Source organism: Oncorhynchus masou, chromosome 5 (genome assembly GCF_036934945.1).
Source record: "Oncorhynchus masou masou isolate Uvic2021 chromosome 5, UVic_Omas_1.1, whole genome shotgun sequence".
Classification (NCBI taxonomy): Eukaryota; Metazoa; Chordata; class Actinopteri; order Salmoniformes; family Salmonidae; genus Oncorhynchus; species Oncorhynchus masou.
The window spans coordinates 75353488-75425576 of NC_088216.1; the positions used below are offsets into that span (position 1 = coordinate 75353488).

The 72089-nt window shown below is 44.1% G+C and overlaps 1 protein-coding gene across 2 annotated transcripts; it reads left to right on the forward strand.

Moving 5' to 3' along the window:
• Nucleotides 1-11227: 11227 nt before the first annotated feature.
• On the forward strand, nt 11228-38769 carry LOC135540251 (membrane metallo-endopeptidase-like 1). Of its 2 annotated transcripts, none has more exons than XM_064966792.1 (24): nt 11228-11502; nt 15319-15606; nt 16139-16183; nt 16527-16586; nt 16750-16911; nt 17083-17163; nt 17320-17415; nt 19907-20025; nt 20149-20214; nt 20315-20449; nt 20733-20822; nt 23039-23175; nt 23553-23646; nt 23954-24082; nt 24231-24329; nt 24932-25015; nt 25151-25254; nt 25365-25423; nt 31395-31514; nt 31653-31786; nt 31937-32002; nt 32144-32239; nt 35686-35762; nt 35844-38769. In XM_064966792.1, exons 2-24 carry the CDS (start codon nt 15450-15452, stop codon nt 35941-35943), a joined length of 2310 nt encoding a protein of 769 aa, XP_064822864.1. In that variant the 5' UTR covers nt 11228-11502; nt 15319-15449; the 3' UTR covers nt 35944-38769. The 2 variants fall into 2 exon arrangements, with proteins under 2 accessions (XP_064822864.1, XP_064822865.1); XM_064966793.1 differs by having other exon boundaries at nt 15431-15606.
• The last annotated feature ends 33320 nt before the right edge of the window (nt 38770-72089 follow it).

Consider the following 72089-nt stretch of genomic DNA (forward strand, 5'->3'; position numbering starts at 1 on the left):
CAGGTACTGGCATTATCTATCATTCTATAGAGCGCTGAGTGTCAGAGAGGGATTATGGTAAGAGCACAATGAGAAAAACAGAACCATGGCAACGGAGCACTCTTTAGCTAGTATTTAGGTGTGCAGGGCACCAATGGTTTTCCTGGAATGGAGTACTTAGCTGTGTATAATCATTGTAGACCCTTGGTATTCCAAGAAAGGATCTCCCCATATGCTATCCAGGCAGATCACCCGTGATACAAGTCAGTATTCGACGTCCATCCATATCTGAGGACGTCAGGTGATGATGTGGGAACCGGCCACTAGAGGCAACAGTGGGCACTGATACCTTCAAGTAGGTTTCGGTTTAGCCAAAGTATTGGTGATGGCGGATGGGTGTAAGCATCTGGCTCTAGTTCCAAAGATTACATGTTCAAATCTAGTGATAGAAAGTTGTTTTTGATATTTTAGTTTTCAGCCTATCCCAAAACTTAAAAAGGGAAATATCAAAATGTTCAACTTCATATTCATCATCTCAGGCACCACCCCAACATCAACATATGTGTATATCGCAATAGCACTCTCATTTTTAATTCATCAGTTGACCGCCTGGATTTAGTGTCGCCCTTTACACTCATACCCATAAACGGGTTGAAAATGTCAGATTTGTGCACTGATATGCAGCTAAATTGGAATGCCGTGGATGTACAGTAACATACTATCAATGACGTCAGACCTCAAGCTCTGCGCTTTACAATGTATGGGTTTTGACTGACAGCCATTCTGAAATTGGGCACCATGCATGACAAGAAGTTGCCCCCCCATCCCTCCGCTAATCGTGCAACTCTTGCATATTTTGAAATTATGTAAATTAAGAGGACTCTATGTATTTTGAAAGATAAGACGATGCTTATAAATACAGCTTTGATGTCATACAAGCAGGCCAAATACCCTTGAGTCCAAATGTGCACTTCACATTTCCATATCATAAAACTCATGTCATATACAGTGTCAACGTTTATGATCACTATGTTTGATGTACAACTGCAAGATGACATGACATCAAACCTTGTGTTGTTCTGAACAGAATGAGCCTGTTTGTCTATTTTGAAGAAAACTTGTCACAGAACACACACCTGAATGCACTCATGACTCTTTTTGATGCGCACCAAAATTGCGATCTGTTTCTCTAAATTGCCTTGTGAAAGCCTCACACTATAAGATCGTATTTTATAGTCATGTTGGCAATAGAAGTTTTCAATTACATATTTTTTATTATTTAACCTTTATTTAACTAGGCAAGTAAGTTAAGAACAAATTCTTATTTACAATGACAGCCTACCAAAAGGCAAAAGGCCTCCTGCAGGGACAGGGGTTGGGAATAAAAATAAAAATATAGTACAAAACACACATCAGAACACTACATAAAGAGAGACCTAAGACAACAACATAGCAAGGCAGCAACACATGACAACACAGCATGGTAGCAACACAACATGACAACAACATGGTAGCAACACAACATGGCTGCAGCACAACATGGTAGCAGCACAGAACATGGTACAAACATTATTGGTAACAGACAACAGCACAAAGAGCAAGAAGGTAGAGACAACAATACATCATACAAAGCAACCACAACTGTCAGTATGAGCGTCCATGACTGAGTCTTTGAATGAAGAGATTGAGATAAAACTGTCCAGTTTGAGTGTTTGTTGCAGCTCGTTCCAGTCGCTAGCTGCAGCGAACTGAAAAGACGAGAGACCGAGGGATGTGTGTGATTTGGGGACATTTAACAGAATGTGACTGGCAGAATGGGTGTTGTATGTGGAGGATGAGGGCTGCAGTAGATATCTCAGATAGAGGGGAGTGAGGCCTAAGAGGGTTTTATAAATAAGCATCAACCAGCGGGTTTTGCGATTGGTCTACAGAGATGACTAGTTTATAGAGGAGTATAGAGTGCAGTGATTTGTCCTATAAGGAGCATTGGTGGCAATTCTGATGGCCGAATGGTAAAGAACATCTAGCCGCTCGAGAGCACCCTTATCTGCCAATCTGTTAATTACATCTCCGTAATCTAGCATGGGTAGGATGGTCATCTAAATCAGGCTTAGTTTGGCAGCTGGGGTGAAAGAGAAGCGATTACGATAGCGGAAACCAAGTCTAGATTTAACTTTAGCCTGCAGCTTTGATATGTGCTGAGAGAAGGACAGTGTACTGTCTAGACAAACTCCCAAGTACTTGTATGATCTGACTACCTCAAGCTCTAAACCCTCAGAGGTAGCAATCACACCGGTGGGGAGAGGGGTATTCTTCTTACCAAACCACATAACTTTTGTTTTGGAGGTGTTCAGAACAAGGTTAAGGGCAGAGAAAGCTTGTTGGACACTAAGAAAGCTTACGTACAAATGATGCCTACCTGACCCAGATTGGGATTTATAATGGCCCGTTTTTGCATATTGCTTAAACAATAACAGTAATTGTGTGATAATATATAATATATGCCATTTAGCAGATGCTTTTATCCAAAGAGACTTACTGTCATGCGTGCATACATTTTACGTATAGTACCTGTCAAAAGTTTGAAAACACCTACTCATTCAAGGGTTTTTCTTTATTTTTACTGCAGGGTTGAAATATGCTAACTCCTTTGTTTCCTGCTGGTGCAGATGGTGCAGGCTATCAGATAATAGCTTCTTATGCTTTCGCCGAAAATACATATTTTTAATCTGACATGTTGGCTGGATTCACAACGAGTGTAGCTTTAATTGAGTATCTTACATGTGTGATTTAATGAAAGTTTGAATTTTATAGTATTTTATTTGAATCTGGCGCTCTGCATTTTCACTGGCAATTGGCCAGTTGAGACATTTGCGTCCCGCCTATCCCTAACTAGTTTTAAGACATGAAGGTCAGTCAATGTGGAACATTTCAAGAACTTTGATAGTTTTTGTGACTGCACTTGGAGAAATCATCAAGCGCTGTGATGAAACTGGCTCTCACGAGGACCGCCACAGGCAAGGTAGACACAGAGTTACCTCTGCTGCAGAGAATAAGTTAATTAGTTACCAACTTCAGAAATTGCAGCCCAAATAAATGCTTCACAGAGTTCAAGTAACAGACACATCTCAACATCAACTGTTCAGAGGGACTGCGTGAATCAGGCCTTCATGGTCGAATTGCTGCAAAGAAACTACTACTAAAAGGACACCAATAATAAGAAGAGATTTGCTTGGGCCAAGAAACACGAGCAATGGACATTAGACCGGTGGAAATCTGTCCTTTGGTCTGATGAGTCCAAATGTGAGATTTTTGGTTCCATCCGCCGTGTCTTTGTGAGAAGCAGAGTAGGTGAATGGATTATCTCTGCGTGTGTGGTTCCCACCGTGAAGCATGGAGGAGGAGGTGTGGGGGTGCTTTGCTGGTGACACTGTCTGTCATTTATTTAGAATTCAAGGCACACTTAACCAGCTTGGCTACCACAGCATTCTGCAGCGACACGCCATCCCATCTGGTTTGTGCTTAGTTGGACTATCATTTGTTTTTCAACAGGACAATGACCCACACATCTCCAGGCAGTGTAAGGGCTATTTGACTAATAAGGAGAGTGATGGAGTACTGCATCAGATGACCTGGCCTCCACAATCACCTGACCTCAACCCAATTGAGATGGTTTGGGATGAGTTGGACCGCAGAGTGAAGGAAAAGTAGCCAACAAGTGCTCAGCATATGTGGGAACTCGTTCACAACTGTTGGAAAAGCATTCCAGGTGAAGCTGGTTGACAGAATACAGAGTGTGCAAAACTGTCATCAAGGCAAAGGGTGGCTACTTTGAAGAATCTCATATATAAAATATATTTAGATTTGTTTAGCACTTTTTTGGTTACTACATGATTCCATATGTGTTATTTCATAGTGTTGATGTCTTCACTATTATTATACAGTGTAGAAAATAGTAAAAAATAAAAACCCTTGAATGAGTAGGTGTGTCCAAACTTTTGAATGGTACTGTATGGTGGGGATGTAGGATTGTGTTCCAAACAAAACAACTACAAGTGTGCTTGCTCTAGTTTTTTAACGGCACAGGAGAGCTCAAAACAGCACCTTACAGTTGAAGACTATTCTTTGAGTCATAAAAGTGCATTGAAATGACTTAGGAACTGTGCACACTTTGAAAAGGTGTCTGGCCATTTGGAGACACCAGTTAGTTCTCTCACTCAAACCCTTGTCATTTGTCTTATGTTGCATCTACCCCACATTTTCCATGAATAGTCTTATCATGTTACTGAATGTATCAAGAGTATTTTGAGATTTCGTTATCAACAAATGCAGTGAAAAGCACAGTAAATGTAAAATGCACATACAATCAACAGTGTAATGTTTGGATTTAGTCTTGTGTCAGATGAACTGTTGTGTCCTCATCTTTGGTCTAATCATTTTCCCATAAACTCCAAACAGTTCCCTTTCAATTGCTACCATGTTTATGCTTTTCATATTTATTCTGTAAGAAACATTTTAATTTAGCCCATATACAGTGCCTTCCAAAGTATTCATCCCCCTTGGCGTTTTTCCTATTTTGTTGCATTAAAACCTGTAATTTAAATATACTTTTATTTGGATTTCATGTAATGGACATACACAAAATAGTCAAAATTGGTGAAGTGAAATGAAAAAAATGACTTGTTTCAAAAAATTCTAAAAAATAAAAAACAGAAATGTGGTGATTGCATATCTATTCACCCCCGTTGCTATGAAGCCCCTAAATAAGATCTGGTGCAAACAATTACCTTCAGAAGTCACATAAATAGTTCAATAAAGTCCACCTGTGTGCAATCTAAGTGTCACATGATCTGTCACATGATCTCAGTATATCTACACCCGTTCTGAAAGGCCCCAGAGTCTGCAACACCACTAAGCAAGGGGCACCACCAAGCAAGCGGCACCATGAAGACGAAGGAGCTCTTCAAACAGGTCAGGGACAAAGTTGTGGAGAGGAACATATCAGGGTTGGGTAATAAAAAAAGATCACAGACTTTGAACATCCCACGTAGCACCATTAAATCCATTATTAAAAAATGGAAAGAATATGGCACCACAACAAGAGAGAGAGGGCCGCCCACCAAAACGGACCAGGTAAGGAGGGCATTAATCAGAGAGGCAACAAAGAGACCAAAGATAACGCTGAAGGAGCTGCAATGCTCCACAGCGGACATTGGAATGTCTGTCCATAGGACTATTTTGGAGAGTGGCCAGAAAAAGACAATGCTTAAAGAAAAAAATAAGCAAACACATTTGGTGTTCGCCAAAAGGCATGTGGGAGACTCCCCAAACATATGGAAGATGAGACTAAAATTGAGCTTTTTGGCCATCAAGGAAAACACTATGTCTGGCGCAAACCCAACACCTCTCATCACTCCGAGAATACCATCCCCACAGTGAAGCATGGTGGTGGCAGCATCATGCTGTGGGGACGGGTCATTGGCAGGGACTGGGAAATGGTCAGAATTGAAGGAATGATGGATGGCGCTAAATATAGGGAAATTCTTGAGGGAAACCTGTTTCAATCTTCCAGAGATTTGAAACTGGGACAGAGGTTCACCTTCCAGCAGGACAATGACCCTAAGCATACTGCTAAAGTAACAGTCGAGTGGTTAAAGGGGAAACATTTAAATGTCATGGAATGGCCTAGAAAAAGCCCAGACCTCAATCCAATTGAGAATCTGTGGTATGACTTAAAGATTGCTGTAAACCAGCGGAACCCATTCGACTTGAAGGAGCTGGAGCAGTTTTGCCTTGAAGAATGGGAAAAAATCCCAGTGGCTAGATGTGCCAAACTTATAGTGACATACCTCAAGAAACTTGCAGCTGAAATTGCTGAAAAAGGTGACGCTACAAAGTATTGACTTTGGTGGGTGAATAGTTATGTACGCTCAAGTTTTCTGTTTTTTTGTCTTACTTCTTATTTCATGTTGTGTAAATCAAAGGATACAAACCCCCCAAAAATATATTTTAATTCCAGGTTGTAAGGCAACAAAATAGGGAAAATGCAAAGGGGATGAATACTTTCGCAAGCCACTGTAGGCCAATTCCCACCAGTGTAAAGGGTTAATGGCACATTTAAATCAATTATTAACCACTAGAATACAACAGACACACATAGAAACAAATACCTGAAGAGCACAGGCAAATACAAAATATATACACATGCACATGTTTGCATGCAGGCTCGCACGCACACACTCACACAAACACATACACACACAAATGTGCGTACAAGAACAGTCGCACTTAGACAAACATTATCCTTGCTACTCAATGACCCTCACGAGGACAACTCTCGGTCTTCACAAATGGCTGGTTATCATCAAAGTAATTATGCTCTAGGGTTTCGCCTCAGTGAGAGAGGCATTAAAGACTGCTCAGTGCTCAGACAGCGTTTTTAAAAGGAAAGACAACCTAACAGGCAACAGGCAATGCATACTAATGTACAACCACCCATACAGACACTCAATAATCATAACCAGGAGAGAAATTTGAGAAAGCCTGGAAAGACCATAATGAGAAGGAAAAATCATATCAGGTAGTTGTGGGCCTGGAAAGATACAGTTGAAGTCGGAAGTTTTACATTCACCTTAGCCAAATACATTTAACCTCACTTTTTCACAATTCCTGACATTTAATCCTAGTAAAAATTCCCTGTCTTAGGTCAGTTAGGATCACCACTTTATTTTAATGTGAAAAACTGTGAAATGTCAGAATAATAGTAGAGAGAATCATTTATTTCAGCTTTTATTTATTTTATCACATTCCCAGTGGGTCAGAAGTTTACATACACTCAATTAAACATTTCATGCGGCCTTCCACAAGCTTCCCACAATAAGTTGGGTGAATTTTGGCCCATTCCTCTTGACAGAGCCGGTGTAACTGAGTCAGGTTTGTTGGCCTCCTTGCTCGCACACGCTTTTTCAGTTCTGCCCACACATTTTCTATAGGATTGATGTCAGGTTCTTTGTGATGGCCGCTCCAATACCTTGACATTGTTGTCCTTAAGCCATTTTGTCACAACTTTGGAAGTTTGCTTGGGTAATTGTCCATTTGGAAGACACATTTGCGACCAAGCTTTAACTTACTGACTGATGTCTTGAGATGTTGCTTCAATATATCCACATAATTTTCCTCCCTCATGATGCCATCTATTTTGTGAAGTGCACCAGTCCCTCCTGCAGCACAGCACCCCCCAACATGATGCTGCCACCCCCGTGCTTCACGGTTGGTGTTCTTCGGCTTGCAAGCCTCCCCCTTTTTCCTCCAAACATAACGATGGTCATTATGGCCAAATAGTTGTATTTTTGTTTCATCAGACCAGAGGACATTCTCCAAAACGTACGATCTTTGTCCCCATGTGCAGTTGCTAACCGTAGTCTGGCTTTTTTATGGCGGTTTTGGAGCAGTGGCTTCTTCCTTGCTGATCGGCCTTTCAGGTTATGTCAATATAGGACTCGTTTTGCTGTGGATATCGATACTTTTGCACCTGTTTCCTCCAGCATCTTCACAAGGTCCTTTGATTTGCACTTTTAGCACCAAAGTAGGTTCATCTCTAGGAGATGAGTGGTATGAGTGGTATGACGGCTGCGTGGTCCCATGGTGTTTATAATTGCGTACTATCGTTTATACAGATGAACGTGGGACCTTCAGGCGTTTGGAAATTGCTCCCAAGGATGAACCAGACTTGTGGAGGTCTACAATGTTTTTTTCTGAGGTCTTGGCTGATTTCTTTTGATTTTCCCATGATGTCAAGCAAAGAGGAACTGAGTTTGAAGATAGGCCTTGAAATACATCCACAAGTACACCTCCAATTGACTCAAATTATGTCAATTAGCCTATCAGAAGCTCCTAAAGCCATAACATAATTTTCTGGAAAGGCACAGTCAACTTAGTGTATGTAAACTTCTGACCCACTGGAATAGTGACACAGTGAATTATAAGTGAAATAATCTGTCTGTAAACAATTGTTTATAAAAATTACTTGTGTCATGCACAAAGTAGATGTCCTAACCGACTTACCAAAACTATAGTTTGTTAACAAGACATTTGTGGAGTGGTTGAAAAACAAGTTTTAATGACTCCAACCGTAGTGTATGTAAACTTCTGACTTCAACTGTATGTTGACCAGTACTTGTTAAGAAGGCTTTATGTGAGTTGACAAACCTGCAGAGCCATGTGTCTCTATCTATTATTAGATAGCAGTAAATCTATAGAGGAAGAAACATCAGCCCGTGAATCTAAAGCCTGACACCACCCTGACAGCCAGTCTGTAGGGACTAACGCTGTTACACCAGACAGACAGACAGACAGACAGACAGACAGACAGACAGACAGACAGGCAGACAGACAGACAGACAGACAGGCAGGCAGGCAGGCAGGCAGGCAGGCAGGCAGGCAGGCAGGCAGGCAGGCAGGCAGGCAGGCAGGCAGGCAGACAGGCAGGCAGGCAGGCAGGCAGGCAGGCAGCAGGCAGGCAGGCAGACAGACAGACAGACAGACAGACAGACAGACAGACAGACAGACAGACAGACAGACAGGCAGGCAGGCAGGCAGCAGGCAGGCAGGCTCAACATCCACTCCTGTCAAACCATAATGAATTGGTTTATTTGACCCAGCTCTTACCCATGGAGGAAATGGTTGTTACGCTACCCCAGAACACACGTTTGTTTGGACCTGTCTACAGAGACAAATCGTGTTTGACAAACATGGGACTGAATGTATTTTTTTTAAACGTGGGATCGTATCAATTTAGTGACAGCATGACTTAATGGGATTCACATCTAAAACAATGCTAATTCTAAAGTTATGCAATGATAAGCTCATATATGGTGTGTTAGCTGGGGACATTCTGAGCAATAATCCTTTAGAATTCTGCAGGAATATAATTAATAAATGGCATAAAATGTGAAATCTGCAACTGATGATTACAACCATTATCATCGGCTTATGTAATATACTGTATGTTCCAGCAAGAAATGAACTAATTCCAGAAAAATAAATGGAACATTAAATGGTGAAACATAAATAAATACATTCCTAGAATAGGAAGATAAATGATGGGGATAAAACAGTCATCACAAATGAGCAATACGGAGGACATTTTATATGGAACTGAAAATGATATCATTTTGATTTGTTCTATTAAAGAGACATAAAGGTCCAGTATGTTCTTGATAAAAACAACAAGTGACATTTATACTACAATCCAGGTGTCCCAATCTCTCAATTTCCCCCAGAGACCTACAGTATCTGCAATTCCCAACACAATTCAGATCAAATGAGAGTACTCGTGCAGCAGGCTTTTAGCAAACTCATACTAGCTGCTCCATCAAAAACATGACTTGACTTCATTCCTAATAGCCTAATTAAAAAGCTTTCAAAGCTTGTTTTCTCAAAGTTCCTAATCATTTAGACAGTGAAGCATTTACTTACAGCCTGAGCAAGCACAAACATACACTGCCTTAAACACTTTGAATTCATCCCTAATGATTGAATTTGAGCTCCTGCACTTGAATAAAATTAGCACACGCTTTTGCCGAGCACTGGGAGCAGTCTCCACTTCATACACAGGTGGAGTACAGAGAGCATCCAGACAATCATCTAATCAGACAATCAGCCATATAAGGATGAACAAGAATGACAAGTCATGTCTGGTAAACAGCTTGCTATCCCTAAGACGACTATCAACATACAATAGAGTACATATCAACAAGCTGCGAGTTGGCTACTGAAAAACTAAGGTCACGACTCCCTGAACACTTCGTTTTAACTATTGAGATGTTGTGTGGACGCAGCCAGACATTGTACCTGTACTGTTCTTCACCAGCTGTTGACGGTCCTCTCTATTAAGTTAGCAGTGACACACATGTCACTGTATTGTTTAACTGAGTTACCATATGTAATTATGAAGTTAGGAAATGGGGGCACTTACCCAGGGCATGAAAACAGGGGAACTTCAATATTTAAAAGCAACTCCTGGCCGCTTCTTTCCCGCTAAACCTGAAATCAAGACTGTTCAGGAAATCTCAGCGAAAAGAGACCATCATATTTCAATAAATTCTTGAATGCATAGAGCACATCATCCTTCCGAGAGTTTCAGTTTAGCTATCAATGGTATTTATTCATGTAGCTATAGATGGTTCTGTCACTTGGGGGTTGAATGATTTCTAAGTTATAGGAACAACATTCCCTCCAACTAAATGATTAGTTTAGCTCCAGAATTAGCTCCAGAATTATGAGCTAATTTGCAAAACTTGATTTCCCATGCTCAGGGCCTAACAATAGAATATTTGACACAAGGACCCATTTCTAATGGAATGGAATACAAATATTGCTGTGAGATCTCATACATTTAGTTCCTATAGCCCTCTGTCTGTTTCACACTCCCCAGCCATATGCACTATGTAGCCGATTTCTTTGAGTGCCACCTTGTGAATGAAGAAGGATGTTAGTGGGAGACACCGTGACCAGCTATCTCTCTAATATCAGTTCATTACTGTGGTTAATCAGCCTGATAATGAGCCTGGGCGCCACGCCATTTCAATCTGATACCAGGGCAGGGTTCATGTCTCAGGCAGAAGCTAACTAACTTCCCCCAAGCAGTAGTTCCCTCCCTGGGGCTGGGGCTGGAGGGTAGAGCCATGAGAGGGGCAACATGGTTTTAACCTGCTCATTCCACCTGGGACACAAAAGAGACAATATTACGTTCCCTACATTACATTCCCTATACTCCCTCTGCAGATTCCTGTAAGCCATGCTTTTCTCCAGTTGCTCTCCCAGGCAGCTTCCCGTCTCTCAGCATCCCTTTGTCCTTTTCACTGATTCACTCAGCAGCTGGGAACCTTCAATAGAAACCTCTGTGAGAAAATGAAACACTGAGGAGGAAACTGATGCCTACTGCGATCTTCCTATCCCCTCTTCTGCTTCTTGCTCTCCTTTACTCTCTCATTCTCAGTCTGTCTGTCTGTCTGTCTGTCTGTCTGTCTGTCTGTCTGTCTGTCTGTCTGTCTGTCTGTCTGTCCGTCTGACCGTCTGTCCGTCTGTCTGTCTGTCTGTCTGTCTGTCTCTCTCTCTCTCTCTCTCTCTCTCTCTCTCTCTCTCTCTCTCTCTCTCTCTCTCTCTCTCTCTCTCTCTGTCCCCCTCCCAACAGTCTTCTTCTCCTCATGATTTCTTATTATCACTCTCACTATCTCACTGGCAGCCTGCTACCATCTCTCCCTATACCCCTTCCCTCCCTCCATCTCTCACTCTTTCACCCCCCCCTCTCTATCTCTATCTCACTCACTCTCTCACTCTGTCTCTCTCTCTCACACACACACTCCCTGAGCTGCGAACTGGACCAGATAGTATCTCTCCAGTATCCAGTTCCACAGCCTCATTTCTCCACACACCAGCTCTGGGTGACAGCTCAGTAGGGGTGTCTGGGAAATACAGCCTGCTGTAAGGGACGTCTCAGGGAGTTCTACTGACCAGATACAGGTAAGGAGCACTGCCTCACAGGCACTCCCTCGCTACACACCTCTGAACACCTTGTACCAGGACAGGTTCATACACAGGTATACCTTCATAGCTGCTATAGCTTCAGCTTTTTATAGGATTTAAACTGGATTCTCATTTGTAAGATTTTTGCTGGTCATTTAATTTAGATTACAAAATATATGTTTCATTTTGCTCCCAGTCAGAACACACTTTTCTGTTCTATTTTGAATGAAAACTGTATCGTGCGTGTCAACTACCATATGGATTATTTCGACCATGACTGCTATGTTTGTGCATCCAACAAATACCTCCAACGCCACCTGAAATGTCATTTTAGCAAACTACTAGACACCAATTCAAAATAGTTGAAATATTCCAATGTTATATTTTCTATGTAATTATACAGTTATAAACAAAGCAATATGTGTAGATGTGAGTATATTAGACTGTTCCTACACTGTTCACACTGTTGACCTGACACACTGGCACAGAGTTGAGAGTTTAGAGAAGTAGCTACGGTACCAATCACCGAACATGTCATCCAAACTAATGAGAAAATATCTTTAGAGAAAGGAACATTTTAATCCATTACATTTTCCACCCGAAGGTTTCCTTTTGACACATACAGATCCACACCATAACACTGCATCATTGCTCTCATTCACTAAGTGAAATGCTGCGCATGGTGCTCAAGTCTCATGGCTCATGGCCTAAATAGAAGGACTCTTTTCTAGATGACTAAATCTAATCTATTCTACAAGACATATGAGGGTAATACCTATATCAACGGAATTGAATGCATACATGAGCACCACCATTAGTGAGAAAACTGATTTAGAAAAAGGTCCTTGATGACAATACAATCAAATCACTATTAGATATCAAATATGCAATATCTAAATATATAAAAAATATCAATTACTTATTATTGTTGTTATTATTACCGAAACCTTGGTAGAGCATGGATGGAGTAGGCATTGTGGTGTTCCTGTGAATTTCCTTTCTTTTTCGGCTTCAGACCAATGCAACAGAGACACGCAGCTCTGAAATAGAGACAGACAGCTTCTGCCAATCTATTAGAGATGGGCAGTGAAGACCTGCAGCTCCTCCAACATACAACAGTATGCCATCCTCCCCTCTATCCTCCCCTCATCTAGCCCTCTATCCTCCCCTCCATCCTCCCCTCCTCTAGCCCTCCACCCCTCCATCCTCCCCTCATTTAGCCCTCCACCCCTCCATCCTCCCCTCATCTAGCCCTCCATCCTCCCCTCCATCCTCCCCTCATCTAGCCCTCCATCCTCCCCTCATCTAGCCCTCCATCCTCCCCTCCATCCTCCCCTCCTCTAGCACTCCACCCCTCCATCCTCCCACTCCATCCTCCTCTCCTCTACCCCTCCATCCTCCATCTCCTACATCCTCCCCCTCCATCCTCCCTCCCCTGGATCCATCCTCCCCTGGATCCATCCTCTCCCTCCATCCTCCCCTCCTCTACCCCTCCATCCTCCTTCCCCTCCATCCTCTTCCTCCATCCTCCCCTCCTCTACCCCTCCATCCTCCCTCCCCTCCATCCTCCCCCACCTCCATCTTGTCCCTCCATCCTCCCGTCCTCTACCCCTCCATCTTCCCTCCCTCCCTTCCATCCTCCCCCATCCATCATCCATCTTCCCTCCCCTCCATCCTCCCCTCCTCTTCATCCTCCCCCTCCATCCTCCCCCTCCTCTCTCCCCCCAGTCATCCATCACAGCAGTGCCAGACATGTGCCCATGAGTATTCATCAAGAGGAGTTACTGGGGCACAGCGACATGAACCTCTTATTTACAGCCCTGCCTCCTGTCACTCCTAATAGAAGTCTAGAGAAAGTGTGCAACAGGGAGAAAGTGTGCAACAGGCTGGTATTGGAGGAGGCTTGTATGGGAGGAGAATGGTATGGGAGGAGGCTTGTAAGGGAGGAGGCTGGTATGGGAGGAGGCTTGTATCAGAGGAGGCTGGTATTCGAGGAGGCGGTATGGGAGGAGAATGGTATTGGAGGAGGCTGGTATGAGAGGAGGCTGGTATTGGAGGAGGCTGGCATTGGAGGATGCTGGTATGGGAGGATTCTGGTATGGGTAGGGGCTGGTATGGGAGGAGGCTGGTATTGGAGGAGGCTGGTATTGGAGGAGTATGGCATTGGAGGAAGCTGGTATTGGAGGAGCTGGTATAGGAGGAGGCTGGTATTGGAGGAGGCTGGTATTGGAGGAGGCTGGTATGGGTGGAGGCTGGTATGGGAGGAGGCTGGTATAGGAGCAGGCTGGTATTGGAGGAGGCTGGTATGGGAGGAGGCTGGTATTGGAGGAGGCTGGTATTGGAGGAGGCTGGTATTGGAGGAGGCTGTTATTGGAGGAGTCTGGTATGGGTGGAGGCTGGTATTGAAGGATACTGGCATAGGAGCAGGCTGGTATAGGAGCAGGCTGGTATTGGAGGAGGCTGGTATGGGAGGAGGCTGGTATGGGAGGAGGCTGGTATTGGAGGAGGCTGGTATTGGAGGAGGCTGGTATAGGAGGAGGCTGATATAGGAGGAGGCTGGAATAGGAGGAGGCTGGTATAGGAGGAGGCTGGTATTGGAGAAGGCTGTTATTGGAGGAGGCTGGTATTGGAGGAGTCTGGTATAGGAGGAGTCTGGTATAGGAGGAGTCTGGTATAGGAGGAGGCTGGTATTGGATGAGTCTGGTATGGGAGGAGTCTGGTATAGGAGGAGGCTGGTATAGGAGGAGATGGTATTGGAGAAGGATGTTATTGGAGGAGTCTGGTATGGGAGGAGTCTGGTATAGGAGGAGTCTGGTAGGAGGAGGCTGGAGGAGGAGGCTGGTATAGGAGGCGGCTGGTATAGGAGGAGGCTGGTATAGGAGGAGGCTGGTATTGGAGGAGGCTGTTATTGGAGGAGGCTGTTATTGGAGGAGTCTGGTATGGGAGGAGTCTGGTATAGAAGGAGGCTGGTATAGGAGGAACAGGTGCCGAAGGATGTTATTGGAGGAGTCTGGTATGGGAGGAGTCTGGTATAGGAGGCGGCTGGTATAGGAGGAGGCTGGTATAGGAGGAGGCTGGTATTGGAGGAGGCTGTTATTGGAGGAGGCTGTTATTGGAGGAGGCTGTTATTGGAGGAGTCTGGTATGGGAGGAGTCTGGTATAGAAGGAGGCTGGTATAGGAGGAACAGGTGCCGATAAGTGAATATATGCAAAGTGATGCCGAAAGGTATTAGTAATTGAGGGTTTGTTCCCCAGAAATGCTCATTTGCAATATTGTGTTCAAATAAAACATTGCGACGATGAGAAAATATTGCTCTGGAAGCATGTCGTAGAGAAGTGTACAGCCAACTGTAGAATTATAAAAGGCCACATTACACCTATTCAGTTAGGTCTATCATTTTTATAAATCTAAATGCACAAATTCATAATTCCATTAAAAATGCTGTAAGAAACCCACTTTATATCTAACATAGGCCTAAAAGGACCACTTGCCAGGCTAAAAATGTCTCAAGTCTAATTTAACAAATCTTACGCTATGTCCCAACCTCGTAATTTTCAGAAAATAGCAAAGTACCCCACCCGAGATCACAATGTGTCATGCAGTGTCAGCTAAGGCTGGTTCAATACCACATCACAGCAGCAGTCAAGGGAACACCATGTATTTGACACGCAAAATAATTTCATTACAATGTTGCGCAGTAATGGAACCGTGGAAGTGTGTGATTGATTAGACTATTAGCATAGAAAGGCAACACTTTCAAATGGAGAAGAGATAAGTCAAAGGTTCAACTATGTTTTTCTCACTCGCTCTAGGTCACTTGAGCGACTGGCGTTGCACTGCATCAGTTTACACAGCCCACTCACACACAGGGACGCACCGCACGCTCTCTGGCTGTTCCTGTCACTCTCCACACTACTTTTCCAGAGAGCCCGGAGAGCTGAGAATGGGCAAATCCGAAAGCCAAATGGACATCATGGAAAAATCTACCAAACCAGGGAAGCGTCGTTGGACTGTTGCAGAGATTGGGCTGTCTGTGCTGTTGTTGCTGGTCAGCTGTGCCCTAGCTGGACTGATAGTCCTCTACACATCGGCTCTGAGAGGTAGGCTCAACCCAGTTACAATAAAAATAGAGTTTGACCTCCACTAATTACACTCACCTCACTGGAAATGACTGAAGAAATACCATGTGTGATGTTTCAGGTGTTTATGTTATGATTTGTATTGTTTGAAAGCACATTCAAGCAGTAGGTTATTAAAATAGGAGAGTGACAGAAAACATTATCAGCATCTTTTGACAACTATTCCACAGTGTTTTGTGAAATCTTTTGAGACATAAATAGGCAAACAATTTTCAGAATACAATTAGGCAACGAGTTCTAGCCTACTGTACTAGCAGTGGAGGCTGCTGAGGGGAGGACGGCTCATAATAATGGCTGGAACTGAGCAAATGGAATGGCAGCAAACACAAGGAAACCATGTGTTTGATGTATTTGATAATATTCCACTTATTCCGCTCCAGCCATTACCAAGAGCCCGTCCTCCCCAATTAAGGTGCCAGCAGCCTCTTTTGTGTACTAAGTACAGTACCTGCTCTGAACAAGTGTTTTTAGTGTCTTTTCATCTCCAATGCAGAGCGGTCCAATAGACCTGGTGTGTCAAGGAGCTCAGTCACTGAGGGTGAGTCTTGACACTTGAGTTGAAATACTGTATGTGTTTATATGTTATAGGTTACGGTACGATGTAAACTGGACAGAGAATGATCCCCTTTTAATTCCCTCTGCTGCCTCATCAGCAGTGTCGGACAAAAGCGAGAGAACAGAGTCATTGCTGACACAGCCATTTCAGAGACCAGACAGACAGACAGACAGACAGACAGACAGACAGACAGACAGACAGACAGACAGACAGTATCAAGCAAGGATTTGCCAGAGAAATCTAAAATCCCTTGATGCTGCTGCTAATAAATTCCTACTCTCTGCCAGGAATGACAATAGTATTTTATTTTTTTTGATGTTTTCAGGGCAGAAGTATCGTTCTGGCCCCAGCAATGTTTGCACAACTCCTGAGTGCGTCACAGCAGGTGAGCAGTTCCGCCTGCGTATGGGGTTGTCCGTCCTCGAAAAATAAAACTCATCACTCAATTTTATATCAACATAACAGATAACTGCATCATAATATTCCCTTTCCTTCTATGTTATTCACATTCTCCCCTATCCGTCCTCCGCTGACTTTACCCTCCACAGCCGCTCGTCTCTTGCAGAACATGGATGCGACGGTGGAGCCGTGTCAGAACTTCTACCAATATGCTTGTGGGGGCTGGCTGGAGCGTCATGTCATTCCAGAGACCAGCTCCCGTCACAGTGTCTTCGACATCCTCAGAGACAGGCTGGAGATTGTGCTCAAAGGTCAGACAGCGACATGTTTCCATAGGAACCTCAGGGTCAGCCATTGTGCGGGAAAAGAGACCTATGCTCAGATACGGTGTTTTCTACAGGATCAAATCTACTTTCTGTGTTAGATCACATCACTAGACAGAATGAGGTACATTTTTGTTTCTGTTGGTCGTCTCCTCACAGGAGTTTTTGAGACTGAGAGTGATCAGGACCGTGATGCCTTCAAGAAGGCCAAAACTCTCTACAGCTCCTGCATGAATGAGAGTGAGTAGGGCTCCTCTCAACCAAACTCCAAACTAACATTATTACACAGACGTTTGGTCTCGGAATCAGCTGTATACTCTGTAACATTCATTAACAGAACTGTATGTAAGATTGACTGACAGTGTGTTGCTAATAGTGTCGTGTTGTCTTCTGTAGCTCTGATTGAGCAGCGCGACTCCCAGCCACTCATGCTTCTCATTGACAGCATAGGAGACTGGCCTGCTGCCTCAGAGGACTGGAACAGCACTACTGGTACTGATACACACACAGTGTTGTATAACTTACCATGTGGGGACACACAATTCAGTCCCATTCAAAATCCTATTTTCTCTGACCCCTAACCCAAAACCTAACCCTAATCGTAACCCTAACCTTCACCTTAACCCTAACCGTAACCCCAAAACCTAACCTTAACCCTAACCCTAAACCTAACCCTAGCTCCTAACCCTGAACCTAAAACTAACCCTAGCTCCTAAACGTAATTCTAACCCTAACACTAATTCTAACCTTAACCCTAAACGCCCTAGAAATAGCATTTGACTTTGTGGCGACTAACAAAAAGTCCCCAGTTGGTCCAATATTTGTTAGTTTACTATTGTTGTGGGGACTTCTGGTCCCACGTCCACCAACTGAAATGATGAGTGATATGATTGTGAGTGACATGTGACATGGTCATCCAGGCGGGCCCCCCTGGCTCGACTGAAGGGCAGTCAGGTGTAGTGATGGGGGGGGGTGTTGAGTGGGCAGCTTCCCAATCAGGACTGTGACTGATTCTTAAAATAGACCGCTTTTCTCTGCCCTAAACCTGACTGCCGCCAGTGTGATTAAATGTAGGTTCTCAAACAGAATTTACAATGTGGAAGTGCATCTGGTGCATCTGCACAGACAGATTTATGACTGCACTGTAAATTGTGTGGCAGTGGCCATCTAAACTTGTCTGTGTGAGAGGTAGTCAGTCTAATCTATGCCAACCAGATGTTGAATGTTAGATTTAATGTACACAACCAGTCAAAAGTTTGGACACACCTACTCATTTAAGTTTTTATTTTTACTTTTCTTGTTTTTTTTACATTGTAGAATAATATTGAAGATATCAAAACTATGAAATAACACATATGGAAACATGTAGTAACCAAAAAAGTGTTAAACAAATCAAAATATATTTTATATTTGAGATTCTTCAAAGTAGCCACCCTTTTGCCTTGATGACAGCTTTGCACACTCTTGGAATTCTCTCATCCAGCTTCATGAGGTAATCACCTGGAATGCATTTCAATTAACAGGTGTGCCTTGTTAAATGTTCATTTGTGGAATGTCTTTCCTTCTTAATGCTTTTCAGCTAATCAGTTGTGTTGCAATAAGGTAGGGGTGGTATACAGAACAGAGCCCTAATATTGACCAAGTCCATATTATGGCAAGAGCAGCTCAAATAAGCAAAGAGAAACAACAGTCCATCATTACTTTAAGACATGAAGGTCAGTCAATGTGGAAAATTTCAAGAACTTTGAAAGTTTATTCAAGTGCAGTCGCAAAATACATCAAGTGCTATGATGAAACTGGCTCTCATGAGGACCGCCGCAGGAATGGAAGACCCAGAGTTACCTTGGCTACAGAGGATACGTTCATTAGAGTTAACTGCACCTCAGATTGCAGCCAAATAAATGCTTCACAGAGTTCAACTAACAGACACATCTCAACATCAACTGTTCAGAGGAGACATAAATCAGGCCTTCATGGTCGAATTACTACTTTAGTAGTGGCAAAGAAACCACTACTGAAGGACACCAATAATAAAAAGAGACTTGCTTGGGCCAAGAAACACGAGCAATAGACATTAGACCGGTGGAAATCTGTCCTTTGGTCTGATGAGTCCAAATGTGAGATTTTTGGTTCCAACTGCCCTGTCTTTGTGAGATGCGGAGTAGGTGAATGGATGATCTCCGCATGTGCGGTTCCCACCGTGAAGCATGGAGGAGGAGGTGTGATGGTGTGGGGATGCTTTTCTGGTGACAGTGTCTGTGTTAGAATTCAAGGTAAACTTACCCAGCATGGCTAGCACAGCAGTCTGCAGCGACACGCCATCCCATCTGGTTTTCAATTAGTCCCACTATAATTTATTTTTCAACAGGACAATGACCCACACATCTCCAGGCAGTGTAAGGGCTATTTGACCAAGAAGGAGAGTGATGGAGTGCTGCATCAGATGACCTGACTGCCACAATCACCTGACCTCAACCCAATTGAGATGGTTTGGGATGAGTTGGACCGCAGAGTGAAGGAAAAGCTGCCAACAAGTGCTCAGCATATGAGGGAACTCCTTCAAGACTGTTGGAAAAGCATTCCAGGTGAAGCTGGTTGAGAGAATACAGAGAGTGTGCAAAGCTGTCATCAAGGCAAAAGGGTGGCTACTTTGAAGGATCTCAAATATAAAATATATTTTGATTTGTTTAACACTTTTTTGGTTACTAAATGCTTCCATATGTGTTATTTCACAGTTCTGATGTCTTCACTATTATTATACAGTGTAGAAAATAGTAAAAAATCAAGTAAAAACCCTTGAATGAGTAGGTGTTTGGATTTGTTTAACACTATTTTGGTTACTACATGATTCCATAGGTGTTATTTCATAGTTTTGATCTATTCACTGTTATTCTATAATGTAGAAATTGAAACTCCCTTGAATGAGTAGCTGTATCCAAACTTTTGACTGGTACTGTATTTATGTTTAATTGTTTTATCCCAGAGGAGGCCTGGAGCCTGGAGGATACTCTAGCCACCCTCATCTCTCGTTACCACAAGAAGGTCCTGCTGGATATGTATGTGTGGACTGATGACCGCGACTCCAGGCGCCACATCATCTACGTAAGGACAGTGTTTGAATACGCAATGTTCCAATAGTTCAGTGCTTGTGTTTTTTTTTTATTAAATCTTCCCCCATTCTGATTGGGTGGTACGAAAACTAACAAGTCTGTTTTTATTTTACAGATTGACCAGCCAGGACTAGGAATGCCATCCAGAGAGTATTACTTCAATGATGGAAACTACAAAAGGGTACTTTCATAAACAGTATTGTGTATTAATGTACTGTTAATGTCAATGCTCTGGAAAAGACAAGGTCATCTTTGTATGTATGTGTCATGTGGCTCTTTAGGTTCGAGAGGCCTACCTGCAGTTCATGGTTTCCATGGTGAGGATTGCCCGGGAAGACAGGAACTTGACCCAGGAAGATGATCGTGTGGTCGAGGAGATGGTGCAAGTGCTGGAGCTGGAAACAGATATTGCAAATGTGAGTGCCAGCCTGTCACAACAAGAACCGGAACTATGACAACAGTTAAAAAGAGACAAGAACACAAATGAGGTGGATTTATCCCCTCTTATTAAATGAATTAGTCTTCAACAAGAAACATCTAATAGAGTCGGATGAAATCAACTATACTGTACTACATGTCATCTGCATGTTAAAAACTTGAATCAATCAACATTATGGCTAATTACAGTGTTTGTCACCTTACATTTCAATGCATCAGACATGACTGTAGGCCTATGCTTTCTGTCTTGTCCTGTCAAAGGCCACATCCCCTGCAGAGGAGCGGCAGGATGTCACTATTCTCTATAAAAAGATGACCCTGACTGAGCTGCAGGAGTCCTTCAATCTCAACGTAAGTGCTTCAACTCTAGTGATTTCAAGTGGATACGACTTGAGACCTAAATCTAATGGTATTGTCTATATAAAGCAGACAATGTTATATACTATATACAGTGCCTTGTGAAAGTATTCGGCCCCCTTGAACTTTGCGACCTTTTGCCACATTTCAGGCTTCAAACATAAAGATATAAAACTGTATTTTTTTGTGAAGAATCAACAACAAGTGTGACACAATCATGAAGTGGAACGACATTTATTGGATATTTCAAACTTTTTTAACAAATCAAAAACGGAAAAATTGGCCGTGCAAAATTATTCAGCCCCCTTAAGTTAATACTTTGTAGCGCCACCTTTTGCTGCGATTACAGCTGTAAGTCGCTTGGGGTATGTCTCTATCAGTTTTGCACATCGAGAGACTGAAATTTTTTCCCATTCCTCCTTGCAAAACAGCTCGAGCTCAGTGAGGTTGGATGGAGAGCATTTGTGAACAGCAGTTTTCAGTTCTTTCCACAGATTCTCGATTGGATTCAGGTCTGGACTTTGACTTGGCCGTTCTAACACCTGGATATGTTTATTTTTGAACCATTACATTGTAGATTTTGCTTTATGTTTTGGATCATTGTCTTGTTGGAAGACAAATCTCCGTCCCGGTCTCAGGTCTTTTGCAGACTCCATCACGTTTTCTTCCAGAATGGTCCTGTATTTGGCTCCACCCATCTTCCCATCAATTTGAACCATCTTCCCTGTCCCTGCTGAAGAAAAGCAGGCCCAAACCATGATGCTGCCACCACCATGTTTGACAGTGGGGATGGTGTGTTCAGGGTGATGAGCTGTGTTGCTTTTACGCCAAACATAACGTTTTGCATTGTTGCCAAAAAGTTCAATTTTGGTTTCATCTGACCAGAGCACCTTCTTCCACATGTTTGGTGTGTCTCCCAGGTGGCTTGTGGCAAACTTTAAACGACACTTTTTATGGATATCTTTAAGAAATGGCTTTCTTCTTGCCACTCTTCCATAAAGGCCAGATTTGTGCAATATACAACTGATTGTTGTCCTATGGACAGAGTCTCCCACCTCAGCTGTAGATCTCTGCAGTTCATCCAGAGTGATCATGGGCCTCTTGGCTGCATCTCTGATCAGTCTTCTCCTTGTATGAGCTGAAAGTTTAGAGGGACGGCCAGGTCTTGGTAGATTTGCAGTGGTCTGATACTCCTTTCATTTCAATATTATCGCTTGCACAGTGCTCCTTGCAATGTTTAAAGCTTGGGAAATCTTTTTGTATCCAAATCCGGCTTTAAACTTCTTCACAACAGTATCTCTGAACAGCCTGGTGTGTTCCTTGTTCTTCATGATGCTCTCTGCGCTTTTAACGGACCTCTGAGACTATCACAGGGCAGGTGCATTTATACGGAGACTTGATTACACACAGGTGGATTGTATTTATCATCATTAGTCATTTAGGTCAACATTGGATCATTCAGAGATCCTCACTGAACTTCTGGAGAGAGTTTGCTGCACTGAAAGTAAAGGGGCTGAATAATTTTGCACACCCAATATTTCAGTTTTTGATTTGTTAAAAAAGTTTGCAATATCCAATAAATGTCGTTCCACTTCATGATTGTGTCCCACTTGTTGTTGATTCTTCACAAAAAAATACAATTTTATATCTTTATGTTTGAAGCCTGAAATGTGGCAAAAGGTCGCAAAGTTCAAGGGGGCCGAATACTTTCGCAAGGCACTGTATATATACTGTAGCGAATTCGGGGGGTAGCCACGACTGGGACTCGAGCCCGGGTCCAGCGACTGTCAAGCCAACGCCTTGACCGTTACGCTAAGAGGTCCAAACCCCTTGATGATCTTGTTGGTTTACGTTTGAGTCATTTAGCAGATGCTCTTATCCAGAGTGCATACATTAAGGTTGTTACATTACCCCCTTCTGTTCCCACGCTTCTCTATACCAAGTCCCTCACATGTACACGCCTTTCCAATGGCCTCACAGGCACCATCCCATTTCTGACACCAATGTAGTAAGTTTCGGGGTTGCCTCGACCGGGACTCAAACCTGGGTCCAGCGACTGTCAACCCAACACCTTAGCCATTACGCAAGAGGTCAGAGCTTCTTGACGAGGTCGCTAGTTGTTAGGTTAAGATTGCTACAAAATGCACTTGTACATTGCAGAGCAAGCCTCAGACTAATATTACTAACAAAAACAATGCTATTTCTTCCAGGGTTTTAACTGGACAAGGTTTGTGCGTGGTGTGTTGTCCAGCGTGGCTGTGAAGGTACAGCTGGAAGAGGAGGTGGTGGTCTATAGCTCCCCTTACCTGGATAAGATGAACAAAGTGCTCTCCAAACACACTGTCAGGTCAGAGCTGATGATGTGTAGTTAAAATTTGCCTCTATCAATATTTTATCTACTGTGATTTATCATGTGAGTCATGCAGACGGTACACTCTTAGAACAAAAAGGTGTTATCTAGAACCTAAAACAAAATGGTTATTCGGCTTCAGGCAGAACTCTGTTGGGTTCCATGTAAAACCCTTTCCCTAGAGGGTTCTAAAAAGAAACCAAAAGGGTTCTACCTGGAACCAAAAATGGTTATCTTATGGGGACAGCCGAAGAACCCTTTTGGAAACCTTTTTAGATTTGTGGTTGCATCATCTAGTGCTGTGTGTCACGTACAGTATATCCATTTGTTGAGTGATTGAGGGACATTATTGGGTGAAATGTCTCCTCCTCCAGAACCATGCAGAACTACCTCACCTGGCAGGTTGTCATGGAGAGAGTCAGCAGCCTTAGTCGCCGCTTCAAAGATGCCAGGGCACACTATAGAAAGGTGAGACAGAGATATGAGCACATCTAGGAGCACCCTTAGGGCTCCATTCAATCCATATCGTGGAAATTCAGCATTACATTGTGATTGAAATTCAAAGGCAATGTTCCCACGATAGCGAAGAATGCATTCACGGTAAATGCTGCATGCATATGTCGGCTCAATTGGAAATTACCTTAAAATGTAAGGTATTGCGCAATCTGTAATACTTCAACGATACAGATTTAATGAGCCCTTAGAAACAGACACATTGAAAAGCTCATTCATGTATAAATGTGTGGCAACTTTGACGGTCTGTCTGTGTGGTCAGGCCCTGTATGGGACGACAGTAGAGGAGGCGCGGTGGAGAGACTGTGTGCGGTACGTCCAGGGCAGCATGGAGAATGCAGTGGGGGCTCTGTATGTGCGAGAGACCTTTGCTGGCGAGAGTAAACGCATGGTGAGTCACTCCTGTAGACAGGATGCAGACAAAACAGGAAAATCTGCTCCGGCTTCTATAATCAATGTCACTACAGCAGTTTAGTCTGCACTTTGTGTGTGTGTTTGCTTTCCCTGTAAATTAATATATTATCTCTTTGTGTGGGCAGGTTAGTGACCTCATCAGTAAGATCCAGGAAGCGTACGTGGAGACGCTAGAGGAGTTGAGCTGGATGGATGACCAGTCTAAGGAAAAAGCAAGAGAGAAGGTACAAACATGCAATGTACAGCTAGCTGCAAAATAATAGAAACAAATTCATAAAGTGTCTTAATAGGCTGTTGGGCCACCACCAGCTTCAAAGCACCTTGGCATCAATTCTACAAGTGTCTGGAACTCTATTGGAGGGATGCGACACCATTCTTCCATGAGACATTCCATAATTTGGTGTTTTGTTGATGGTGGTGGAAAACACTCTCAGGCAAAGCTCCAGAATCTCCAGTGTTCAATTGGGTTGAGATCTGGTGACTGAGACGGCCATGTCATATGGTTTACATTGTTTTCATGCTCATCAAACCATTGTGTCCACTTGTGCCTTGTGGATGGGGACATTATCATCCTATAGGGGCATGGCCATGATAGCCAAAATAATGGCCTGCACAGCATTTTTATACATGACCCTAAGCATTATGTTAATTGCTTAATTAACTCTGAAACCACACCTGTGTGGAAGCACCTGCTTTCAATATACTTTGTATCCCTCATTTACTCAAGTGTTTCCATTATTTTGGCAGTTACCTGTACATCATCAGTGTTTTGAATATGTAGAAGAAAGAACTTACCAGCTGACTGTTCTATTGCTCTATGTTACAGGCCATGGCCATTAAGGAGCATATTGGCTATCCTGACCACATTCTGGAAGAGAGCAATCTGAAGCTTGATCAGGAGTATGCCCATGTATGTCTGTGAGACCTGCCCACACATTAGCCCCTTTGGGCCTCAAAGGATTATGATAAATACTCCTTTTCAGAGTGAAATAGATGTACAAATTGTAGTCTATATTTTTTCTGATGATCTGGTCTCTGTCTGCAGTTGAACTTTAGCGAGGAGAACTACTTTGAGAACATCCTTGAGAACCTGCAGGCTGAAGCACACAAGAGTTTGAAGAAGCTGAGAGAGCCGGTCAACCCAGACATGTAAGATACATCCATTTAGCCTCACATAGACACACGTGAACATAAACACATGTACACATTCCACATTCCCTCTTAAATGTTGAGATCTATATTCTAGTGTTTTTTTCTAGGTGGATAATTGGTGCTGCTGTGGTCAATGCTTTCTACTCACCAAACAGAAACCAGATAGGTAAGATGACAACAGCCAACACACTGGCTGCATCTTTCGTCGTCCATCTGAAGTCTATCGCCGACCAATCCTGACTTGAGGATATCCCTTACTAACAGTAATTGTGACTACAGTATTTGTTTCTATACTAGCAAATGATTTATTTCTTACAAGTTCTTGAATGATTGAAAAAGAGTCAACTCCTGATTTAAGAAATGATGTGAATGCATGCAGCTGGCAGCTAACTGGAGCAGATAAAAGGGATGTATTTTGAATAGGGACTCGTTTGCATTTGGTTGTAATAATATTGCGTTACATACAGAACATTAAACATTACATTGAACATTTCTTCACCTGAACCATATATTAATGTGAGTGTAGCGAAATGCTTGTGCTTCTAGTTCCGACATTGCAGTAATAACCAACAAGTAATCTAGCTAACAATTCCAAAACTACTACCTTATAGACACAAGTGTAAGGGGATAAGAATATGTACATAAAGATATATGAATGAGTGATGGTACAGAGCAGCATAGGCAAGATACAGTAGATGGTATCGAGTACAGTATATACATATGAGATGAGTATGTAAACAAAGTGGCATAGTTAAAGTGGCTAGTGATACATGTATTACATGTATTATATAAAGATGCAGAAGTACAGTGAAATGCCTTTCTTGAAAGCTTCAAACCCAATAATACAGTAATCAATATCAATATACCACTAAAAATAACATAAGGTTGTCAAAAACACACAATAAATGAAACATTTAAAATATGAAGAAAAAAAGTAAGAAGTCAGTTCCAATACCATAGACATGTATAGGGGTAAGGTGACGAGGCATCAGGATACGAGATTCAGAGAAGCAGCAGTGTAAATGGTCACTGTATGTGAGTGCGTGTGTGTAGAGTTTATATGTGTGCATTGGAATGTCAGTTTGAGTGAGTGTGTAGAGTCCTGTGAGCGCGCATAGACACAGTGCAAAAATAGTCTCAAAGCTATTCTGTTAGCTATTTAACAGTCTTATGAGCCAATATGTATGAGTCTTTTCTGTAGTTATGTGAGCCTTCTCTGTAGGTATGAGCCCTCTTTGTAGGTATGACCCCTCTCTATAGATATGAGCCCTCTCTCTAGGCATGAGCCCTCTCTCTAGGTATGGGCCCTCTCTCTCGGTATGAGCCCTCTCTGTAGGTATGAGCCCTCTCTGTAGGTATGAGCCCTCTTTGTAGGTATAGGCCTTCTCTGTAGGTATGAGCCTCTCTGTAGGTATGAGCCTTCTCTGTAGGTATGAGCCTTCTCTGTAGGTATGAGCCCTCTCTGTAGGTATGAGCCTTCTCTGTAGGTATGGGCCCTCTCTCTCGGTATGAGCCCTCTCTGTAGGTATGAGCCCTCTCTGTAGGTATGAGCCCTCTTTGTAGGTATAGGCCTTCTCTGTAGGTATGAGCCTTCTCTGTAGATATGAGCCTTCTCTGTAGGTATGAGCCCTCTCTGTAGGTATGAGCCTTCTCTGTAGGTATGAGCCCTCTTTGTAGGTATGCGCCCTCTCTGTAGGTATGAGCCCTCTCTGTAGGTATGAGCCTTCTCTGTAGGTATGATCCCTCTCTGTAGGTATGAACCCTCTCTGTAGGTATGATCCATTACATTACATTTACATTTAAGTCATTTAGCAGACGCTCTTATCCAGAGCGACTTACAAATTGGTGAATTCACCTTCTGACATCCAGTGGAACAGCCACTTTACAATAGTGCATCTAAATCATTTAAGGGGGGTGAGAAGGATTACTTTATCCTATCCTAGGTATTCCTTGAAGAGGTGGGGTTTCAGGTGTCTCCGGAAGGTGGTGATTGACTCCGCTGTCCTGGCGTCGTGAGGGAGTTTGTTCCATCATTGGGGGCCAGAGCAGCGAACAGTTTTGACTGGGCTGAGCGGGAACTGTACTTCCTCAGTGGTAGGGAGGCGAGCAGGCCAGAGGTGGATGAACGCAGTGCCCTTGTTTGGGTGTAGGGCCTGATCAGAGCCTGGAGGTACTGCGGTGCCGTTCCCCTCACAGCTCCGTAGGCAAGCACCATGGTCTTGTAGCGGATGCGAGCTTCAACTGGAAGCCAGTGGAGAGAGCGGAGGAGCGGGGTGACGTGAGAGAACTTGGGAAGGTTGAACACCAGACGGGCTGCGGCGTTCTGGATGAGTTGTAGGGGTTTAATGGCACAGGCAGGGAGCCCAGCCAACAGCGAGTTGCAGTAATCCAGACGGGAGATGACAAGTGCCTGGATTAGGACTTGCGCCGCTTCCTGTGTGAGGCAGGGTCGTACTCTGCGGATGTTGTAGAGCATGAACCTATAGGAACGGGCCACCACCTTGATGTTAGTTGAGAACGACAGGGTGTTGTCCAGGATCACGCCAAGGTTCTTAGCGCTCTGGGAGGAGGACACAATGGAGTTGTCAACCGTGATGGCGAGATCATGGAACGGGCAGTCCTTCCCCGGGAGGAAGAGCAGCTCCGTCTTGCTGAGGTTCAGCTTGAGGTGGTGATCCGTCATCCACACTGATATGTCTGCCAGACATGCAGAGATGCGATTCGCCACCTGGTCATCAGAAGGGGGAAAGGAGAAGATTAATTGTGTGTCGTCTGCATAGCAATGATAGGAGAGACCATGTGAGGTTATGACAGAGCCAAGTGACTTGGTGTATAGCGAGAATAGGAGAGGGCCTAGAACAGAGCCCTGGGGGACACCAGTGGTGAGAGCGCGTGGCGAGGAGACAGATTCTCGATCCCTCTCTGTAGGTATGAACCCTCTCTGTAGGTATGAGCCTTCTCTGTAGGTATGAGCCTTCTCTGTAGGTATGAGCCCTCTTTGTAGGTATGAACCCTCTCTGTAGGTATGAACCCTCTCTGTAGGTATGATCCATCTCTGTAGGTATGAACCCTCTCTGTAGGTATGAACCCTCTCTGTAGGTATGAGCCTTCTCTGTAGGTATGATCCCTCTCTGTAGGTATGAACCCTCTCTGTAGGTATGAACCCTCTCTGTAGGTATGAACCCTCTCTGTAGGTATGATCCCTCTCTGTAGGTATGAACCCTCTCTATAGGTATGAACCCTCTCTGTAGGTATGAGCCTTCTCTGTAGGTATGATCCCTCTCTGTAGGTATGAACCCTCTCTGTAGGTATGAGCCCTCTCTGTAGGTATGAGCCCTCTCTGTAGGTATGAGCCCTCTTTGTAGGTATGAGCCTTCTCTGTAGGTATGAGACTTTTCTGTAGATATGAGCCTTCTCTGTAGGTATGAGCCCTCTCTGTAGGTATGAGCCTTCTCTGTAGGTATGAGCCCTCTTTGTAGGTATGCGCCCTCTTTGTAGGTATGAGCCCTCTCTGTAGGTATGAGCCTTCTCTATAGGTATGATCCCTCTCTGTAGGTATGAACCCTCTCTGTAGGTATGAGCCTTCTCTGTAGGTATGAGCCTTCTCTGTAGGTATGAGCCCTCTTTGTAGGTATGAGCCCTCTCTGTAGGTATGAGCCTTCTCTGTAGGTATGAGCCCTCTCTCTAGGTATGAGCCTTCTCTGTAGGTATGAGCCCTCTCTGTAGGTATGAGCCTTCTCTGTAGGTATGAGCTTTCTCTTTATGTATGAGCCTTCTCTGTAGGTATGAGCCTTCTCTGTAGGTATGAGCCTTCTCTGTAGATATGAGCCCCCTCTGTAGGTATGAGCCTTCTCTGTAGGTATGAGCCCTCTCTGTAGGTATGAACCCTCTCTGTAGGTATGAGCCCTCTTTGTAGGTATGAGCCTTCTCTGTAGGTATGAGCCCCATCTCTAGGTATGAGCCTTCTCTGTAGGTATGAGCCCTCTCTGTAGGTATGAGCCTTCTCTGTAGGTATGAGCCTTCTCTTTAGGTATGAGCCTTCTCTGTAGGTATGAGCCTTCTCTGTAGGTATGAGCCCTCTCTGTAGGTATGAGCCTTCTCTGTAGGTATGAGCCCCCTCTGTAGGTATGAACCCTCTCTGTAGGTATGAGCCCTCTTTGTAGGTATGAGCCCTCTCTGTAGGTATGAGCCTTCTCTGTAGGTATGAGCCTTCTCTGTAGGTTTGAGCCTTCTCTGTAGGTATGAGAATTCTCTGTAGGTATGAGCCTTCTTTGTAGGTATGAGCCCTGTTTTGTAGGTATGAGCCCTCTCTGTAGATATGAGCCCTCTCTGTATGTGAGCCCTCTCTGTATGTGAGCCCTCTCTGTATGTGAGCCCTCTCTGTATGTGAGCCCTCTCTGTATGTGAGCCCTCTCTGTATGTGAGCCCTCTCTGTTTGAGCCCTCTCTGTATGTGAGCCCTCTCTGTATGTGAGCCCTCTCTGTATGTGAACCCTCTCTGTATTTGAACCCTCTCTGTATGTGAGCCCGCTCTGTATGTGAGCCCTCTCTATATGTGAGCCCTCTCTGTATGTGAGCCCGCTCTGTATGTGAGCCCTCTCTGTATGTGAGCCCTCTCTGTTTGTGAGCCCGTTTTGTATGTGAGCCCTCTCTGTATGAGCCCTCTCTGTATGTGAGCCCACTCTGGATGTGAGCCCTCTCTGTTTGAGCCCTCTCTGTATGTGAGCCCTCTCTGTATGTGAGCCCTCTCTGTATGTGAGCCCTCTCTGTATGTGAGCCCACTCTGTATGTGAGCCCTCTCTGTATGTCAACCCTCTCTGTATGTGAGCCCGCTCTGTATGTGAGCCCTCTCTGTATGTGAGCCCTCTCTGTATGTGAGCCCTCTCTGTATGTGAGCCCACTCTGTATGTGAGCCCTCTCTGTATGTGAGCCCTCTCTGTATGTGAGCCCGCTCTGTATGTGAGCCCTCTCTGTATGTGAGCCCGCTCTGTATGTGAGCCCTCTCTGTATGTGAGCCCTCTCTATATGTGAGCCCTCTCTGTATGTGAACCCGCTCTGTATGTGAGCCCTCTCTGTATGTGAGCCCTCTCTGTATGTGAGCCCTCTCTGTATGTGAGCCCTCTCTGTATGTGTGCCCGCTCTGTATGTGAGCCCTCTCTGTATGTGAGCCCTCTCTGTATGTGAGCCCGCTCTGTATGTGAGCCCTCTCTGTATGTGAGCCCCCTCTCTGTATGTGAGCCCTCTCTGTATGTGAGCCCTCCTGTATGTGAGCCCTCTCTGTATGTGAGCCCTCTCTGTATGTGAGCCCTCTCTGTATGTGAGCCCTCTCTGTATGTGAGCCCTCTCTGTATGTGAGCCCTCTCTGTATGTGAGCCCTCTCTGTATGTGAGCCCTCTCTGTATGTGAGCCCCCTGTCTGTTTCTGAGCCCTCTCTGTATGTGAGCCCTCTCTGTATGTGAGCCCTCTCTGTATGTGAGCCCTCTCTGTATGTGAGCCCTCTCTGTATGTGAGCCCTCTCTGTATGTGAGCCCTCTCTGTATGTGAGCCCTCTCTGTATGTGAGCCCTCTCTGTATGTGAGCCCTCTCTGTATGTGAGCCCCTCTGTATCTCTGTATGTGAGCCCTCTCTGTATGTGAGCCCTCTCTGTATGTGAGCCCTCTCTGTATGTGAGCCCTCTCTGTATGTGAGCCCTCTCTGTATGTGAGCCCTCTCTGTATGTGAGCCCTCTCTGTATGTGAGCCCTCTCTGTATGTGAGCCCTCTCTGTATGTGAGCCCTCTCTGTATGTGAGCCCGCTCTGCCGCGTGCACCGGTGTTTTGTCTCACTGCCACTTTAACCTCATTGAGAATAATGACTGGCGGTAATGCTTTCTGCTGTTGATAGAATGGATGTAGTTTCAGGCTCCAGTGCACACAGGCTTTGTGGCTAAAAGAGATGGGGTTTGGGCGCAAGCCACAATGAATTCCACTCAGACAATGCCGCAAACACATGGACTGGTAATGTGCAGTGATGATTAATCAGATATGAAGCTGAAATTCTGTTTAATTGGCTTGCTCCTAAGGTTGCAAAATGATAGACTCTCTTTGTTCATTTGGCCTGATTTGTTCTCTGTCCATTTCTCTCTGTTCTTTATCCTAGTATTCCCTGCAGGTATCCTGCAGCCTCCTTTCTTCAGTAAGCAGCAGCTCCAGGCCCTGAACTTTGGAGGAATAGGCATGGTCATTGGACATGAGATCACCCATGGGTTTGATGACAATGGTGAGGCTGTCCTCATATCATTGTCCATGTTTGTGTCCAATGTGTTGCCCAGTCATGATTAGTATAGAGTATTAATTAATAGGAAAATTTAAATGAGACTGCATCACAATTGATTCCACGTTTTATCTTTAAAAACAGGCCGTAATTTTGATAAGGATGGTAACATGCTTAACTGGTGGAGTAATTATTCTGCTGAGCACTTCAAGGACCAATCACAATGCATGGTGCAACAATATGGCAACTTCAACTGGAAACTCGCAGGCGGACAAAATGTGAGTTTCCCATTGTAGCAGAAGGATAGGAAAATCAAACATTTATTTGTGTGTGCTGACTAATACTTCATTTTAGCTTCACTAGAAAAGATTATTGACGATGAATTATTTTTTGTGAGTGTGTTAATGACTGTCTCTGCGTGACCCCAGGTCAGTGGAATTAGCACTTTGGGGGAGAACATCGCTGACAACGGAGGAGTTCGGCAAGCCTATAAGGTGTGACACCCTCACAAAACCCATTCAACCCCCACAACACAATGAAAACACAATGAACCACTCTCTAAAACAAATGGATTTCTGATTAAATAGTATCTAATTATATTTGACATTTGAATGTTTTTGTGTGTTTGTGGTCAGGCCTACATGAAGTGGATGGAGAGAGAAGGTGAAGAGCATCGTTTACCTGGTCTGGACATGGACCACAAACAACTTTTCTTTCTTAACTTTGCCCAAGTGAGTAAACACCACTTTAAAGTGATACTTTGGGATTTTGGCAATGATTCCCTTTATCTACTTTCCCTTGTGTATACCATTTTTATGTATCTGTGTCCAGTAAGAAGGAAGTTAGAGGTATGCTTACTAGTGTTAGCACAATGACTGGAGGTCTATGGGTATCTACTAGCATAGAAATGGTAACCACTTGTTCCTCTGGCTCTGGGGAAGTAGATAAAGGGCCTCTTTGACAAAATCTCAAAGCATCCCTTTAATAAATTGAGTTGTCTGGAGTAGACCACTGTTTCTCAACCTTTATTGCATCAGGGACCTAAAACCGACACGTCATGTAAGTCGGACAACTGCTCGTCGTGGACAACTGCTCGTCGAACATCTCATTCAAAACTCATGGGCATTAATATGGAGTAGATTCCCCATTTGCAGCAATAACAGCCTCCACTCTTCTGGGAAGGCTTTCCACTAGATGTTGGAACATTGCTGCGCGACTTTTGTCCATTCAACCACAAGAGCATTAGGGAGGTCGGGCACTGATGTTGGGCGATTAGGCCTGACTCGCAGTCAGCGATCCACAAAGTTGGATGCACAGAATCGTCTAGAATGTAATTGTATGCTGTAGCGTTAAGATTTCCCTTCACTGGAACTAAAGGGCCTAGCCCAAACCATGAAAAACAGCCCCAGATCATTATTCCTCCTCCACCAAACTTTACATTTAGCAATATGCTTTGGGGCAGGTAGCGTTCTCCTGGCATCCGCCAAACCCAGATTTGTCTGTCGGACTGCCAGATGATGAAGCGTGATTCAACACTCGAGAGACCATATTTCTCCTGCTCCAGAGTCCAATGGCAGTGAGCTTTACACCACTCCAGCCAACGCTGACATTGGCATAGTGATCTTAGGCTTTTGTGCTGCTCAGCCATGGAAATCCATTTCATGAAGCTCCCGACGAACAGATCTTGTGCTGACGTTATTTCAAGAGGCAGTTTGGAACTAGTGAGTGTTGCAACCGAGGACATCAGTCCTGTTCTGTGATCTTGTGTGGCCTATCACTTCGCGACTGAGCCGTTGTTGCTCCTAGATGTTTCCACTTCACAATAACAGCACTTACAGTTGACCGGGGCAGCTCGAGCAGAGCAGAAATTTGACAAACTGACTTGTTGGAAAGGTGGCATCCTATGACGGTGCCACGTTGAAAGTCACTGAGCTCTTCAGTAAGGCCATTCAAGTCAAATTAAATCTAATTTATTTCTATAGCTCTTCGTACATCAGCTGATATCTCTAAGTGCTGTACAGAAACCCAGCCTAAAACCCCAAACAGCAAGCAATGCAGGTGTAGAAGCACGGTGGCTAGGAAAAACTCCCTAGAAAGGCCAAAACCTAGGAAGAAACCTAGAGAGGAACCAGGCTATGAGGGGGGTCCAGTCCTCTTCTGGCTGTGCCAGGTGGAGATTATAACAGAACATGGCCAAGATGTTCAAATGTTCATAAATGACCAGCATGGTCAATTAATAATAATCACAGGCAGAACAGTTGAAACTGGAGCAGCAGCACGGCCAGGTGGACTGGGGACAGCAAGGAGTCATCATTCCAGGTAGTCCTGGGCTCAGGTCCTCCGAGAGAGAGAAAGAAAGAGAGAATTAGAGAGAGCATACTTAAATTCACACAGGACACCGGATAAGACAGGAGAAGTACTCCAGATATAACAAACTGACCCTAGCCCCCGACACATAAACTACTGCAGCATAAATACTTGAGGCTGAGACAGGAGGGGTCAGGAGACACTGTAGTCCCATCTGATGATACCCCCAGATAGGGCCGAACAGGAAGGATATAACCCCACCCACTTTGCCAAAGCACAGCCCCCACACCACTAGAGGGATATCTTGAACCACCAACTTACCATCCTGAGACGAGGCCGAGTATAGCCCACAAAGATCTCCGCCACGGCACAACCCGAGGGGGGTGGCACCAACCCAGACAGGAAGATCACATCAGTGACTCAACCCACTCAAGTGACACACCCCTCCTAGGGACAGCATGAAAGAGCACCAGTAATCCAGTGACGCATTCCTTGAAATAGGGTTAGAAGCAGAGAATCCCAGTGGAAAGAGGGGAACCGGGCCAGGCAGAGACAGCAAGGGCGGTTCGTTGCTCCAGAGCCTTTCCGTTCACCTTCACACTCCTGGGCCAGACTACACTCAATCATATGACCCACTGAAGAGATGAGTCTTCAGTAAAGACTTAAAGGTTGAGACCGAGTTTGCGTCTCTTACATGGGTAGGAAGACCATTCCATAAAAATGGAGCTCTATAGGAGAAAGCCCTGCCTCCAGCTGTTTGTTTAGAAATTCTGGGGACAATTAGGAGGTCTGCGTCTTGTGACCGTAGCGTACGTGTAGGTATGTACGGCAGGACCAAATCAGAGAGATAGGTAGGAGCAAGCCCATGTAATGCTTTGTAGGTTAGCAGTAAAACCTTGAAATCAGCCCTTGCCTTGACAGGAAGCCAGTGTAGGGAGACTAGAACTGGAGTAATATGATCACATTTTTTTGGTTCTAGTCAGGATTCTAGCAGCCGTATTTAGCACTAACTGAAGTTTATTTAGTGCTTTATCCGGGTAGCCGGAAAGTAGAGCATTGCAGTAGTCTAACCTAGAAGTAACAAAAACATGGATTAATTTTTCTTTTGGACAGAAAGTTTCTGATTTTTGCAATGTTACATAGATGGAAAAAAGCTGGACTATTCTACTGCCAATGTTTTCCTATGGACATTTCATGTCTGTGTGCTCAATTTTATACAACTGTCAGCAACAGGTGTGTCTGAAATAGCCACGTCCCCTAATTTGAAGGGGTGTCCACATAGTTTTGTGTGTATATATAGTGTATATTACCACCCTTCCTCCACTGCTGTTCACGGACCATTGAGAAACACTGGTCTAGAGACCACTGACGGCAAAAGCCCCAAAACTGTATATTTTCCTAAATACTTGGGTTTCAAGTAATAAACAGTTGGACCAAGGGGTTTAAAACTACTCCAGATCATTATATCAAGCTACCTACCTAGGGGTCCAGAATATTTTGCCAAAATAAAGACCACTGCGGTACTGTTCCAGGGAAAACAAGGCCAGAACAAAGCCAGACTAGTGTTTGACAGTCTTCATCCAAAACCAGGTCAAAGCTAAAGTCAAGCATAATCCCTGCTGGGATTATTCAGTTGGGCTGTCGAACAGCGCCTTGGGAAAAAGACTTGGTACCCCTTAAGGTGTTCTCTCTGTCATGTCATGTTCTTCGCCATTTTATGGTTTACATTCAGTCCCAAAATATCTTCACTTGTAAAATACGAACAGGTGTAGTTGAGAAAATAAATGTGTTATGGGCACAGTAATACTGTATCTGCTGTTATTGTGTCAAAATTGAATTCATGAATTAGTGATACATCTTCCTCCTCCAGGTATGGTGTGGTGCCTATCGGCCTGAATATGCCAGCCAGTCCATCAAAACGGACTCCCACAGTCCCCTGGAATACAGGTAACGACCAACTGTAGCGTTTGGCTATTCCAACCTATTTTCTGTCATTAATCTGTTAACACTCTTTATCTTCTCTCACAGGGTGCTCGGCTCCCTACAGAATTTTGGAGCATTCTCAGAGGCATTCCAGTGCAAACCGGGTACTCCCATGAACCCTGAGATAAAATGTCGGGTGTGGTAGCCAGTTCCTGCCTTCTTCTACACTTGTTAATTATTTCTTGACTGGGGAAACTGAACAAAAGAACATGCTTAACTACCACAGAGGCATCCTGCCTTAGAGTATGTCTGATAGATTTACATGGCAGAAGATAATAGATATTTACACAAGTATTTTAACAGTGTGTAAATGCAGAATACAGTTTATATATGGACTGGATAACTGACCAAACTACACCCTAGTATCACCACTTGAAGCAGATTAAAACTATGATTAGACAGGAAAAACACTTGCAAGGAGTATGTGCTTATATGGCTACTCAGCTTGAAGATGTTGTCTGTGGGTGAACAGTTTTACTTGTGGTTTTGTTGTATACACTCTCAGGAAAAAAGATTCTGGGTAGAACCAAAAAAGGTTTCTATAATTGCTTAATTTATGGCACCCCTAAAGGTTCTATATAGAGCCTTTAGGGGTTGTTCTTCACTGAACCAAAATTGGATCCATATAGGGTTCTAAATTTTAGTTCAGTGAATAAGAATAAGGGTGCCGTATATGAAGCAAGCAGAAAATCCTTATTGGTTCTATCCAGAACCTTTTTCTCTAAGAGTGTACTTCAATCTGAAGCTCCACTGTGGGTGGTCAGTTGATACATGAATAGTCGGGGAAATATAGGAAATTCCTAAGATTTTGTAGAATAGGTTTCAGCCGAGCTGGCTTTAAATGCTTTAACTGACTTTTTGAAGAATTTCCTAAACAACTCTTTCTGCTTTTTGTCAAGTCATTCGGGTGGCAAATCCCCAGCGCTTTGAAGCCCACATATTTAGTGGCTAAAATCTATGTGCGGCGAGTATCTTTAGGCACCGTGCTGCCTTGTACAATCCTGCCTGATATGAAACATTTGTTTTTCAAGACATTTTTCCACGAAGCAAGAGGTAAAGTGAATAATAACACACTGGTTGAATCAACGTTTTTTCCACAATGAAATTCCGTGCAACCAACATGGAATAGACGTTGAATTGACGTCTGTGCCCAGTGGGAAGTCTCTCATTACAGTGTGACTACGAAATGAATAAAGGCTCTGTGAGAAAATGTAGAGCAGCAGTGAACTAGAGCTGGCTTGGCTACGTCACTCTTTGAAATATTTTGAAATATTTACCTGAAGACAGACTGTTAAACATTTGCAGCTTTAATCTTATATGAACATTTAGAAAATCTAAAAAGGATGGCTTAAATTTTTTGCTAAAACATACACTACCGTTCAAAAGTTTGGAGTCTCTTAGAAATGTCCTCGTTTTTGAGAAAATCACAATTTCTCTCCATTAAAAAAACAATAAATTGATCAGAAATACAGTGTAGGCATTGTTAATGTTGTAAATGACTATTGTAACTGGAAACAGCTGATTTAAAAAATATATACTTTCTTCTGAAACTCGTCAGTCTATTCTTGTTCTGAGAAATGAAGGCTATTCCATTTGAGAAATTGCCAAGAAACTGAAGATCTCGTACAACGCTGTGTTCTACTCCCATCACAGAACAGCGCAAACTGTCTTTAACTAGAATAGAAGGAAGAGTGGGAGGCCCCAGTGCACAACTGAGCAAGAGGACAAGTACATTAGAGTGTCTAGTTTGAGAAACAGACGCCTCACAAGTCCTCAACTGGCAGCTTAATGAAATAGTACCCGCAAAACAAAAGTCTCAACGTCGACAGTGAAGAGGAGAGTCCGGGATGCTGGCCTTCTAGGCAGAGTTCTTCTGTCCAGTGTCTGTGTTCTTTTGCCCTTCTTAATGTTTTATTGGCAAGTCTGAGATAAGGCTTTTTCTTTGGAACTCTGCCTAGAAGGCCAGCATCTGAGTCGCCTCTTCACTGTTGACTTTGAGACTGGTGTTTTGCGGGTACTATTTAATGAAGCTGCCAGTTGAGGACTTGTGAGGCATCTGTTTCTCAAACTAAACACTCTAATGTACTTGTCCTCTTGCTCAGTTGTGCACCGGGGCCTCGCAGTCCTTGGGGATTCGATCTTGCAACCTTTCAGTTACTGGCCCAACGCTCTAAACACTAGGCTACCTGCCGCCCCAATGCTGTGTAGTACACAGCGTTGTACGAGCTCTTCAGTTTCTTGGCAATTTCTCGCATGGAATAGCCTTCATTTCTCAGGGCAAAAATAGACTGACCAGTTTCAGAAGAAAGTTATTTGTTTGTGGCCATTTTGAGCCTGCAATCGAACCGACAAATGCTGATGCTCCAGATACTCAACTAGTCTAAAGGACGCCAGTTTTATTGCTTCTTTAATCAGAATAAGAGTTTTCAGCTGTGCTAACATAATCGCAAAATGGTTTTCTAATGATCAATTATCCTTTTAAAATGATCAACTTGGATTAGCTAACACAACGTGCCTTTGGAACACAGGAATGATGGTTGATAATGGGCCTCTGAACGTCGATGTAGATATTCCATAATAAATCTGCCGTTTCCAGCTACAATAGTCATTTACAACATTAACAATGTCTACACTGTATTTATGATCAATTTTATGTTATTTTAATGGACAAAAAAAATAATTTTCTTTCAAAAACAAGGACATTTCCAATTGACCCCAAACTTTTGAATGGTAGTGTTTATAAATGTGAAATCTACAAATATGTAATTGCTTGGAAAGTAGCTTAAAAGACTTGCTAGGCTAACACTGTTTTCTTTGAGAGTTATAGTGATGATCTGCCACGGATTGATCAGTATCTTATTTATGATAGATACTCAATACACGGTCACAACTGTAAGTTGAAACTAAGTGATTTTAATTACTGTATGTCTTGTGTTATATTTCAGAGATAAACATTTGATCAACCAGTGTTCCTTATCTCAGAGCATTGGGCCTTATGAGGATATGGTCAGAAAGGAACATTTAGAGAGGTACATTTCAAAAAGGTGCACAGAGAAGTCTAAGTGTATACAATGCTTTAGGTTTTTTGCATAGAAAAAAGAACTGAAAACTGACCCCACATCCCGTAATAGAGTCATGGGTTTGGACTAGCTCGTGACTTAATGAGGAATGTGTAGTCATGCCTCAGCTGCATGGCGTCCCACCTGTAAAACCAGACATTATCTGTACAGAGGAAGGAAACCTCTACATACACACTGGGCCCTAAACAGGGGAATCATGTCCCTTTCCTCCATTTCTCCTCCCTCCATTATATATATTTTTTTAAATTTACAAAGAGACAAAACATCTGTTACTTTTGCATCTGGATCCCCCTTTCCATATTGGGTGTGCAAGAATTGGAGGAATGAAATAGAATCAAGTATTTTACTAAAATGGGACACTGTGTGGAGCAGTTCCTCTTATGGCCTATTATCTTTCATGGTCTGACTTGGCTGTCTAAAATGGCAACATTTCAGAGATTACTACGAGATGGTCTTCCACAACGGTTTCCAGGACAGACAGCATATGTTCATAATTTGTCCAAAAAACGATTTTAATTTCATTTATTTTTATTGTGATTTACACTTGATATTACAACCCCCCCCTCCACACACACACACACACACACACACACACACACACACACACACACACACACACACACACACACACACACACACACACACACACACACACACACACACACACACACACACACACACACACACGAGGTGGAATGTAGGTATGAATAAAGACACTGTAAACTCCACAAGTGTAGGTGAGGGGTGAAGTGGTACCTCTTGATCACTGCCATTGATCAGTGGCCTGGGGATGGAAAGGCTGTGTGCTGTTGCATTTATGAGGACTGTCGGGAGCATGTTAACAAACCACTATAAGGGGTCTCATGATAACACAGATGGACACAGGACTGTTTCAATATTGATTAACAAGCAGCAGAACTAAAGAGCAGAACAGGAGAGCGGAACAGAGAACCGGACAAAATGATTAAACAGGCTGGCATGGTGCTGAGGAAAACAAACACACCGATATTGCTGAGAGCTCAACACAGTCAGGATGCCTTGGTCAATTGAACATGACTGTTCTGTCTCATCAGAGACTGATTTATTGAATGTTCATGATATACTGTATCTGCCTTTGAAACTTTTTCTACATTCACTCTGCCTGTTTACTTCTTGTAATGGCTTACTGTAGACTGGTGTACAGTGCAGGGGATTCCAATAGCTTTGGGACTAGGATGTGAGTGGTGTTGTAGTATAATGACAGTCAAAGTGACTCCCCATAGTTTACAAGGAATTAAAATAACCATTGACCATGCAAAGCTGTGTCTCAAACGGCACACTATACTTTGGGATACCCTTGTATTTGTTGTTTGTTTTTCCTCTGGAAAAAGTTTTAAAATAGTAACTTACATTTAAACAGCCTACTGTTATAAGGCACAGTATAGTGGTGTCAATACCATCTGCACAGAAAATATTTTGAGGATTGTACTTCATACACATGTTGTCTATAAAAACATAGCACACACACATATACAGTACCAGTCAACAGTTTGGACACACCTACTCATTCAAGGGTTTTTCTTTATTTATACAGTTTTCTACATAGAATATTAGTGAATAATAGTGAAGACATCATAACTATAAAGTAACACATATGGAATCATATCGTAACCAAAAAAGTGTTAAACAAATCACAATGTATTTTATATTTGAGATTCTTCAAAGTAGCCACCCTTTGCCTTGATGACAGTTTTGCACACTCTTGGCATTTTCTCAACCAGCTTCATGAGGAATGCTTTTCCAACATTCTTGAACGAGTTTCCACATATTCTGAGCACTTGTTGGCTGCTTTTCCTTCACTCTGCGATCCAACTCATCCCAAATCATCTCATTTGGGTTGAGGTCAGGTGATTGTGGAGGCCAGGTCATCTGATGAAGCACTCCATCACTCTCCTTAGTCAAATAGCCAAAACGCTGCCTGGCGGTGTGTTTTGGGTAATTGTGCTGTTGAAAAACAAATGATAGTTCCACTAAGCGCAAACCAGTTGGGATGGCCTATCACTGTAGAATGCAGTGCTAGCCATGCTGGTTAAGTGTGCCTTGAATTTTAACTAAATCACAGACAGTGTCACCAGCAAAACACCTCCACACCATCACACCTCCTCCTCCATGCTTCACAGTGGGAACCACATATTCAGAGATAATCCATTCCCCTACTTTGCGTCTCACAAAGAAACAACGGTTGGAACCAAAAATCTCAAGATTGGACTCATCAGACCAAAGGATAGATTTCCACCGGTCTAATGTCTGTCCATTGCTCATGTTTCTTGGCCCAAGCAAGTCTCTTCTTATTATTGGTGTCCTTTTAGTAGTGGTTTCTTTGCAGCAATTTGACCATGAAGGCCTGATTCACTCAGTCTCCTCTGAAGAGTTGATGTTGAGATGTGTCTGTTACTTGAACTTTATTTGCGCTGCAAGGCTGGTGACTCTATGAACATCCTCTGCAGCAGAGGTAACTCTGGGCCTTCCTTTTCTGTGGCGGTCCTCATGAGAGAGAGTTTCGTCATTGCGCTTGATGGTTTTTGCTACTGCACTTAAAGAAATGTTCAAAGTTCTTGAAATGTTCCACATTGACTGACCTTCATGTCTTAAAGTAATGATGGACGGTCGTTTCTCTTTGCTTGAGCCGTTCTTGTTATAATATGGACTTTGTATTTTACCAAATAGGGCTATCTTCTGTATACCACCACTACCTTGAACAACACAACTGATTGGCTGAAACGCATTAAGAAGGAAAGAAATTTCACAAAGGAACTTTTCACAAGGCACACCTGTTAATTGAAATGCAGTGAAGGTGACTACCTCATGAAGCTGGTTGAGAGAATTCCCCAGAGTGTGCAAAGCTGTCATCAAGGTAAATGGTGGCTACTTCAAAGTATCTCAAATACAAAATATATTTTTATTAGTTTAACACTTTTTTGGTTACTACATGATTCCATATGTGTTGTTTCATAGTTTTGATGTATTCACTAGTATTTTATAATTTAGAAAATAGTACAAATAAAGAAAAACACTTAATAATAATATATCCCATTTAGCAGACGCTTTTGTCCAAAGCGACTTACAAGTCGGCTGGGGCCACTACTTTTACATATGGGTGGCCCCAGCGGGAATCGAACCCACGACGCTTGGCGTTGCAAGCGCCATGCTCTACCGACTGAGCCACACAGGACCCACTTGAATGAGTAGGTGTGTCCAAATTTTAGACTGGCACTATATAGTATAGCTCCTTTAACCTGTGATAATAGATGGACATTTCCCCACTATAGTATTCCTTAGTCCATGGTAATTAAATAAATAATATAGATAGACTATCTGGTATTGGATGTTCATTCTTCTGGCATAACTACCTTATGATATAACTCTAAACCAAAATGGAACACGCAGAAAATACATTTCTGAAACAACAAAATGATACCTTGTCATTGCTGTGTGCTTCTCTGTTATTCACAGGTGAAAGCTTATACTGCTATATAATTATCTATACCAACAGCTATTTTTGTGACTCACAATCCATTATTAGCGCTATCAATTGATTGTTTACCTGAGATGTTCCAAGTCTCCATTTTCAATGTTTAATTGTGATTATTATAGAGCTATTGAGCTAAATCCTTATTTCTCAAACTCGTGAGTAATTTTCAAACTATTGATTATAATAAATGATGGGTACTTTACAATGTTCTGAATTTGTGCTGTTTTGTGATGAATTGCATATTGCATAAGCATTGCATTAGTAATATGCAATGTTTTATGTCACTGTATATCTTGATGTAAAAATAAATGCTATACGTATTGAAGATCTGAAGTCAAATTGATTAAATGAACTTGTCTAAGCATCACATGTAGTGTTTGGAGTTTATTGGGGAATACAGGTTGGATATTCTAATGCTGTTTATTCACATTTTACATAGAGTAGATAGACTTGTGCCTAGATAAACCTAAGTCAATCTAATGGTCCTATTTCTTCCAGATGGGGTAAACAAAAACTGATAAATGAGGAGTTGATAGCTTGTTTATGTGAGTTTCAGCACTCCCTGTCAAAAATGATATGGTTATTGTAAGGTCTTATTTAACCAACAACTGGCAGCTCTGTACACATATGATGACTGAACTAGATGTTTTTATTTTACAAGGAGTGTTTACAGTGTTCACAGAGCCCTGCAAAACACTCAACAACATCAAGGTGCAGACATTGATTCTAAATCTTTATTACAATCCCATAAGTCACTAAATTGCTAGTTTAATTTCAAAGTGGCACAACTTATACATACAGTACCTAGTGAAAGTCTACACATCCCTTCCACAGTCTTCACATTTTTGTCCTTCAGAGCTACGCAACACATTTTCAAAGTGCAATAAATAAATAAAACATTTTCCAAATGAATAATAAAATAAAAACCTGAATGATTTTGATTGTGTATGTCTTTACACCCCAGGGTTAATACTTGGTGGAATCACTTTTTATTTGTATGTAACTGTCATTTAACTCGGCAAGTCAGTTAAGAACAAATTCTTATTTACAATGACGGCCCTCCCCGGCCAAACCCGAACGACGCTGGGCCAATTGTGCGCCGCCCTATGGGACTTCCTATCACTTCCTTTTCCTATTGTGATATAGCTTGAAATCGAACCAGGGTCTGTAGTGACGCCTCTAGCCCTGAGAGGCAGTGCCTTAGACCACTGTGCCTCTTGGGAGCCCAATGTTGGCAGCCATTACAGATGTGAATCATTTTTAATAATATTCTACCAACTCTGACAGCAACATACTGTATGTATGGGTTGTGCCGTGGCGGAGATCTTTGTGGGCTATACTCAGCCTTGTCTCAGGATGGTAAGTTGGTGGTTGAAGGTATCCCTCTAGTGGTGTGGGGGCTGTGCTTTGGCAAAGAGGGTGGGGTTATATCCTTCCTGTTTGGCCCTGTCCGGGGGTGTCCTCGGATGGGGCCACAGTGTCTCCTGACACCTCCTGTCTCAGCCTCCAGTATCTATGCAGCAGTAGTTCATGTGTCGGGGGGCTAGGATCAGTTTGTTATATCTGGAGTACTTCTCCTGTCCTATTCGGTGTCCTGTGTGAATTTAAGTGTGCTCTTTCTAATTCCCTCTTTCTCTCTATCTTTCTCTCTCTCGGAGGACCTGAGCCCTAGGACCATGCCTCAGGACTACCTGACATGATGACTCCTTGCTGTCCCCAGTCCACCTGGCCATGCTGCTGCTCCAGTTTCAACTGTTCTGCCTTATTATTATTGGACCATGCTGGTCATTTATGAACATTTGAACATCTTGGCCATGTTCTGTTATAATCTCCACCCGGCACAGCCAGAAGAGGACTGGCCACCCCACATAGCCTGGTTCCTCTCTAGGTTTCTTCCTAGGTTTTGGCCTTTCTAGGGAGTTTTTCCTAGCCACCGTGCTTCTACACCTGCATTGCTTGCTGTTTGGGGTTTTAGGCTGGGTTTCTGTACAGCACTTTGAGATATCAGCTCATGTACGAAGGGCTATGAAAATACATTTGATTTGATTTGATATGTCCATTGTTTTTTTTCTATTGCTTAAGCTCAGTAAATTTGGTTGGGAATGATTGGCACACAGCAATATTCAACCCTTGTCACTGCCTTTCAAGCAAATGTAAGTCAAGACTGAGGCTGGACAACTCAAAACCTGAGGCTGGACAACTCAAAACCTGATGGAAAGTCATTCTGGTGTGTCTTTGGCATAAAAGTGTGTGTAATTGTCTCGCTGAAGAAAATCAAAATCAAATCAAATCAAATTGTATTGGTCACATACACATGGTTAGAAGATGTTAATGCGAGTGTAGCGAAATGCTTGTGCTTCTAGTTCCGACCATGCAGTAATATCGAACGAGTAATCTAACAATTTCACAACAACTACCTTTTACACACAAGTGTAAAGGAATGAATAAGAATATGTACATGTAAATGTATGGATTTGCGATGGCAGAACAGCATAGGGAAGATGCAGTAGATGGTATATACATACGAGATGTACAGTACAGTATATACATAAGAGATGAGTAATGTAGGGTATGTAAACATTATATAAAGTGGCATTGTTTAAAGTGACTAGTGATACATTTATTACATTCAATTTTTAATTGTTAAAGTGGCTAGAGATTTGAGTCAGTATGGTGGCAACAGCTACTCAATGTTAATGATGGCTGTTTAACAGTCTAATGGCCTTGAGATAGAAGCGTTTTTTCAGTCTCTCGGTCCCTGCTTTGCTGCACCTGTACTGACCTCGCCTTCTGGATGATAGCGGGGTGAACAGGCAGTGGCTCGGGTGGTTGTTGTCCTTGATGATCTTTATGGCCTTCCTGTGACATGTATCTTCAGCCTCCTGATGTGGTCATCCTGTCTGGGTTGGCACCCCCCCTTGGGTTGTGCCATGGCGGAGATCTTTGCGGGCTATACTCAGCTTTGTCTCAGGATGGTAAGTTGGTGGTTGAAGATATCCCTCTAGTGGTGTGGGGGCTGTGCTTTGGCAAAGTGGGTGGGGTTATATCCTTCCTGTTTGGCCCTGTCCGGGGGTGTCCTCGGATGGGGCCACAGTGTCTCCTGACCCCTCCTGTCTCAGCCTCCAGTATTTATGCTGCAGTAGTTTATGTGTCGGGGGGCTGGGGTCAGTTTGTTATATCTGGAGTACTTCTCCTGTCCAATTCCGTGTCCTGTGTGAATCTAAGTGTGCGTTCTCTAATTCTCTCCTTCTCTCTCTCGGAGGACCTGAGCCCTAGGACCATGCCCCAGGACTACCTGATATGGTGACTCCTTGCTGTCCCCAGTCCACCTGGCCGTGCTGCTGCTCCAGTTTCAACTGTTCTACCTCATTATTATTCGACCATGCTGGTCATTTATGAACATTTGAACATCTTGGCCATGTTCTGTTATAATCTCCACCTGGCACAGCCGGAAGAGGACTGGCCACCCCACATAGCCTGGTTCCTCTCTAGGTTTCTTCCTAGGTTTTGGCCTTTCTAGGGAGTTTTTCCTAACCACCGTGCTTCTACACCTGCATTGCTTGCTGTTTGGGGTTTTAGGCTGGGTTTCTGTACAGCACTTTGAGATATCAGCTGTACGAAGGGCTATATAAATCATTTTGATTTGATTTGATTTGATTTGACATCGGGTGGTGTAGGTGTCCTGGAGGGCAGGTGGTTTGCCCCCAGTGATGCGTTGTACAGACCTCACTACCCTCTGGAGAGCCTTACGGTTGTGGGCGGAGCAGTTGCCGTACCAGACGGTGATACAGCCCGACAGAACACTCTCGATTTTGCATCTGTAAAGGTTTGTGAGTGTTTTTGGTGACAAGCCAAATATCTTCAGCCTCCTGAGGTTGAAGAGGCGCTGTTGCGCCTTCACCAAGCTGTCTGTGGTTGGACCATTTCAATTTGTCTGTGATGTGTACGCCGAGGAACTTAAAACTTTCCACTTTCTCCACTACTGTACCGTCGATGTGGATAGGGGGGTGCTCCCTCTGCTGTTTCCTGAAGTCCACGATAATCTCATTTGTTTTGTTGACGTTGAGTGTGATGTTATTTTCCTGACTCCACACTCCGAGGGCCCTCACCTCCTCCCTGTAGGCCGTCTCGTGGTTGTTGGTAATCAAGCCTACCACTGTAGTGTTGTCTGCAAACTTGATGATTGAGTTGGATGCGTGCATGGCCACACGGTCATGGGTGAACAGGAGAGGACTGAGAATACACCCTTGTGGGGCCCCAGTGTTGAGGATCAGCAGGGTGGAGATGTTGTTTCCTACCCTCACCACCTGGGGGCGTCCCGTCAAAAAGTCCAGGACCCAGTTGCACAGGGCAGGGTCGAGACCCAGGGTCTCGAGCTTAATGAGGAGTTTGGAGGGTACTATGGTGTTAAATGCTGAACTGTAGTTGATGAACAGCATTCTTACATAGGTATTCCTCTTGTCCTGATGGGTTAGGGCAGTGTGCAGTGTGATTGCGATTGCGTCGTCTGTGGACCTATTGGGGCAGTAAGCAAATTGGAGTGGGTCTAGGGTGTCAGGTAGGGTGGAGGTGATATGATCCTTGACTAGTCTCTCAAAGCACTTCATGATAACGGAAGTGAGTGCTACGGGGCGATAGTTGTTTAGCTCAGTTACTGTAGCTTTCTTGGGAACAGGAACAATGATGGCCCTCTTGAAGCATGTGGGAACAGCAGACTGGGATAGGGATTGATTAAATATGTCCGTAAACACACCTGCCAGCTGGTCTGCGCATTCTCTGAGGACGCAGCGAGGGATGTCATCTGGGCCGGCAGCTTTGCGAGTGTTGACACGTTTAATTGTTTTTCTCACGTTGGCTTGTCCTCAAAGTGAGCAAAGTAGTTGTTTAGTTTGTCTAGGAGCAAGACATCGGGGTCCTCAACGGGGCTGGTTTTCTTTTTGTAGTCCGTGATTGACTGTAGACCGTGCCACATACAGTGGGGCAAAAAAATACTTATTTTCCACCATAATTTGCAAATAAATTCATAAAAAATCCTACAATGTGATTTTCTGGATTTTTTTTCTCATTTTGTCTGTCATAGTTGAAGTGTACCTATGATGAAAAGTACAGGCCTCTCTCATCTTTTTAAGTGGGAGAACTTGCACAGTTGGTGGCTGACTAAATACTTTTTTGCCCCACTGTACCTCTCGTGTCTGAGCCGTTGAATTGCGACTCTACTTTGTCTCTATACTGACACTTAGCTTGTTTGATTGCCTTGCGGAGAGAATAGCTACACTTTGTATTCGGTTATGTTTCCGGTCGCCTTGCCCTGATTAAAAGCAGTGGTTCGCGGCTTTCAGTTTTGCGCGAATGCTGCCATCAATGCACAGTTTCTGGTTGGTGAAGGTTTTAATAGTCGCAGTGGGTACAACATCACCGATGCACTTGCAAATAAACTCGCTCACTGAATCAGCGTATACATCAATGTTGTTGTTCGACACTATCCAGATCATATCCCAGTCCACGTGATCGAAGCAATCTTCAAGCGTGGCATCGGACCAGCGTTGAACAGACCTGAGCGTTTCCTGTTTTAGTTTCTATCTTTAGGCTGGGAGCAACAAAATGGAGTCGTGGTCAGATTTGCCGAAAGGAGGGCGAGGGAGGGCTTTGTATGCGTCCGCGTTAAAGTTAGAGTCATAATGATCCAGAATTTTGCCAGGTAGGGTCGGTCATTCGATATGCTGATAAAATTCAGGGAGCCTTGTTTTTAGATTAGCCTTGTTGAAATCCCCAGCTACAATAAATGCAGCCTCAGGTTATGTGATTTCCAGTTTACATAGAGTCCAATGAAGTTCTATGCCAGGTTTAGGTTTTCAGAAGAATGAGGCATGTTTTCCTTAACCTTTTCACCTGGTCTTTGTTCCTTTCATATTCTTTTTTATTCTGACAAACTCCCCAGTCCCTGCCGATGACACTTAACATGATGATGCCACCATAATACTTGAAAATCCAGGGGGGTTTCATTACGAGTTGTGTGCTATTCGATTTGACAAAAAAAAATAATAATAATTTAGGCTAAATGGTTCATGCAAAGTTTTATGAAAAAAATGCATACATGTTTCCCTAAAAATGGTGCAAGGTTGGTATTCAAAATGATTCACAGCTGCCAACGGTGCTTCCACCGAGTATTAACTCTGGAGTGTGAAGACATACACAATCAAGACATCCTCATTTTGTATTTCTTAGTCATTTGGAAAATGATTTATTTTTATTTCACTTTAAAAATGTGGCATAGGTCGTGTAGATCGATAGAGGGGGGGGGGGGGGGATCATATTTAATCCCTTTTTAGATCAAATTTGAAGGCAGCAAAATGTGAAGAATGTGCAAGAGGAGTGTAGACATTCACATACCCTGTAGACAGTATACAAAAAGTAGTGAACAACAATGTAAATGCAACATGCAACAATTTCAAAGATTTTACTGAGTTTCAGTTCGTATAAGGAAATCAGTCAATTTAAATTAATTAATTCAGCCCTAATTTATGGATTTCACATGACTAGGCAGGGGTGACTCGGCAGAGCCAGGCCCAGCCAATCAGAATTAGTTTTCCCCCACAAACAGGCTTTTTTCAGCAAATACTGGGACAGGTACCGTAAGTAAACTGTGAGTAACTTAGTATGATTAAGCACACTGCGCCTTGATTACAGTAGTATGCTTTTCCGCCACATGTTTTTCTCTGATATTCTGCCTGCTACAGTAGCTATTGTTGTAGGACATTTATAACTCTCTCACATTCATCAGCAGGTGAAAGCCAGCGCTCTAGAACATCCCTTTAGTTCTAAATACAGCGAGAGGAAATGTTAAAATCAGTTTGGAGATGTCATTCCAGACCAAACAGTAGGCAGTCAGTGTGTCTGTAGGCTCAAATCCAGGGGAAGACATCCTGTTTTTCCCACAGCTAGTACGTAGTGCTGCTATATATATATATATATATGTGTGTGTGTTTTCCACTGTAGGTGGACTTTAGTATATTTACTCTTTTTTTGTTTTACAAAGACAGTATTTTCATTTCCTCTTTCTTTGTGCCTTCTGAGTTGTACGTGTTCTCTGATGCATTTCTGAGGACGTACTAGTCCTTGAAGTAAACTTGGAGTCAAGCACTGATACACTAGATATACAAAAGTATGTGGACACCCCTTCAAGTGAGTGGATTTGGATATTTCAGCCACACCTGTCGCTGACATGTTTATAAAATCGAGCACACAGCCACGTAATCTCCATAGACAAACATAGTCAGTAAAAAGGCCTTACTGAAGAGCTGGCTTTCAATTTGGTACCGTCATAGGATGCCACCTTTCAAACAAGTTCGTCAAATTTCTGCCCTGCTAGAGCTGCCCCGGTCAACTGTAAGTGCTGTTATTTTGAAGTGGAAACATCTAGGAGCAACAACAGCTCAGCCACAAAGAGGTAGGCCACACAAGCTCACAGAACGGGACCGCTGAGCGCTGAAGCGTGTAGCACGTAAAAATCATCTGTCCTCAGTTGCAACACTCACTACCGAGTTCCAAACTGCCTCTGGAAGCAACGTCAGCACAAGAACTGTTCGTCTGGAGCTTCATGAAACGGGTTTAAATGGCCGAGGAGCCTCACACAAGCCTAAGATCACCATGCGCAATGCCAAGAGTAGGCTGGAGTGGTGTAAAGCTTGCTACGTTGGACTCTGGAACAGTGGAAACGAGGTCTCTGGAGTGATGACTCTTCACCATCTGGCTGTCCGATGACGGACAAATCTGGGTTTGTGGATGCCAAGAGAACGCTACCTGCCCTAATGCTTTGTGCCAACTGTAAAGTTTGGTGGAGGAGGAGTAATGGTCTGGTACTGTTTTTCATGGTTCGGGTTAGGCCCCTTAGTTCCAGTGAAGTGAAATCTTAACACCATTGCATACAATGACATTCTAGACAATTATGTGCTTCCAACTTTGTGGCAACAGTTTATGGAAGGCCAGTGCTTAATGTGAGCTGAATCCTGCCAGAACAGGATCTCTCAGTTTTAGACAGTTTTGTTTCTGAACCCATTTGCCAGGATCCGGTACCTCTCTGGGCATGAAAAATGTTTTTTCACTGTTTGGAATGTAAAAATTATAATTAAAACAATCAGCAAATTCAAGTTGAGTCCTCCTGGCTGCCCCCTAAAAACATAATGTGAAAACGTGCCTGATAATTGATTCGTGTTGTGCTGGCCTGAGTTTATGATTTGCACAACATTGTAGCCTATATAGACCATTGCGTGGCCATTGCTGTAGTGAGAGAGAGAAGCGCACTTGTATCTCGCACAGAACTAGAACGAGATTCACTTTCTACGATCTCTCCATCTCTCTACTCTGATAGACATGAGCCTGCAACTCTCCTCTCTCCAGCGTTGCACTTCACCGTTTATTTCCTTATAGAACCGTAGCCACGCAAAGGGTTCTGGAGGTGCTGCAGCATCCATCATAAATTGAAATACATTTGCCAAAGTTATATAATTACTGCTGTCTGTTCAGAAAGAAATTAAATAATTCTGTATACTACACCAAGAGTAGGCCTACAATTTAGCCACGGATGATGACTAGTTTATTTTTTTAATTACCTAGCTGTGGATTCCGTGTAGCCCAATCAGTATATGCTGTTGTGTCTTTGGTATGCCGGATTAAGTGATATGACATGCTATTCTATAAAATAATTTCTATTAATATTGCCTGATTGAGCTAATCATGTAAATGTAATTAACGAGAGAGTCGGGCACCACAAAATAATATTTATAGAGCTGTTATCTTCCGAATAAACTCTTAAAGACCTAGTAATATTTTACATCAATAGCAGTCAATATGAATCGTCATTTTAATTCAGTCTCATCTGAAAGTTGTAAATTCTTGATTATCTGCACGAACCCTGGCTTACAAGTTGAATCAGCAATACAAAATTGGGTTTAATTATTTATTTACTAAATACCTAACTAATGACACAGTATTACACATACACATATTTAAATCATAACTTGATTACAAATGACGTCATGAAGGAAAGCGTCCCTGGTGGGCGGAACAGGAATGACAGCTGGTTACACAAAAGAAAGGGGCTGGGTTTGAGTGAAAGAGCGTGAAGACTAGGGAACAAAGGGCAAAGCTGTGCTATCATAAATACAGTATCTTATGCATTCTAAATTACCGCCCATTTGGAACAGGAAAATACAATAAATATTTACTCTGAGCTGCTCTTCGGTAGGTTGGTGGTAGATGGAAGGCCGTGTTTCCCAACCGAGTCCTTTGTCCTTTGAAGAAAGTCTCTGCTGGTAAATTGAATACGTTGTAGTAACGTCGATGTGTGGTAGACGGGATACTCTGTCTGTTTCTTCCTAACCCTCGTTTGCAGCGGCTGTTGCTAACTCAACGGATAGGAGGTATCACTTCTGTAATGAATAAGAGTTCAAAGTTCATACCATTCGCAACCAAAGCTCACGCTGATGTTGGCTTCGTTCTGTAGTTATAATCTGAACCATTCTGACATCGGACCATTGTCCCCACATCCTCGGAACAGGAGGTTATATTGTCGTCAAGGGTTTATATAGGAAGGGAGAGGAGGGCGTGTTTGAAAAGTTTTATAGCCCATGTCACTTCACAGGGGTGGGCCACTGATTGAGCAGAGCCCTATCTTATGAAAACCCATATCTCACATTTTAGAAGCTAAAATCATATTTCATCCCATTACGAATAATTTCATATTCAAACATTTCAATTGAACAACAATTCTATGTGAATCCGATAACTCTGATGTGTAGACTTTCCACTGTAGAGTTTATGTCATCTTATCATTGATGAGAATGTCTCAGATGACAACCGAACTGACATCATATTCATTAAGTCCCACCGTATATGTTCAATTGGTCGGATTACTAGAATATAGTTAATTTCTCCCCACCTTCTGATGTTCCCAGAATCTCTATGTTAACCAAGGGTTTTGCAAATGTAACATCAGTAGGGTAGAGAGAGGAAAAAAGGGGAAAGAGGTATTTATGACTGTCATAAACCTATCCCCAGGCCAACGTCATGACAATGCCTACGGTCTGGAACGCACAGCAAAAGCATCGGCCATCACCAGTGATTGAGCTGAGCATCAATGTGTGAGTCAGGGAATATGTAAAGCTTTTTAGGACTATAATTTCCTCCTCATATTGTACAATATGTGTGTCTCCCCATCTAAAATTATGTAGAATTGCATGAAAGGCACTTATAAAGGCTACATTTTCCCCAAACCCTAGGCTACAAAAAATACTCTCCATTTGTGCAATGTCTGCAAGGGCCTCTGCAATACTGCTCTATGCCAGTAAGCAAAAGCAATGATAATGCAAGCAATGCATTACTATAAAATACATATTTTTTATGCGTTCTGGTGCCTCAGAGCACCCGGGTCACTCCCCACTCGGGCTCAATTTTTGTTTCGGCATATTTCAATTTAAAAATGAAGCACTGGGGAAGGACCTTTCCTGTTTCAGCATTACAATGCCCCCATGCACAAAGCGAGGTCCATACAGAAATGGTGGCCTGCACAGAGCCCTGACCTCAACCCCATCAAATACCTTTGGAATGAATTGGAACGCCGATTGCGAGCCATGTCTAATCCACCAACATCCGTGCCCAACCTCACCAATGCTCTTCAAATCAAATCAAACTTCATTTGTCACATGCGCCAAATACAAGTATAGACTTTACCGTGAAATGCTTACTTACAAGCCCTTAACCAACAGAGCAGTTCAAGAAGAGTTAAGAAAATATTTACCAAGTCGACTAAAATCTAAAATTATAATAATAAGTAACACAATAAGAATAACAATAATGAGGCTATATACAGGGGGCGTCGGTGGGGGTGAAGTGACTATGCATAGATAAATAACAGCGAGTAGCAGCAGCGTAAAAACAAGGGAGTGGGGGTTTCAATGTAAATTGTCTAGTGGTGATTTTGTTTATTGTTCAGCAGTCTTATGGCTTGGGGGTAGAAGCTGTCGAAGAGTCTTTTGGTCCTAGACTTGACGTTCCGGTACTGCTTGCCGTGCGGTAGCAGAGAAAACAGTCTATAACTTGGGTGACTGGAGTCTCGGACAATTGTATGATATTTCCTGAATGGCAGGGACTGGGCCGTTCGCACTACCCTCTGTAGCTCCTTACAGTCAGATGCCGAGCAGTTGTCATACCAGGCAGTGATGCAACTGGTCAGGATGCTCTCGATGGTGCAGCTGTAGAACCTTTTGAGGATCTGGGTACCCATGCCAAATCTTTTCAGTCTCCTGAAGGGGAAAAGGTTTTGTCGTGCCCTCTTCACAACTGTCTTGGTATGTTTGGACCATGATAGTTAGTTGGTGATGTGGACACCAAGGAACTTGAAACTCTCAACCTGATCCACTACAGGCCCATCGATGTTAATGAGAGTCTGTTCGGCCCGCATTTTCCTGTCGTCCACGATCAGCTCCCTTGTCTTGCTCACATTGAGGGAGAGGTTGTTGTCCTGGCACCACACTGCCAGTTCTCTGACCTCCTCCATATAGGCCGCCTCGTCGTTGTCGGTGATCAGGCCTACCACTGTTGTGTTGTCTGCAAACTTAATGATGGTGTTGGAGTCGTGTTTGGCCACACAGTCATTGGTGAACAGGGAATACAGGAGTGTACCTAGTACACACCCCTGAGGGGCCTCAGTGTTAAGGATCAGCGTGACAGACGTGTTGTTGCCTACCCTTACCCTCTGGGGACGGTCCATCTGGAAGTCCAGGATCCAGTTGCAGAGGGTGGTGTTTAGTCCCAGAGTTCTTAGCTTAGTGATGAGCTACGTGGGCACTATGGTGTTGAATGCTGAGCTGTACTCAATGAACAGCATTCTCACATACAGTTGAAGTAGGAAGTTTACATACACTTAGGTTGGAGTCAAAAAAACTAATTTTCAACCACTCCCCAAATTTCTTGTAAACAAACTATAGTTTGGGCAAGTCGGTTAGGACATCTACTTTGTGCATGACACAAGTCATTTTTCCAACAATTGTTTACAGACAGATTTTTCACTTATAATTCACTGTATCAATTACAGTGGGTCAGAAGTTTACATACACTAAGTTGACTGTGCCTTTAAACAGCTTGGAAAAGTCCAGAAAATTATGTCATGGCTTTAGAAGCTTCTGATAAGCTAATTAACATAATTTGAGTCAATTGGAAGTGTACATGTGGATCTATTTCAAGGCCCACCTTTAAACTCAGTGCCTCGTTGCTTGACTTCATAGAAAAATCTAAAGAAATCAGCCAAGACCTCAGAAAAAAAATTTGTAGACCTCCACAAGTTTGGTTCATCCTTGGGAGCAATTTCCAAATGCCTGAAGGTACCAAGTTTATCTGTACAAACAATAGTTTGCAAATATAAACACCATGGGACCACACAGTCGTCATACCGCTCAGGAAGGAGACCCGTTCTGTCTCCTAGAGATGAACGTACTTTGGTGTGAACGGTGTAAATCAATCCCAGAACAACAGCAACGGACCCTGTGAAGATACTGGAGGAAACAGGTACAAAAGTATCTATATCGATAGTAAAACTAATCCTATATCGACATAACCTGAAAGGCCGCTCAGCAAGAAAGAAGCCACTGCTCCAAAACCGCCATAAAAAAGCCAGACTACGGTTTGCAACTACACATGGGGACAAAGATTGTACTTTTTTGAGAAATGTCCTCTGGTCTGATGAAACAAAAATACAACTGTTTGGCCATAATGACCATCGTTATGTTTGGAGGAAAAAGGGGGATGCTTGCAAGCCGAAGAACACCATCCCAACCGTGAAGCACGGGGGTGGCAGCATCATGTTGTGGGGGTGCTGTGCTGCAGGAGGGACTGGTGCACTTCACAAAATAGATGGCATCATGAGGGAGGAAAATTACGTGGATATATTGAAGCAACATCTCAAGGCATCAGTCAGGAAGTTGAAACTTGGATGCAAATGGTTCTTCCAAATGGACAATGACCTCAATCATACTTCCAAAGTTGTGGCAAAATGACTTAAGGGTCTTCCAAATGGATAATGACCCCAATCATACTTCCAAAGTTGTGGCAAAATGACTTAAGCACAACAAAGTCAAGGTATTGGACTGGCTATCACAAAGAGGCGGTATGTGTCTGTTGTGGCAGTATGCCATTTGGAGTGGGCCTAGGGTGTCCGGGAGGATGCTGTTAATGTGAGCCATGACCAGCCTTTCAAAGCATTTCATGGCTACCGATGTGAGTGCCATGGGGCGGTAATCATTTAGGCAGGTTACCTTCGCTACCTTGGGCACAGGGACTATGGTGGTCTGCTTGAAGCATGTAGGTATTACAGACTCAGTCAGGGAGAGGTTGAAAATTTCAGTGAAGACACTTGACAGTTGGTCCGCGCATGCTTTGAGTAAACATCCTGGTAATCCGCCTGGACCAGCGGCTTTGTGAATGTTGACCTCTTTAATGGTTTTGCTCACATCGGCTACCGAGAGTGTTATCACACAGTCATCCAGAACAGCTGGTGCTCCGGTGCATGCTTCAGTGTTGCTTGCCTCAAAGCGAGTATAAAAGGCATTTAGCCCGTCTGGTAGGCTCTTGTCACCTGGCAGCTCGCGTCTGGGTTTCCCTTTGTAGTCCGTAATAGTTTATCAAGCCCTGCCACATCCGACGAGCGTCAGAGCTGGTGTAGTATGATTCAATCTTAATCCTTTATTGACACTTTGCTAGTTTGATGGTTCGTCTGAGGGCATAGCGGGATTACTTATAAGCGTCCGGATTAGTCTCCCGCTCCTTGAAAGCGGTAGCTCTAGCCTTTAGCTCGATGCAGATGTTGCCTGTAATCCATTGCTTCTGGTTGGAATATGTACGTACAGTCACTGTGGGGACGACGTCGTCGATGCACTTATTGATGAAGCCGATGACTGAGGTGGTGTACTCCTCAATGCCATTTGGATGAATCCCAGAACAAAACAGTCCTGTAGTGTTGCATCCGCGTCATCTGACCACTTCCGTATTAAGCAAGTCACTGGTACTTCCTGCTTTAGTTTTTGCTTGTAAGCAGGAATCAGGAGGATATAATTATGGTCAGATTTGCCAAATGGAGGTTGGGGAGAGCTCTGTGTGTGGAGTAAAGATGGTCTAGAGTTTTTTTTCTCTGGTTGCACATGTGACATGCTGGTAAAAATTGGGTAAAACTGATTTAAGTTTGCCTGCATTAAAGTCCCCGGCCACTAGGAGTTCCGCTTCTGGTTGATTATTTTCTTCTTTGCTTATGACCTTATAGAGTTGGTTGAGAGCGGTCTTAGTGCCAGCTTCCTTCTGTAAAGGTAAATAGACGGCTACGAATAATATAGATGAAACTCTCTTGGTAGATAGTGTGGTCTACAGCTTATCATATGGTACTCTACCTCAGGCGAGCAATACTTCGAGACTTCTTTAATATTAGACATCGCGCACCAGCTGTTATTGACAAATAGACACACATCCCCACTCCTCGTCTTACCAGAGGTAGCGTCTCTGTTCTGCAGAGAAAATCCTGCTAGCTCTATGTTGTCCATTTCGTCGTTCAGCCATGTCTCGGTGAAACATATGTTACAGTTAATAATCTTAATCAGGTCATCAATTTTATTTTCCAATGATTGCACTTTAGAAAGAAGAACGGATGGCTGTTCACTCGCTCGGCTACGGATTCTCAGAAGGCTGCCCCAATATGCAGCCCTTTTCCTGCATCTTTTCTTCATGCAAAAGGCGTGGATCTTGGCCTGTTCCAGTGAAAGCAGGATATCCTTCTCGTTGGACTCGTCTTGTGGCTGAATGGAAGCAAGCCCCTTAGCAATGTTCCAACATCTAGTGGAAAGCCTTCCCAGAAGAGTGGAGGATGTTATGGCAGCAAAGGGGGGACCAACTCCATATTATTATGCCTATGATTTTGGAATGAGATGTTCAACGAGTATGTTTCTACATACTTTTGGTGATGTAGTGTATGTTGTGTGGTCTTCCCACTACAACTCCGTAAAGCATGCAGTTTATTAGGCTACAGATTAAATAAATGATGATGAATTTCACAGGGTAGAGAAAGTGCACTTGATTGATGAGCTTGATGCTGATTTACAATAAATATTGAGGGTCTTAGTGGCATGATGATCGATGCTTGGCTGCCAGTTGACAAATACAAATGGGTCCATAATAGGAATCTCATCATGTAGGTAGTCTATCCACACTGTCTGTAAGCTGATGGCTAGAGCAGATGTGCAAAGACCAGAGTGGGCACATTCTCTATATAAGGCTATTTGTTTTGTGACAAAATGATCAGTTGATTTGAAAATGCAATAGAAACCCATTTACTTGAATTTTTAATTCGGTGTATGAGAATTTAACTGCAAAAGTAATTTTTATGTGCATTATGTCATCACGCACAGCTTTTATCTGCATCAAGTCAATTTAATGGAAACAAATCGCTGGTGGGAAAATGCGCATATTGTTTTTATGCAGATTTTTAAAATATTCACATGAAAATCTGGAAAATAGATGGCAGGAATGGCAGGAATTAACAGCAGGAATTAACATGGCAGGAATTAACAGCCATCTACGGCAGCTAAGTGTTGACTCAAACAATTTAAGTGTAATACGTCATTGAGAACTGGGCTTGGCCTTGAGCCACAGGAACTGGCCCCTGCCACAGAAGGTTCAATGACATTAACTAAATTCAATCTTCTAATAAGAGAAACACATGGCTTCTTTGAAGTGCAGCACAGAAGCTTGACTGTAGTGCAAAATGTGGGGACCACTTCACAATGCCCTGTGCAATGTCCCCCAAGCCCTGTCCAGGGGGACCCTCCTGGCTTCCTGAGGGAAAACATAGAACAATGTGCCTCACCCCTGGGGCCCCTGGCCAGGGGCACAGAGCCGGAGGTGCCGGTGCCTGATGTGATTCCCTTGGGAGAACTGTAGGATTTCCAGCTCTGATCCAGACACAGATAAGAGCCTGTGAGTGACACTGTGTTTACTGCCAGACAGGCCAGGTCAGTGGACCTATGTTGGCATATAAACACACCCACCCCGGGCGCGGTGGGGTCCTTTCTGGATTTCCGTCTGTATTTCTCTGCATTGTCAGATGAAGTCTAAACATGTGCTTCTGTGATTATCAAACACCCACATGCTTTTTAAACTCATGTTGTCATTTTTAATTCATGATAACCATCTTGTCATGGCTGGTATCTGAAAAAATGTATCTCCTTCCAGGCTTACAGTGATTGTAGTGCGGACATTGGAGCCTGTAGCCTGATTTCCCCCACTTCTTCAACCCTGTAACAAAACATAAAGGACTGCTGTGTTCCCGACGAATCCCAAGCTGCTGAGAGGACATCTGCTTGTTCTGGCATCGTGAAGTGTTAGCAGCACATTGCCTTTCCAGGGGGCAGTCTGTGGTTGAGTCCCACATGCTAGGCCTCTTAGGCATGCAGACATCCCTAACAATCACCGCGTGACCAGCCCCTCAGTGGCCTTGAAGTATAACCCCCTGTTTAACTAACAGAAGGAAAAGAAGAGGACAGGGGAGAGAAACAATGGGGAAATGTTTGTTTTAAAATGTTGAAAGTAAAATTGTTCAGTAATTGTGCTGTTCCTTTTGATTATTTGCCTGGACAAAAGAGAATTACTGGACCTCTCAGCAGTGCTTCAATTGTACATTGAAATGTGCCGGAACAGAAACTGAGCCTGAGAGGGGGTGACTCGGGGTGCTCTGAGGTACCAGAACACATTAAACAGATCTCCTTTATAATAAAGTGCTGTCTGCGTTATCATCGGTTTTGCTGGCATAGAGCAGTAGAGTAGAGTTGCTTGCAAAAAGAGCCTCAGGTTTGGGAAAAATAATTGCATTTCATGCAATTCTACATCATTTTAGATGACTAGAGACTTGAACAGAATATTTTTGAATACCTCACAAATGATCGAAATGACAGGCTACTTTGACACTGAGATCAATAAAAACGACCTTGTCTACAATCAATCAATAGCCTATGTGTGGAGACACATATTGTACAATATGAGGAAATTGTAATCCTAAAAAAGCTTTCCAGTTTCACTGACTCTCCCAATGATGCTCAGCTCACTCACCCAATGATGCTAAGCTCACTCACCCAATGATGCTCAGCTCACTCACCCAATGATGCTCAGCTCACTCACCCAATGATGCTCAGCTCACTCACCCAATGATGCTCAGCTTACTCACTGACGATGGCAGATCCATGCTGAAAGCTTCTCTCTTGTTTCAGATTCAGATTCAGAGTGTTTAATAGTCACATGTACAGGGTTGCAGGTGTGATTGCAGGGTACAGTCTTCAAGCTCCAACATGCAGGACTAGTGAAATAATAGAATGAAAATGGTAATAAAGATAGAAAAATAACTGTATTTTTATTTTATTGGCAAGTCAGTTAAGAACAAATTCTTATTTTCAATGACAGCCTAGGAACAGTGGGTTAAATGCCTGTTCAGGGGCAGAACGACAGATTTGTACCTTATCAGCTCAGGGATTTGAACTTGCAACCTTTCGGTTACTAATTCAATGCTCTAACCATTTGGCTACCCTGCCACTGTGACAGTGAAGAAATACATGTCCATTGGGGTGAAGGCAGAGTAAAGACTGTTGAGGGGGTTGGGTGGAGGCAGAGTGAAGACTGTTGAGGGGGTGGGGTGGAGGCAGAGTAAAGACTGTTGAGGGGGTGGGGTGGAGGCAGAGTGAAGACTGTTGAGAGGGTGGGGTGGAGGCAGAGTAAAGACTGTTGAGGGGGTGGGGTGAAGGTAGAGTTAAGACTGTTGAGGGGTGGGGTGGAGGCAGAGTGAAGACTGTTGAGAGGGTGGGGTGAAGGAAGAGTGAAGACTGTTGAGGGGGTGGGGTGGAGGCAGAGTGAAGACTGTTGAGAGGGTGGGGTGGAGGCAGAGTAAAGACTGTTGAGGGGTGGGGTGGAGGCAGAGTGAAGACTGTTGAGGGGTGGGATGGAGGCAGAGTGAAGACTGTTGAGGGGGTGGGGTGGAGGCAGAGTAAAGACTGTTGAGGGGGTGGGGTGGAGGCAGAGTAAAGACTGTTGAGAGGGTGGGGTGGAGGCAGAGTGAAGACTGTTGAGAGGGTGGGGTGGAGGCAGAGTGAAGACTGTTGAGGGGTGGGGTGGAGGCAGAGTAAAGACTGTTGAGGGGTGGGGTGGAGGCAGAGTGAAGACTGTTGAGGGGGTGGGGTAGAGGAGTAAAGACTGTTGAGAGGTAGAGTGAAGACTCTTGAGGGGGTGGGGTGGAGGCAGAGTGAAGGCTGTTGAGGGGTGGGGTGGAGGCAGAGTAAAGACTGTTGAGGGGTGGGGTGGAGACAGAGTGAAGACTGTTGAGGGGTGGGGTGGAGGCAGAGTGAAGACTGTTGAGGGGGTGGGGTAGAGGCAGAGTAAAGACTGTTGAGCGGGTGGGGTGGAGGCAGATTAAAGACTGTTGAGGGGGTGGGGTAGAGGCAGTGTAAAGACTGTTGAGGGGGTGCAGTAGAGGCAGCGTAAAGGCTGTTGAGGGGGGGTAGAGACAGAGTAAAGACTGTTGAGGGGGTGGGGTGGAGGCAGAGTAAAGACTGTTGAGGGGGTGGGGGTAGAGGCAGTGTAAAGACTGTTGAGAGGGTGGGGTGGAGGCAGAGTAAAGACTGTTGAGGGGGTGGGGTGGAGGCAGAGTAAAGACTGTTGAGGGGGTGGGGTGGAGTCAGAGTAAAGACTGTTGAGGGGTGGGGTAGAGGCAGAGTGAAGACTGTTGAGGGGGTGGGGTGGAGGCAGAGTAAAGACTGTTGGGGGGTGGGGTGGAGGCAGAGTAAAGACTGTTGAGGGGGTGGGGTGGAGGCAGAGTAAAGACTGTTGAGGGGGTGGGGTAGAGGCAGAGTAAAGACTGTTGAGGGGGTGGGGTGGAGGCAGAGTAAAGACTGTTGAGGGGTGGGGTGGAGGCAGATTAAAGACTGTTGAGGGGGTGGGGTAGAGGCAGTGTAAAGACTGTTGAGGGGGGGTGGAGTAAAGGCTGTTGAGGGGGGGTAGAGCAGAGTAAAGACTGTTGAGGGGGTGGGGTAGAGGCAGAGTAAAGACTGTTGAGCGGGTGGGGTGGAGGCAGAGTAAAGACTGTTGAGGGGGTGGGGTGGAGGCAGAGTGAAGACTGTTGAGGGGTGGGGTGGAGACAGAGTGAAGACTGTTGAGGGGGTGGGGTGGAGGCAGAGTGAAGACTGTTGAGGGGGTGGGGTGGAGGCAGAGTAAAGACTGTTGGGGGTGGGGTGGAGGCAGAGTAAAGACTGTTGAGGGGGTGGGGTGGAGGCAGAGTAAAGACTGTTGAGGGGGTGGGGTAGAGGCAGCGTAAAGGCTGTTGAGCGGGTGGGGTGGAGACAGAGTAAAGACTGTTGAGGGGGTGGGGTAGAGGCAGAGTAAAGACTGTTGAGGGGTGGGGGTAGAGGCAGAGTAAAGACTGTTGAGGGGGTGGGGTAGAGGCAGTGTGAAGACTGTTGAGAGGGTGGGGTGGAGGCAGAGTAAAGACTGTTGGGGGGTGGGGGAGACAGTGTAAAGACTGTTGAGGGGTGGGGTGGAGTCAGAGTAAAGACTGTTGAGGGCTGGGGTAGAGGCAGAGTGAAGACTGTTGAGGGGGTGGGGTAGAGGCAGAGTAAAGACTGTTGGGGGGGTGGGGTGGAGGCAGAGTAAAGACTGTTGAGGGGGTGGGGTAGAGGCAGAGTAAAGACTGTTGAGCGGGTGGGGTGGAGGCAGAGTAAAGACTGTTGAGGGGGTGGGGTGGAGGCAGAGTAAAGAATGTTGAGGGGGTGGGGTAGAGGCAATGTAAAGTCTGTTGAGAGGGTGGGTGGAGGCAGAGTGAAGACTGTTGAGGGGGGGGGTAGAGACAGAGTAAAGAATGTTGAGGGGGTGGGGTGGAGGCAGTGTAAAGACTGTTGAGGGGTGGGGGTAGAGGCAGTGTAAAGACTGTTGAGGGGGGGGGTAGAGACAGTGTAAAGAATGTTGAGGGGGTGGGGTGGAGACAGAGTAAAGACTGTTGGGGGGTGGGGTAGAGGCAGTGTAAAGACTGTTGAGGGGGTGGGGTGGAGGCAGTGTAAAGACTGTTGAGGGCTGGGGTAGAGGCAGAGTAAAGACTGTTGAGGGGGTGGGGTGGAGGCAGAGTAAAGACTGTTGGGGGGTGGGGTGGAGGCAGAGTAAAGACTGTTGAGGGGGTGGGGTGGAGGCAGAGTAAAGACTGTTGAGCGGGTGGGGTGGAGGCAGAGTAAAGACTGTTGAGGGGGTGGGGTAGAGGCAGAGTGTAAAGACTGTTGAGGGGGTGGGGTAGAGGCAGAGTGAAGACTGTTGAGGGGGTGGGGTGAAGGCAGTGTAAAGACTGTTGAGGGGGTGGGGTGGAGGCAGAGTAAAGACTGTTGAGGGGGTGGGGTGGAGGCAGAGTAAAGACTGTTGAGGGGGTGGGGTAGAGGCAGAGTAAAGACTGTTGGGGGGTGGGGTGGAGGCAGAGTAAAGACTGTTGAGGGGGTGGGGTAGAGGCAGAGTAAAGACTGTTGAGCGGGTGGGGTGGAGGCAGAGTAAAGACTGTTGAGGGGTGGGGTAGAGGCAGAGTGAAGACTGTTGAGGGGTGGGGTGGAGGCAGAGTAAAGACTGTTGGGGGGTGGGGCGGAGGCAGAGTAAAGACTGTTGAGGGGGTGGGGTAGAGGCAGAGTAAAGACTGTTGAGCGGGTGGGGTGGAGGCAGAGTAAAGACTGTTGGGGGGTGGGGTGGAATGACCATAGGGGGAGCAATAGCGTAATCATTGAGTGAAATAAAAAATAAAAAGTTTGAGTATACATATTAACAATGGCAGCAGTGATGAATGTCATTGTGGTGGGTAAGAGTGTAAAGTTTGTTGTCCATAAGGGGAGTAGCGGGGGGAATGTCCATAAGGGGAGTAGCATTGGGAATGTCCATAAGGGGAGTAGCAGGGGAATGTCCATAAGGGGAGTAGCAGGGGGAATGTCCATAAGGGGAGTAGGGGAATGTCCATAGCAGGGGGAAATGTCCATAAGGGGAGTAGCAGGGGAATGTCCATAATGGGAGTAGCATGGGGAATGTCATAAGGGATAAGGGGAGTAGCAGGGGAATGTCCATAAGGGGGGGGAAATGTCCATAAGGGGAGTAGCATGGGGAATGTCCATAAGGGGAGTAGCAGGTGGAATGTCCATAATGGGAGTAGCAGGGGAATGTCCATGAGGGGAGTAGCAGGGGAATGTCCATAAGGGGAGTAACAGGGGAATTTCCATAAGGGGAGAAGCAGGGGGAATGTCCATAAGGGGAGTAGCAGGGGAATGTCCATAAGGGGAGTAGCAGGGGAATGTCCATAAGGGGAGTAGCAGGGGGAATGTCCATATGGGGAGTAGCAGGGGATTGTCCATAAGGGGGTAAGGGGAGTAGCAGGGGAATGTCCATGGGGAAGTAGCGGGGGAATGTCTAAAGACATAAGGAAGACTGTTGAGGGGGTGGGGTGGAGGGGGAATGTCCAGAGTAAAGACTGTTGAGGGGGTGGGGTAGAGGCAGAGTAAAGACTGTTCGGGGGGGTGGAGACAGAGTAAAGACTGTTGAGGGGGTGGGGGGAATGTCCATAGGGGAGCAATAGCGTAATCATTGGTGAAATAAAAATAAAAAGTTATGTCATATTAACAATGGCAACAGTGATGAATGTCATTGGGGGAATGTCTATAAGGAGAGAAGTTTGAATGTCCATAAGGGGAAGGGGGAATGTCCATATGGGGAGTAGCATTGGGAATGTCCAGGGGAATGTCCATAAGGGGAGTAGCAGAGGAATGTCCATAAGGGGAGTCGCAGGGAGGAGGGGGGAACAGATAATTGACTAATGGTGGCTATTCAGCAGCCTGATGGTCTGAGGGTAGAAACGTTTGGCCAGCCTTTTAGTTTTAGCCATGATGCTCCTGTACTGCCTGCGTCTGAGTGAATGAAGCAGAGGGAACAGGGCATGGCTTGGACAGCAGGGAGAACGGGGCATGGCTTGAGCGGCTGGGGTCCCTGATGATGTTCTTGGCCTTCCTGCGACACCTGGTGATGTACAGTGCCTTGCAGGGGAATGTCCATAAAGTATTCTATAAGGAGAGAAGAAGGGGGCCCCCTTGAACTTTGCGAACCTTTTGCCACATTTCAGGCTTCAAATATAAAGATATAAAACTGTATTTTTTTGTGAAGAATCAACAACAAGTGGGACACAATCATGAAGTGGAATGTCGACATTTATTGGATATTTCAAACTTTTTTAACAAATCAAAACGGAAAAATTGGGCGTGTCCAAAATTATTCAGCCCATTTACAGGGGAAGTGCAGCAAACTCTCTCCAGAAGTTCAGTGAGGATCTGTGAATTATCCAATGTTGACCTAAATGACTAATGATGATAAATACAATCCACCTGTGTGTAATCAAGTCAGGGGAATGTATAAATGCACCTGCACTGTGATAGTCTCAGAGTTCCGTTAAAAGCGCAGAGAGCATCATGAAGAACAAGGAACACACCAGGCAGGTCCAAGATACTGTTGTGAAGAAGTTTAAAGCCGGATTTGGATACAAAAAGATTTCCCAAGCTTTAAACATCCCAAGGAGCACTGTGCAAGCGATAATATTGAAATGGAAGGAGTATCAGACCACTGCAAATCTACCAAGACCTGGCCATCCCTCTAAACTTTCAGCTCATACAAGGAGAAGACTGATCAGAGATGCAGCCAAGAGGCCCATGATCATCTGTCCTGGATGAACTGCAGAGATCTACAGCTGAGGTGGGAGACTCTGTCCATAGGACAACAATCAGTCGTATATTGCACAAATCTGGCCTTTATGGAAGAGTGGCAAGAAGAAAGCCATTTCTTAAAGATATCCATAAAAAGTGTTGTTTAAAGTTTGCCACAAGCCACCTGGGAGACACACCAAACATGTGGAAGAAGGTGCTCTGGTCAGATGAAACCAAAATTGAACTTTTTGGCAACACAGCTCATCACCCTGAACACACCATTCCCACTGTCAAACATGGTGGTGGCAGCATCATGGTTGGGGCCTGCTTTTCTTCAGCAGGGACAGGGAAGATGGCTAAAATTGATGGGAAGATGGATGGAGCCAAATACAGGACCATTCTGGAAGAAAACCTGATGGAGTCTGCAAAAGACCTGAGACTGGGACGGAGATGTGTCTTCCAACAAGACAAAGGTCCAAAACATAAAGCAAAATCTACAATGTAATGGTTCAAATATAAACATATCCAGGTGTTAGAATGGCCAAGTCAAAGTCCAGACCTGAATCCAATCGAGAATCTGTGGAAAGAACTGAAAACTGCTGTTCACAAATGCTCTCCATCCAACCTCACTGAGCTCGAGCTGTTTTGCAAGGAGGAATGGGCAAAAAAATCAGTCTCTCGATGTGCAAAACTGATAGAGACATACCCAGTTGAATGACGACTTGAAACAGCTGATTTGGATCGTCAGGAAAAGGTGGCGCTGGAGAGAAAAGAAAAAGTATTAACTTAAAGGGGGCTGAATAATTTTTCACGCCCAATTTTTCCGTTTTTGATTTGTTAAAAAAGTTTGAAATAAACAAAAAATGTGGTACCACTTCATGATTGTGTCCCACTTGTTGTTGATTCTTCAAAAAAATACAGTTTCATATCTTTATGTTTGAAGCCTGAAATGTGGCAAAAGGTCGCAAAGTTCAAGGGGGCCGAATACTTTCGCAAGGCACTGTAGGTGTCCTGAAGGGCAGGCAGTGTACATCCAATAGTGTGTTCGGCTGCACTTATCACCCTCTGAAGAGCTTTCCTCGGTGGAGTTGCCACATCAGGCTATGATGCAGCAATATGCACTCGATGGTGCTCTTGTAGAACACTGTGAGGGCCCTCGGTGACAGGCCAAATTTCTTCAGCATCCTGAGGTTGAAGAGACGCTGTCGTGCATTCTTCACTACGGTGTCAAATCAAATCAATTGTTTTTATTAAGCCCTTCTTACATCAGCTGATGTCACAAAGTGCTGTACAGAAACCCAGCCTAAAACCCCAAACAGCAAGCAATGCAGGTATAGAAGCACGGTGGCTAGGAAAAACTCCCTAGAAAGGCCAGAACCTAGGAAGAAACCTAGAGAGGACCAGGCTATGACGGGTGGCCAGTCCTCTTCTGGCTGTGCCGGGTGGAGATTATAACAGAACATGGCCAAGATGTTCAAATGTTCATACATAACCAGCATTGTCAAATAATAATAAACACAGTGGTTGTCGAGGGTGCAACAGGTCAGCACCTCAGGTGTAAATGTCAGTTGGCTTTTCATAGCCGATCATTCAGAGTATCTCTACCGCTCCTGCTGTCTCTAGAGACTTGAAAACAGCAGGTCTGGGACAGGTAGCACGTCCGGTGACAGGTCAGGGTTCCATAGCAGCAGGCAGAATAGTTTGAACACATGGACAGTGTCAATGTGGTTAGACCATTTCAACTTCTCTGAGATGTGTACGCTGAGGAATTTGACGTCATTGACCATCTCCACGGCTGCACCGTTGATGAGGATGGGGGCGTGTTCAGCCTGTCCAAAATCAGTTCCTCTTAGCTGTGGTCTCTTCCCTGCCTGTACATTGGCTGATGTTGAGAGCTTTGGAAATGTCCTCCAATGGTACATAGTCTCCAGGTGAATCCTAAGAAAAGTACAAAAGGACTTTTTCTCCAGCTGTATAGTACACAAACACAGCATGGGTGGACAGGGCCTGAGATGCATGCCAACTACCTCAAATACAGGGAGGAGGTGAGGGCCCTCGGAGTGTGGTGTCAGGAAAATAACCTCACACTCAACGTCAACAAAACTAAGGAGATGATTGTGGACTTCAGGAAACAGCAGAACACCCCTATCCACAGATGGAACAGTAGTGGAGAGAGTAGCAAGTTTTAAGTTCCTCGGCATACACATCACAGACAAACTGAATTGGTCCACTCACACAGACAGCATCGTGAAGAAGGCGCAGCAGCGCCTCTTCAACCTCAGGAGGCTGAAGAAATTGGCTTGTCACCAAAAGCACTCACAAACTTCTACAGATGCACAATCGAGAGCATCCTGGCGGGCTGTATCACCGCCTGGTACGGCAACTGCTCCGCCCTCAACCGTAAGGCTCTCCAGAGGGTAGTGAGGTCTGCACAACGCATCACCGGGGGCAAACTACCTGCCCTTCAGGACACCTACACCACCCGATGTTGCAGGAAGGCCATAAAGATCATCAAGGACATCAACCACCCGAGCCACTGCCTGTTCACCCCGCTATCATCCAGAAGGCGAGGTCAGTGCAGGTGCATCAAAGCTGGGACCGAGAGACTGAAAAACAGCTTCTATCTCAAGGCCATCAGACTGTTAAACAGCCACCACTAACATTGAGTGGCTGCTGCCAACACACTGACACTGACTCAACTCCAGCCACTTTAATAATGGGAATTGATGGGAAATGATGTAAATATATCACTAGCCACTTTAAACAATGCTACCTTATATAATGTTACTTACCCTACATTATTAATCTCATATGCATACGTATATACTGTACTCTATATCATCGACTGCATCCTTATGTAATACATGTATCATTAGCCACTTTAACTATGCCACTTTGTTTACATACTCATCTCATATGTATATACTGTACTCGATACCATCTACTGTATCTTGCCTATGCTGCTCTGTACCATCACTCATTCATATATCCTTATGTACATATTCTTTATCCCCTTACACTGTGTATAAGACAGTTGTTTAGGAATTGTTAGTTAGATTACTTGTTGGTTATTACTACATTGTCGGAACTAGAAGCACAAGCATTTCGCTACACTCGCATTAACATCTGCTAACCATGTGTATGTGACAAATAAAATTTGATTTGATTTGAAATTTGATTTGATTTGAATACCAGTCCCGGGGCAAATGACATGGTCCCACACTGCCCTCTGGTGGAGAGTCTTCAGCAGTACGAACCAGTATGCATCACCGATACCAACACACAAAAAGTGACCCAAGTGTTCTTCTTATTAAAAGGTCCCCTGAGGATCTTTAAGTTAGACTCAGTGAGATGACGTAGATGCACAAAGTAAACAGCAGTAGTGGGTCAATTTCCACAATGACTGATGGGTCCTGCAGCTATCATGTTGTAGCAGCACGAAGCACACCTGTGTAAATACCCAGCTACTCTGTGTGACCGTGTGAGATTCTTGAATATCAGGTCATCTCGCTGAGTCTATCTTTAACTCAGACTTACTACACAGTAACATCTTCAATGTATTTAGTTAATATTTGAAAACCTTATCTTTCCAGCAATCAGAACTCTTATCAAATCTGCTCACAGCAGCTGTGAGATGTCCACCCATACAGGCCAACCCCTGACACCCTTTTACAGCTGTACAATGTATTACTGAGCTATATATGGTTCAGTCTGGTGTATATATCTGGAATGTGCTTGAACCTTTTCTCCCCGTCTGTGTCTTTGTGTCTGGGCCTATCTTTGGCCACGATGAGCATGCCTCCAGTCTATAGGAGGTCCCCAGTGAAGTTCCTCTGAGTCCCTTGAGGTTGACCATTGGCCAGTAAACAAATGGTCGCTGGTTTTGAATACCCGAGCCGACAAGGTGAAAAATCTGTCGATGTGCCCTTGAGCAAGGGACTTAACCCTAATTTGCTCCAGGGTCGCAGTACTTCTATTGCTGACCCTGTAAAACAACACGTTTCACTGTACCTATCCGGTGTTTGACAGTAAAAAAACACAAACATATTTGGCCTGGAGGGTAGAGCAGAAGACAAACCATGTAAACGCACTCCACTTCGACTCAGCAGACAACAGAGGTCATATACAGTGCATTTGGAAAGTATTCACACCCCTTGACTTTTTCCACATTTTGTTGTTACAGCCATATTCTAAAATTGATTTAAATACACATTTTTCTTCATAGCCTATAATGACAACGCAAAAACAAACGTATTACAAATAAAAAACAGAAATACCTTATTTACATAAGTTTACATCAGACCCTTTGCTATGAGACTCAAAATGTATTTATTTTATTTAACTAGGCAAGTGAGTTTAGAACAAATTCTTATTTACAATGGCAGCCTACCAAAAGGCAAAAGGCCTATTTCAGGGACGGGGATTGGGATTAAAAATTAAAAATTAAAAAACATATAAATATAGGACAAAACACACATCACGACAAGAGAAACAACACAACATAAAGAGAGACCTAAGACAACAACATAGCAAGGCAGCAGCACATGACAACACAGCATGGTAGCAACACAACATGACAACAATATGGTAGCAACACAACATGGTAGCAGCACAAAACATGGTACAAACATTATTGGGCACAGACAACAGCACAAAGGGCAAGAGGGTAGAGGCAACAATACATTACGCAAAACAGCCACAATTATCAGTAAGAGTGTCCATGATTGAGTCTGACCTCAGGTGCATCCTGTGTACAACCTGCACAAAAAAAACAAAGCAGAGCTCAAACTTTTTTCAAATCATCATTAGAGTCTCATCATGCAGCCTTTCATGCATAATTCCATTGATCATCCTTCAGAATAAATGAAATTTATTGGACATGATATGGCATACACCTGTCTATATAAGGTCCCACAGTCGACAGTGCATGTCAGAACAAAAACTATGGCATGAGGTCGAAGGAATTGTCTGTAGATTATCCGTAGAGCGCCGAGACAGGAATGTGGCGAGGCACAGATCTGGGGAAATGTACAATAACATTTCTGCAGCATTGAAGGTCCCCAAGAACACAGTGGCCTCCATCATTCTTAAATGGAAGAAGTTTGGAACCACCAAGACTCTTCCTAGAACTGGCCGCCCGGCCAAACTGAGCAATTGGGGGAGAAGGGTCTTGATCAAGAACCCGATGGACACTCTGACAGAGCTCCAGAGTTCCTCTGTGGAGATGGGAGAACCTTCCTGAAGGACAACCATCTCTGCAGCACTCCACCAATCAAGCCTTTATGGTAGAGTGACCAGACAGAAGCCCCCCCTCAGTAAAAGGCACATGACAGCTCGCTTGGAGTTTGTCAAAAGGCACCTAAAGGTAGGGCTGTTGTGGTGACTATATTAATAAAAAGACGAGGATCCCATCAGCTTTCTATAGACTAGGCTTACTATATTTATTTCTCCTAATATTAAGCAAATTGCTGATATTTACAAAAGGAGTATGAATAGCCTATCTGTCTGGCATGAAAATAAACCACAGGGAAAGCGTCCTCCATTTTCTATTTAATTGCATAGATTACATGTATTTTTCCCACTGCCCCTGTTTCGATACAGGTGCATGATAATGGTCCATTCTAAATCAAAACAAATGTCACACACATATTATTTAGTATATGTAAAAACAAGATTAAATCAAGAATAGTCTGATGGGTGACAATATTAGCCTATCACTTATGAATTATATATTATCACTTGTGAATGATGCCCTGCATAAGAAACAATGCCTTTTTTTGCGACTTTTTCTAATCATAGACGCACACATGTAGCCTAGCCCATAGGTCTATATGTTTTAATAAGGTTCGTATCACAACTAAAGTGGCCAAATAACTTCTTAAAATTAAGCACATTAATCAAATCAAATGTATTTATATAGCCCTTCTTACATCAGCTGATATCTCAAAGTGCTGTACAGAAACCCAGCCTAAAACCCCAAACAGCAAGCAATGCAGGTGTAGAAGCACGGTGGACAGGAAAAACTCCCTAGAAAGGTCAGAACCTAGGAAGAAACCTAGAGAGGAACCAGGCTATGAGAGGTGGCCAGTCCTCTTCTGGCTGTGCCGGTTGGAGATTATAACAGAACATGGCCAAGATGTTCAAATGTTCATAAATGACCAGCATGGTCAAATAATAATAATCACAGTAGTTGTCGAGGGTGCAGCAAGTCAGCATCTCAGGAGTAAATGTCAGTTGGCTTTAAATAGCAGATCATTAAGAGTAACTCTACCACTCCTGCTGTCTCTAGAGAGTTGAAAACAGCAGGTCTGGGACAGGTAGCACGTCCGGTGAACAGGTCAGGATTCCATAGCCTTGGGCAGAACAGTTGAAACTGGAGGAGCAGCACGGCCAGGTGGACTGGGGACAGCAAGGAGTCATCATGCTAGGTAGTCCTGAGGCATGGTCCTAGGGCTCAGGTCCTCCGAGAGAGAGAAAGAAAGAGAGAAACAGAGAATTAGAGAGAGCATACTTAAATTCACACGGGACACCGGATAAGACAGGAGAAGTACTCCAGATATAACAAACTGACCCTCGCCCCCCCCGACACATAAACTACTGCAGCATAAATACTGGAGGCTGAGACAGGAGGGGTCAGGAGACACTGTGGCCCCATCCAATGATACCCCCGGACAGGACCAAACAGAAAGGATTCATCGGCTTTACAAGGGGTTGTAAAGTCTAACTGGCATACATAAGCAGCAGGCGAGTTTGAAGTTGGGGAAGATAATTTTCACCATAAAAATGCATCTTTATAACAAAAGCATTACATGCATAATCACATTTGTGGTCACTTTTGATAATGGTGTTTTCCCGCTAATGAAACATTTGAGCTTTTAGGCTACTACCATGTGCACATTGTTGTGCTTTTAATGTGAAGAAATAG

Coding starts and splice junctions, on each gene's coding strand:
- LOC135540251 (XM_064966792.1), top strand. CDS start 15,450: ATGGGCAAATCCGAAAGCCAAATGGACATCATGGAAAAATCTACCAAA. Junction 25,424..31,394: donor ACCAAACAGAAACCAGATAG/GTAAGATGACAA, acceptor TCTTTATCCTAG/TATTCCCTGCAGGTATCCTG. Junction 31,515..31,652: donor CCATGGGTTTGATGACAATG/GTGAGGCTGTCC, acceptor CTTTAAAAACAG/GCCGTAATTTTGATAAGGAT.